The sequence below is a fragment of the Agelaius phoeniceus genome, chromosome 6, assembly GCF_051311805.1.
Source record: "Agelaius phoeniceus isolate bAgePho1 chromosome 6, bAgePho1.hap1, whole genome shotgun sequence".
Lineage (NCBI taxonomy): Eukaryota > Metazoa > Chordata > Aves > Passeriformes > Icteridae > Agelaius > Agelaius phoeniceus.
Genome location: NC_135270.1, coordinates 937,792 through 998,739, shown reverse-complemented (window position 1 = coordinate 998,739; position 60,948 = coordinate 937,792). Strand labels below are relative to the sequence as shown.

Genomic DNA, 60,948 nt, shown 5'->3' with positions numbered 1-60,948 from the left:
TTACTAAAGATGAGAGCCTGTGAGACTGCAACAAAGCAACTCTGCCATGAAACTGCCACAGACTGCTGCAGGTTCAGACTGAAAATGGGGACAATTGGGGTTTAAGTAAGATGATTCGTAAACCATGTAGAAGAAATTTCCTAGAATCCTCCAGACTTCTAACTATAGAGCAGTCATTAAACGTGCAGGAGATGGATAATAGACAGCACGTGTCAAAATGTATTGGTTAAATTACTTAGGAAAGCAAACATTGCATAAGATAGCATTTGGTGTTGGAGATGCTACGTTAGATTTAAAGCGGATTGTCAGTTTCTGCTTTTCCCCATTTCTTCAAGTTTTTAAAATAAAATTCATGCTTTATAAATATAACTTGCTTTACGAAACACCCCACAGAATAAACACCTGCACACATTCTATAAATCAACCCATTTCTTTCCTAAGTTCCACACCAATGCTGCCATGGTATTTCTCTGTTCCATTTCAACAGTTTTCTACAACAAAGAAACCCATTCACACTTGTTCTAGCGGACTTTGCACAAGCAATGCAAATCATTGTTATCACTCTCTTTATATTTTCTCAGAGCTTACTTAGACTGAGAATCTAGTGACGCCAGCTTGGTTTTAAACCACTTTTTTGTGCTGATTGGCCTTCTACCATTTGAGGAACAGTTCTTATATTTGAGAAATATTGGAAAAGATTCTCCTGAAATATTCTAAGAACACCTGAAAGGCCGTTCTGTTCGTTGTGTTTAACAAGGCTTTCTGAGGGTGTTTTATTTTGGTTTGGGGTCTGAGGGAGGCACCCCACGGAAGGGTTGGTTCACCCTCACCTCCGTCAGGACGGACCCGGCTCCCCCCGCAGGGCTCTGAGGAGGCTTTGGGGGCCAAACTCAAAAACAAACCAAAACAAAAATCCAAACACACAGAAAAAAAAAAATGTACAAAAAGATACAAAAAAAAATTAACTTGCCATGCGCAGACACCCGGAAGTCTCCGCCGGTCCGTGTCCATCTGTTCGCCGACCCGGAGGCGAGGCTGAGGGCGGAAACGCTGCCCCCTCACGGCTTCCTGCCCGTTTTCAGGCCTCTGAGGGCGGGAAGAGCCCTCCCCTCACGGGTGCCCGCCCTCAGAAATCCTCAGCAGGGTGGGGAGCTGTGCGGCGCAGCTGTTCCTCGTTCTTTTGAGGATTTCTGCGGGGGTGGGCGGCAGCTGTGAGCGGGCGGCGTTCCGTCCCTTTTAGAGGCTTTTTAGCTCCTTTGCTCAGTGCTGCTCGACTGTGAGGGTGTGGCTGGGGCCCCGTTCCTCACGCCTGCCGGAAGGTGCTGGCGGGCTCCGGCAGCTTGGTGGGTCTTTGTTCGCTGGGAACGCGTGCGGCTGGCAAGTGCTTCTTCCGTCCTGTTTCTCAGGAAAGTTATGTTTCGTGTTTTAAGAGGAGAACGTCTCTGAGGGGGTGTTTACGGCCCGCCCGTGCTGCTTCCCCTTGCGGCTCCTTTGCTTTTGGCTGTGGCGCGGGGTGAGGTGTGAGGTAATACTTTCCTTTCTGCTTGTGGTTTTATATATATGCCTATTATTTTTCAAGTACTTGTATATATATCTGTATATGCTGTACATGTATACATACATTTATGCTTGTCAGTCTCCGAGGCTGGCAAAAATACTCTGCTGAGCACTTTCAGGGAGGTGAGGGTTAACCCTGCTTGTGGACCTGATGTGTGAGGGATAATTGTTTCACTTATCTCATATACTTAACAAACTAACCGGCAGGGTGTTAATAAAAAAAAAAGAGCTACTAGTAAAGCTTTTTTCTTTCATAGAAGAAAGTGAGTCCACGACTTTGGTTGTATCAGACCCCCACATTGCCTTAAGGGGGTGGGTTTAAAGTAGCTATTAAAATTATTGCTGGGAAATGAAATTTGATTATAAAACTAGCAGCCCTGTGGCTTTACCGAAGTCTTTTGGTAAAATAGTGCTGTTTCAGGTTGTTATTTGAGCTCTGGCTGCTGCTTTATTGAAGACATGTACTTAGACTATTACAGCTATGAAATGCAGAACTGCCTTACCTTTTATTATTTAATATTTGAATGGCAAATACAGGCCATTAGAAGGAAGAAGATTTGCTTGCCCTGCTGGTAGATGTGTATTATTTCTGTAGCATGCATGGCTCTTAGACGGCTGTATGATGTTGTTTTTATGACTTTTGGGTTATGTTTTCATTGCTGTTCCATCTGGTGGTTAGCATTCAGCAGAGACAAGTGTGCGTGTGTCTGTGTTTTGTTTGGGGTTTTTTTGTTAGTTTGTTTTGAAAGGGGGTCCAAACATGTTAATTGCTGGTACATTCTCCCTGGAACTGACTTACCAAGGCATTATTTGCCTGGGAATAATTGTTGTAGTTGCTGCTGGCAGCCTTCCAGGGGTAGTCCTTGATCCTCCCAGGGTTCAAGTAGTAGCATCAGCAAAGAGGTGTGAGAAAGGCCATCTCCAGTATGGTTTACTTTCTACAAAAGCAAGCTGTAAGTGGTGGATACAAGCATTTTATTTGCTGACATTTATTAATCTGAATAAAATGAAGTCATGTTAGAAGGAGAGATTAGGAGAGTTGGTTGAAAGGAGAAAGTGTGGGTTGAGAACAAGCATCAAATGGTGTGCAAGTAACTTCCTTGCACGCAGGAAATCTTGTATGTGATAGTGTTAATGACTTCAGGAAGGAAAGTTTCAGATGTGAACACCACATGTGCGTGTGTAAATGGCTCTTATGTCATCAACCAGAAAGTATTCAGTGTTAATACTCTTATTACATTGTTTTTATAGAGTTGTGTTCCCTTAAGGGTTTAGGGAAGCTGCCAATATTTGACATGACTTGTATTTTGTTCTGATTAGATCAAGCTTTTAGTATAAAGCTCAGCGAATATTGCCAGGATATTTGGCTCCTATGCTAGATTAGTATCCCTCAGTTTTTCCGTATGCTTTTGTCTGTTGTAGCATTTTTAACAAATGGGCTTAATTAGTGCTAATAAAAGTGAGACAAACAAGCATGGTCCATTCTTTGCTAGAGTTATTTGTTTTGTTTAAGTGGAGATGTGAATCTGTATGGAAGGTAATGGTGCCTATTCTCTCATTTCAGAGTGCCTGCTTTCAAACAGCTCATTTGGCTTTTCAGGAGAAGCCTGCTTTGTGCCTATTCTAGGCACCTTTTACAGCCTCTGCTGGCCCGCAGTTTTCAAGAAAAGCACAAAAAGTAGTGTGTTTGTCTCATGAGGTTCAGAACAGCTGAGGTTTGACCCCCGTGCTTGACTGAAAGTGTGTCCTGTGTTTCCTTGCCTTACTCATGCTGTGGGTTTTTTTTGTGTGTTTAACAGCAGTAAATCCTCAGTGTTCCTGTAAAATGTCTCAGGTAGGTGCCAACTTCACCACTTGCGGGTAAGGGCCTGGAAGGAGAGCTTTGTTTTTGTTTCTTTGTTGCTCAGCTCCAAAGTTAATACAGAGTAACAGATAAAAATGTTGCTGTGTTTAGCCACTGTTCCTGGTGTTACAGTGTTACTTCTCTGTCAAGGGGCATTTCCATGTCTACTGTACATAGGTGTGATCACAGAGATCTGGGTATGCAATCAAGGTCCTTTGAATTTTATGTTCCTACAGTTTTTCAAACGCTTAACTAGCTCCCACAGCCATGTTTTACTTATCTATAAGCTGCTTGGAACTTGCTGGAAATGGTGGGCTCTGAGACTGGAGGTGGGCAGGAGGCACAGCTGGCCCCCCAGGTCAGAGGCTTGTTCTCAGCTCATTCAGCAGTTACTGCATTGGTTATTCTCTTTGTGAAGGTGCCAGATTTGGGAGCCCAAACCCCAGTACCAAGCTGGGTGTTTAACTCCAGGCTGTGAGTGCAAAACCCTTGTCTGGAACGCCAGATTTCCTTGTCTTGGCTGTGTGATGGAGTGCAGTCAACCTGTGGTGCTTGGTAAGATTTGTGTCAGGCTTGATTGTGCCTCTCAGAAAGGGAGTGTGCATTTATAAGACTTGTTGGTCTTTCTAAATCTGTAGCTCTAGTGAATACTGGCTGTTTACCCATTTATGGTGTTGACCCATTTGTGCCTCACTGTAAATCAATTTAGAGTTATTCAGGTACATTAAAGCAAACCCAGACCTCTCTGGTTTGTCTGCTGCAGAAATGGGGACTGGCAGGTCAGTAATGGAAATCAGCTCGTTTTCTTCACGTAAAAGGTTTTAGGAGAAATCCGTTACATCATCCTGATTTGTGGTGAGTGATTTTTAAGCCTGGAGTAGACCATGAGGAGTATAAAATCCTTCATGTTTATGTTTCTGTTCTGTCCTGCCATTCATTAAAGCTGCATATTCATTACAGCTCCATCCTGAGAAGGATGCAAGTGTGTTGCCAGTTTAGCACCGTTTCTCAGCTGAAGTTTTAGGTAGAGGGATGATCATGTCTGTGCACACAATGTGAGCTTGATGTTGTGTTGCAGACCTTGTTTTGGCAACATCAAATAGGGCTGAATTTCTACCTGTTGGAATTCTCCTAAGTTCAAGGAGAGAAGACAGGAAAAGTTAAGTATTAAAGCAGTGTTTATTGCATTTGTATAAACCAGTAGATAGTCCCTTTCAGGTTGATACTGGAAAAAAATGCTTTAGTGGCTATGTTCTCTATTGAGTAAATAGAAAAAAAAAGTCTGATTGCTGAGAAAATAAGTTATAGAACAGAATCTAAATCAGTTGCTTGTATTTTTCTTCTGGCTGATGGATGTGTGGCAGGACCTATATTCTGTTTTGCCCATGACTAAAACACAGAATGAAATATTTTCTTGTCTTTCATGGCAATTATTTATTATTCCAATCTTATTTTATTACCTAATCTGAGCTGTCCTGGCTTTGCCACCTTTTCCCTGGAGCAGGCATCTTTGCACAGCTCAGCTGAGCTGTTTTGGCTGAGCCTGGCAGGAAGGAAAAGGAAGCAGAGACTCTGAACCTTTTTCTCATCCCACTAAGATGGGGAGTGTCCTTGCTGTTCCAGCAGGTCACTGTGTTGGACAGAAAGGATGGGTACAGATCTTAAAACAACATTGACACACTTGGATCAAATTGCACACGGGCTCTCCTCAGAGACAGCAAGGATCCAAGGTCTAAATTCACGTAGGCATGGCAGTCTTGTATTTTTTAGGTTTACCTAGGAATAGCAAAGAGTTGTGTAAAATAAAAACACTAAAAATAAAAAATGGGTTCATCTATTCTTGCCCACATTGTGGTGCTGGCTGGTAGCGCTGTAGTTATCTCATGCATAAAAATCTTGCTTTCAATTAATTGCACACTCTTTCAGCCCTGGTGTAATACACCAGACTATCACAAATTATGGGACTAGATTAAATGTGAAATGCAAACTTTTAAAGGAATTGGTTAGCTCAATACAGGGGCATTATTTAATTAATCTGAAAGCATAATAAACCTTAAGCTTCTACAGTGCAAATGCCTCTGCATAATTGCTTACTGCTGTTGGGTATTTTCCTTCAACAAAGCCAAAAATGCTAGAATGTCTAAATAATAAAGCTTTTTCATGGTTAAAAGCAAGGTTGGCATAAGGCCCTGAAACTTGTTTCTTTTAGGAATAATAGGCAAATTTTAAATGTACTTCAAGGACAATATTATTCATACATCCTTTGCCTGATTCCTTCCGTCTTTTTCTCATTTAAAAAAAGACAGATTTTATTTTCAGTTTTGTTCTGTTTTGTTTTTTTTTCTCTTAGAACTCCTGGTTTTTTATTCAATCTAGGTATCTTTACATTAGGCTTATAGATGTGCTAGGGTTTAATAACACAAATGTGTATGATTTCTCTTTAACTTGATTGCCATTAATAATGTCAATATTTAGGAACCAGTTATAAGTGTAATAGGTAGCGGGGTTTTTCTTGTGGACGTTCTTATTAGGAAGGAATAATGCATTGGATAATGGGGGTAAAACCAACAGCTTTATCGTGGATGCTGTAATTTCTACTTGACGTGGGTTTGCCCGTTGTGCTTTGATGCTACTTAATAGAGATCATTATTGTGGTGCTCAGTGTATTGCATCCCTTGAATGACAAGAGCCATGGTGTATCATTTAGTACTTAGGAGCAGTTTTTGTGTTGTGAAAGTGCCATGGGGGAAAGCAAAACCACTGTAGGACCAAGGAACCCAGAGGCTGACATTAGAACAGGGTACATGGCTGTTGCCATTCTCAGCAAGCAGAGAAATTTCTGTTGAAGTGACTGAAGTTTCCAATTAGGGAGAACTAAGTGCTCTGTTTTATACCTAAGTGCCCCACAACTGTGACTGTAACACTGGAAAGAGAAAAGCAGCCAGCAGTAACTGAGATGTGGCTCATGAATCCACTGGGTTAAGAATAGCTGAGTCAATTTATTCTTTTTCTTGGAACAATCTGAACTAAACAGGGAGTTGTTTATTAACAATCCTTCACAGCACATGGCAGAAAAGAGCCATTATTAATCTGTGTAATGAAACAAGTCAGATTCTGTTGAACAAGTTTGTATTTCTGCTGAAATTGAACATCCATCTACAACTGTTGCTAGTTATTCCACACATCAGAGAATGGTAAAATGCCAGTAAAAATTGAGTGATCTGCAATGAACAAGACTCATTACAATATGGTACCTTCTTCATTTCCCTGGCTTTGCAGGGCTGTTTGTGCCGTTATTTCCCTGGATCTATTTCCTGTGTTCTGTTCTTCCCAGTCACAGATGTCTGAAGCTGTTGTTTGCTGAGGAATTGACCAACCTTACTGTGCCCAGGTTGTAGTGAGGAGACAGAGTTACTGAGGTGGCTGTAAGGTTGCTGAAGTGCCTCAGAAGATTTATTTTGTATCCTATAGAAGAATGTGGATTTTGCTCTGGGAGAGGCCTCCTCTTTTAAAAGGAGGAATATGCTAATTTACAGTCAAGAGGGGGCTCCAGACTGGGGATGGAGGCTTTGAGGCTCTCATGAAAATCTCCTATCTGAGAGTAAAGTTTATCTGATTTGGAATCTGTCTTAATTGCAGCTCAGTGGCCCCATTCTTGGCTAATACAGTCCTTTCCTGACATAAATATGATAGTGCTTTTCAGGTGCTCTCTGTGTTGCTGTGCCACTGAAAGAAGCTGACGGTCCCTAGAGAGCACAGGTGGGGTAAAGGAGCTCCTCTGTGATCTGCCAGTCCCTTTGGATCTGATGGGAAGGATGTGACCTCCTGCTCTGGTGATCTTTGGCTTTCAGGATCTGCTGCAGCAACTTGGAGTAGTTGAATGCTGCCCACCCCAGCCTGAATCACAGATGTGTGCCTACATATTGGCAATACTAATTGTGAGTGATTTCTTGCTATGGCAAAAAAATTAGACTGGATATGGCACTCTTTGAATGCAGTCTGTGCAAGAACAATTTAAAATAAATTGTTCTTTCTACCACAGAAGAAAATTATAACAAAAAATGGACATGTGTCCCCATATTTTCGTGAGTTACTGGCTCCTGTGAATAATTTTAAATCCATACTAACAACTGAATGTTGGAAGACCTGATGAAATTCTCCTAGGATCCTGGTGGGGTTCACAAGAAACAAGTTTATAGTTAAAAAGATAAAATGTGTAGTAAAATTAGCCTTTCCTGCAGCAGTCTCCCCTACAATTGGGTGTCATTAATAATGCAGTGTTGCAAAAGCTAGCATAAGAAATCCAGAGCATTAATATTTTATTGTGACTAATACACTTTGATTTCAGTTCTCGTTTTCTGACTGGAGCAAGGGAAAAGTGGTTTCTAACAGTGTTTTTTCCATGTGAGTAGGCAAATATTAATCACTTGCACAGGAAACCCCCAGGGGAACTTGCACGTGGGCCAAGCTTATTTTCAGGCTTCTTTCTCATTCAGGTTTGCTCTGATTAACATCATGTGAGCCTTTGCCTTTAAATTCAGCGTGTAAAATCTTGTTCTGCCAAAGCCCGAGGCACAAATTCCCTGGTTATATTTGGAATGAAATTCTGACCCTATTAATAATCAAAGATTTGACAAATGCCCAAGTGCTGAATGTGATCTGAACACAGGAGCTCATTCCAGGTAAGTAATTCCTAACAGCTCATCACTGGAGTCCTTTTCAGCAGCTGGAGGCCTCTCAGCCTCAGGAAACCTTCACCTGTAGGGCTTTATTCAAGCAGTCACATGGACTTTGGTCATGACTCACAGTGGCTGATGGAATTTGACACAGTAAAGGAATCTGTCCAATAAAAATCCAAGCAGAAGGGAGTGGGTTTGTATTTCAGAGTAGAGCTAAGGCAGGAAGATTTGTGTGCTCTGCTGCTGGATGTACATCAGCTGGAACCTGGCTATGGAAAGCATCAGCAGAAACCAGAATCTTTGTGGAACCGTAGAAACAGTCATGGGTGTGATCCCCACAAAACCCTGATTTAAAAACAGACACAAAACTTGCTTGAGGTCAGCAGGTGTGAGTCAGTGGCACAAGTAGTCTGATAGTGTTGGTTTTTTACATGACTAATTTATTCCTCACAGGTACTTCCAGTCTTTCCTTTCTTGTTGTGTTCTTTATGTTCAGATGACTTGGTAATAATGTTAGCTCTGTAATTACCTACTCTGATCACCAATAGAAACCATAGTCTTATGTCCTATAGTAATTTCAGTGAAGCTATGATTTCATAGCTATTTAACTGTAAAAAGAGTTAGTGAGACATTGTTTATGGAATTCTACTGTACTCATGAAGAAGGCTATTTCATGGATAGATAAAAATGTTACTGCTTTGAGTTGCCATTGAAATCAGGATCCCTTTTCACTGCAGTGGTAACTACAACCTAGTGTCATTTGCTCTAAAAGTCCTTTGTTAGCTCCCCTCTTTAATTTTTTTAAGGTGATATTTTGTAGGAATAAGTAACAGTCAGAGTTTTTTGTGCCAGTGTTAAGCTGTTCTAGCAGGTATTTGATTAAGTTCGTGTAGTACTGTGTCCATTTTTTTGCCTTAACAGTATTATCTGGTCAGCCTTTTACTGACTGTATTTCCTTGATTGAAAAATTCTTCATATTTTTACATTACTAAAGATATATTTTTACATTACTAAAGATATATTTTTAATAAAAATATGCCACATTAACTGTCTTAAAATGGTGTTGTAGAGGGCAATTACTCTAAAGACTTATTGACTCAAAAATGTTCTAAATTGCCTAATTCATTATTTCCCCCCTTATTAGTGGCCTTGTCAGCATTTAAGGCAACCATGGCTAATCAGATGTCAACAAAATGCAATTACTACCGAGTGGAAACTAATTTTCATCCTTATGTTTGTAATGAGCCTGATACAAAGCAAATTCAGCTGTAATTGCAGCGTCCCTCAACTGTGCATCATCAATTTATGGCTTGGGCTTTCCATCACTATGATTGCCTTGGAGAAGGGATTTGAGGTACTGAAGGCCTTTCTTTATTCTCTTTGACTCAATTTCATGGGTAAATCAGCTCCCTATAGGACGCCTCTTGGTTTTGTTGGTAATTACTGAATAGTTTTCTGAAGTGCACAATTCAAGTATTAGTTGTTATTCATCTGTTCTTGGTTAACTTTTTGTAGAGTCCTCTATTACTGCTTTAATGGCAATTCTATGTTTTTATTTCCAACTTTATTTTCCAATTCTAAAAGTTTGGGTTTTTTTTGTTAGGAAATCCTAAAGTTTGGCACCTTTTTGTGCTTTTTTTGAAAAGGAAAATATCTTTCTCTTTGTGAAACTCTCTAGCTATTTTATAATTTCAGGGACTGAAGGAAATATTGAAAGCTTAACAGCATGAGATATTTTTGAACATCATCCATTACTGAATAATATATTGAAATTACTGGATGGACACAACGACACTGGAACTTAATACTTGAAATCCTTTGCACTGTGACTCGGTCACAGCCTGTCCAACAGAGCTGGGTGTGCTCCTGTTGGCTTGGTGAGCTCACTGACATTTAGGAGGTTCTCAGTCAGTTCTTGTCCATCTCTGAACAAACCCATTTGCTACCCTAAGTCTGTAGCCATGGAAAAAGAAAAGCCAAGAGCTCACAGATGGCACCCTGCTGATGTATCTGGTGCTTTTGGAGGTAGTGCCAGTGAGTGTTTCTAAGCAGACTGAGGCACTGTCAACTGAACGCTTGAACAAGAACACCCCACCTATACAAAAATAATCAACTATTATCTCAAGGCACATAATAACCAAGTGATAGGCTTGCTTGTAGCAGGATGTCTTAATGATGAAAACTTGCTCTTATGGAGCATTCAGAATAGGTAAAGTTCTCTTGGTGTTTTCCCCCCTCACTGTATCCATACAAGTCTTTTAACAGAAAGACAATGTTGTGGCTTTCAAGTCATACCTTAGAGCTGGTACAGACTATTGGCCAAGATCTTGAAATTTAGGTAAATGAACTCTGAGATGACAAAAAGAAGTGTGTGGCAATTTGGGTGCTGGCTTGTGAGCACCACTGTTGTGTGTCAGGAATTCAGGTTAACAGATGTGGGAGGATAGGAGCCGGTGGAGGCCTCAACATCCAGCTCTTGGCAAAATATGGCAAGGTAAGAAGATGGTTCTGTTTTGTTGTTTTTAATCTTTTGGATTTACAGTCACCTGCTGCTCTTCATGCTCATGTGCATTTTGCTTCTGAGTACCTTAAATACACAGCCCAAGTTTTGCTGAGCCTTTGAGCAACTATAACTACTGCTCTTTGGTTTTTAAATGTTATTAATCTTATCTCCAGAGCATGCTGTTAAGTCTATCGTTTTCTAGCTATTATGACTACTATTTTTAAGGTGAGTGCCCTTGTGAATGTGAGCCAAGGTCTGTTTTCTGCTTGCCCCTGTTTTTAATTGCTGTAGCTGTGCCAGAGTTGACTTCTGATGTGATTGTTTTGCTGAAATGGCTTGTGTTATCCCCTGTTTCTGTTTTGGATGGCCAGATGAGCCTCAATACTTCATTCAGATTTTACAAGCTGAACTGTGTTGTCTCAGCTGAAGAACTGTCACATGAAATAACATTCTGCACCTCACTGGTTGTTACCAGTAAGGGGCTTATGGAATTGGGAGCACGAGGAAGACCTGGAACTATTTAAGAAAATGCCTCTCTCCCCTCACCTGCATACTAAGGGCCAAATATAATTGGGTTCAGAAGTGCTGTATTAGAGAATAGCACTATCAGAGTCAGCTTTGCAGGTCTTTCCTGAGGCTCCATACTGTTTTACCCAAATTTTCTCTCTTTGTGCTGCTTGCATCAAAATCTGTTTTACTAAGTACTATGCTACTTTTTAAAGTGATGAATAGAAATTACAAGAAGACTAATGGCAGTATGGCTACATAAGAAATTATTTTCCGCCCATCTTGGGAAGTCAATATTTAAAAAAAGCGGTGCATGTGTTTTCAGACTTCAAAGCCACCTCACATGCAAAATTACAACTTGCTGGTATCCTGATAGAAACTCATTCAGTCAGGCAGCTGAACAGCATTCAGCTGGACAATTTTCACTGGGAAAGTAACCTGAAATCCTACCAGCATGTCACAAGCATTGTAGCATCATGTGCAGCAAGATGATTTTTTTGTTTTTCGTTATGGTAGATGTTTAAAAAATGTCTTTTCGCACAGATGAGTAAGTCAGGCTTGCCAAGCAGTCCTGAGATGCTGAATATCCAACTTAAGGGATGTAGGAGCACAGCTTGTGCTAATTGGGAGTGGGGCTGGAGCCTCATCCCCAATGGGCTGCAGCTGTGCCAGGCAGGTGAGCAGCATTGAGGGTAAATGAGCCAGGGAGTGCCCAGGGGCACTGAGCAATGACCCGGGGAGCAGAGGGTGCACAGGTGCTGTGCATCAACAGGAGGGCATAAAAGGCTGGCTTGGGGGAGCAAGAGGGGCAGGTCCTTGCAGCCTTCTGAAGAGACACCATGTTATGCTCTATGGGCTGATGCCTGAAGCCTTCTGATGAGGTTGGTGTTACTCTGGGTGGGTGAGTGCTTGGAGCTTTCTGAAATTGTGTGCTGGTTCTCTGTGTGTTGTGGCTGTGTGCTGCAACAGAGGAAAAGTATCCAAAGGAGGACACCACACCTGCTCTTCAAAGAACAAAAAATGCTGGTAGTATAGGTGAAAACAGAGTGCTGTACTCTTTTCCAGTGTTCTGTCTTTGTTTAAACACCTTGGAGATCACAGGAACCAAAGATACAAGAACATAATTCCAAGTGTGTTAAAGGATTTTTTCTTGGGTGCTACCTTTCAGTTAGGAAAAATGCAGGAACTGGAAGTTCACTGAATACCGTGAGTTTCTTTGGGGAATGTATAGGAATATTTTGAGTTCAGCTCGAGAAGCTCACCAGATCTTTCTGTTAAGCAATTTTATTTGTTGTCACATTTTTTAGCATATTAGAAAATTATTGCTGTGTTGGGTTGTAGAATAGAAGTGCTTGAGACTGGCAAAAAATGGGAGAAAGAAAAGAATTACAGTTTTCCAGATGAAAACCCAAATATGCTTGTCCTCCTTCCAGAGACTTGTAATATTGGTGAATTATAATGCATTGTAACTGTAATGTTAATTATCGTCCTGGAGTCGTAGTCCAACAGGATAATCATAATCATCCCATTCCTCTGGAAATAATGAAGTTAGAGGACAATCAATTTCAGATTCAGGATGGCATGTTGAGATAGACCTTTAACCTCTTATGTTTCTCATAAGGCGTAACACCAGTGTGTTACACATTCATGGATTTACAGTCATCTATGTAAGTGGGAGATCGGCTTTTATATTTTTTCAAAGCATTAACTGTGCAGTTATTAATCAGATAATGGAGAAGCACAGTACTGCTTAAAAACTGTTTACTGTGGAGTTCATACCACTGTTCCAGTGTGGCTTTCTTCTGGTTTAAAACTGCCTCTGATTTTTTTGGGCAATCAGGGGAGTCCCCATCTTGCTGAACAGAAACTGGCACCTGTGCTCTCTCTGTCCCAGGACTACAAGTCTCAGCTGGGGAAGGCAGAGAGGGAGATCAAGCCAGATGTTTATGCTCTCTAGCAAAGTGCTGTAAGAACTTGGGAGAATGTGAATACATCTCTTGTGTATGGAACAGAAAGCAAGTCAGTCACTGTTTGTGTGCAAGTAAACAAGTATCCCTTAGTCCATGCAGCAGAGTGACCTTATGAATTGCTGAGATTCCCAAATTCCCAAGAGGTACAGGCATTCAGTTTTTCCTCCCTGCTCAGTTTTTCATGTTGCAGGACTGAAGCGTGTCATCCGTGGGTGCATGCCACCGATCCCTTGCTTTGGCATTTTCAGTGTGTGGAAGAGGAGGGATTTGTGTACTGACAATGCCATGAACTGAGCTGCTTCAGCTGAGCAAGGAGTCATAATATGTCAAAATCTGCGTGCTCACATGAGCATGAACATGAGTAAAGTGACAAGAGCTGCCTTAGAATGAGAGAGACGCAGTAGGGTGCAGTAAATCATCTTTATGCAGATGGCTAAAAGTCATCCTGTAATCCTATTTTGGGACTCATTCACTCAGTGCTACTCTCCCCTGGTGTACACTCACCTGCTTTCTATCCAAGGCTGTATTTTCTCATATGACCTGGTTGGAAGTTGCCATCTAGGCACTAGTGGGCTGCTTTTAGCGAGAGGCATGGGGAAGTAAGGGAAAGTAGATCAGCCGTGTTTGCAGCCAGTCTCAGGGACAAAATGCAGTGCAGTCTGTCTGAATTGCTGCTGGGTGGCTGTGTAAGGCAGCACCAAGACAAGCAAGCTTAAGTGACTGTGATGTCACACAATGTGGTGCCTCTGAGCTTTGATGTGGGTGGCCTTGCCAAGTGTGATAGCAAGTCAGGAGCTGAAACCTTTGGAACTATTTGCCAAGTGTGATCTAGCTCCCAGGTATCTGGGAAATCAGATATCAATATCAGGTATACTGTCTCAATGAGGTTGTTCAGATGCTCAGTTTGCTTGGGATGATGAGTCAGGCAAGCCAGGAATCGAGGAATCGTATTCCTTATGAGGCCTGGGTGTACATCAATGCTCATGTGTAGCTTACATCATATCAGCAACAATACTTCTCTGCTTTGCAGCTTCCAGGGCTTGCATCAACAGAGAAAGAGCAACATAACGGGGTGGAGTTTTGCTGCTCATTACAAAAGCCAAGTGCTCCGATTTAAGAGATGCTTGGCTTTTACCAGGTGCTTGGATAGGCAAAAGGCTTCAGCATTTCCTGCTCCAGGAAAGATTTGATTCTTAATATGAGCAATGCTCCTTTAAATCAAGTCCACTTGTGTTTTTCTTCGGTCTTCCTCAAACATGGTTTTTTAACTTGTGTCTGGTCCTTAGCATTTGCTCAGAGGTCAAGGTCTCCTTTTAGTGTGTGCCTGTATAATGCAGAGGAAAGCTGACATCTTGTGAATAGCATTTAGTTGCTGTTACAGAGGAAACCCTGCTAAATACCAGCAAGGTCAGAGTAGTGTCTGTTTGAATGTATGCTGTAAAGCAGTTGTTATAATTAGTACTAATTAGCCTCTCTGTTGACAGAGTTGTAAAGAAGACAAGTAAGGCTTTTTCCTGTGGTAGTGGGGTCCTTTGCTATGATAAAGCCTTGTTGGTACACATGCACTTCTTAATTTTATTCTCGAGGGCTTTTAGCCAGGAATCTTTCACCAATGCACAAAGTACGGAAATATTTCCTACAAGAACTATCAAACAAAGAATGAATAATTTACCATATTAGACAATTATCCTGCCGGGGGCTCTGTGTGATCAGACACCTTGCTTGGCAGGAGGAGTGTCTCCACTTCATAAGAAATCCATTTGGGTGTTCCCTTCACTGCCTGGAAGTCATTCATGGCAGAATAAGAGTAGTTGAATATAACTGTACTCAATAGTAAACGTTAGTTTGGATCATAATCCTATAAAAATAGGAAAGAAGACATTTGCCAACTTTTGTGTCAGATATAAGTCCAATTCACTAATGTAAAATAAGTAGTTGAGCTTTCTTGACACAAAAACTGCAGCTGTTTGCTCTCCAGTATCTTAGATTAACGCTTGAAGAGTTGTCTTTGTTACTTGGTAATATTTGCATCCTTGAGTCCAGAAGGTTTAAGCTAACTGGAGGAGCCAAATGCAGTTTAAACTGCTGGTATTGTTTGACTTGACTCTAAAATTGTGGAACGGGAAACATTTGGGTAAATGGGACCTGGTTTTGTTTAGTGTTTGTGTCTTTGCTTGCCTAAACTGCCCTCCTTTTCAGACAGTAGACTGCTGAATTTTCCAGCATGTGTGCAATTTTAAGTCCTCTTTTTTTCAGTGACAGATGATTGTCTCTAGTATTTGTTTTCTGCCTGCATCCATTTGCATTTCCATAAAAATTCATTGATGTGTTTTTTCTTTGTACTGCATGGAAGTCTGCATCTTTCAATATAGTAAAGTGCAGTACTTGAGGTGACTGGTGAAGGTTACAGAAAATCCTAAGTGGTGTTAGCTTGAAGGTACTTGAAGGCTGTCAACAAATCAGTACAATCAGTGGAGCAATCATGCTCACTCTCAATAAAGTGCCATTTTTTAAGCATTCTACTTGCCTATATTCCTGCCAAACTGTGTAGAAAGGAGTAATTGTCATGCTGAGCTAAATTGTGGCTCTTAATATGGATTTCCTCTTAACATTGCTTCACATTTTGTGGAAGACATGGTAAGATCTTGAAGCCAGTCTGAAAGGGAAAAATCAGGGTTTAAACAAGACTGATTTGTCAGGGACTGGTGGAAATAAGTTTACAAAGACTTTATCAAGTGTGAGAATACCAGATGGATTTCACTGTTTTTGAAATTTCAATCTAGTTCAGACTGACAGTCTCTTGGGTTGGTGTGTTCGGTGTGTTTTGCCTCTTTCCGATCTCATTTTAAATGGCAGAGAAAATTTCTGCTGTTCACGACCACAGTCAGTGGGTTTTGGTTCTTCATGCAGCTGCAATTACAGAGCTTGTGTGCAGTTTTAGGTTTTAGGGGTTGACATCCATGTGTACAATTGCAGTCACACTGGTGATGCAGTTACTAAATATTTAGACAGTAGTCCCTGTGACTTTAAGCCATTGCCATATTGAGACAATAAGTACTCTTTTGGTAGTGTACAATTTTGGAGCAAAATGCATTTTTTCCCCCCAAATTAGCTTTCTTTGTTTTCTAGCTTCTCCTAGTTTAAAATTAGCTCATTTGATTTCTTGAATGAAGCTTTATTATTTTTTCCATACTTGATTAAATGCAAAAAAGAACAGGCCTAGCTGTACTGGGACTATATATATAAAAAAGATTTGATATTTAAGTATCAAAGTTTCCAGTAGAAACTGAATGGGGTTTTTTAATTAGTTGTTTCATGAGCTGGTTTTGCCACCTGAGAGAAAAGAGGTATTTTTGTTTGCTTTTTCATGCAATTACTGAATATGATATATCCTGAATTATTTCAAACATTTTTGCTGGTTATTGGTTTCAAAAACAGTGGGTGTAGTGGCAGAAGGGCATTCTTAAATAATATCAAGCTAGTTCCTTTTATGATGAATGAGAGGAAAGGGACATGTCCATTTATTTCCATTTCATTGCCATGTTACCTGAAAGAAAAGAGCAAGGAGAGGGCTTTTGCACCTTGTCACCGAGCTTATATTGAGGAATTTATTAATATAAGACCTTTTTTATTTGATGGCTGATGACTGCTGCTGTAGAGTCATTAATCACCTCTGGCTGATTGGAAGGGAAGGAGTGTTTGGGATGTTTTCCTTTCTGAGAGACAGGTATAAGGAAAAGGAAGGTGGGGGTGGATTGTTGTTTCTTAGCTGCATCTGTGGTGGTGAGCTCTGACCAACTGCTGCATGCCTTGAGTTAGGAGGAGGAAGGGCTTTATTCCCTTTGCTGTGTTTGTCTTAGGCTTTGGGGACTTTGTGTGCTCTGATGCTGCTTGGTGTAATGCCAGGAGTAAGACAAGTGGTGGCTGAGTGTGGCAAGTTTTGATCTTGAACAAGGTCACCACGGTTACCGACAGATCCTGAATCCCCAAAATCTGAGGTACACATTCGGCTGATTGTTTTTTACCATCTTAGATTGTACCAGAGAACAATGAAGGAAGCTGGCATTCAGTTTTGCTTTTTATGGCATAAAAGTTGTCCTTCATGGGAAACATGGCAGAAATTGTATGGTGCGGTTCTCCACAAGCTCCTGTTTCCTCTTCGTGATGGTGGCTGTGGAAATCTGCAAGTTTTAGACTTGATTGTCACACTCATGAGTGAGGTTTGTAAGAAATGACCATGGCTGTGTGCGTCCCTTTGCAGGCTGTGAACTTCAGAGCTTTATCTTTTCCCATACTTAGCTGCTTGTGATAAAAGCAAGAGAAACATGTTTTTCCCAGGCACAATTGCTGTATAGCAGATTAGGCTGGTAAGAAATTCAGTAACATGGCATTGCATGTTTTAAATATTGGAGGTGCCATAATTAATCACTGAATTACCCATGGAAATTAACAGTGTATTTTTAATGTTATGTCTTTAACTGTGAGAATTGTCTTCCAACAAGGATAAAAATGGGGAAGAATTTTATTTGCCATTTTTTAGCCTCTTAGCCTGTCAGTTGACCAGCACTAGAAGTCCTGGGATCTAATCCAGGTGTTCCTAGAACACAAATAAGTCCTTTGTAGAAGACGAATGCTTTAAAAACCCCTGAAGGCAGGAAGGGCAGGAGAAAATTACTTTTTTTTGGTCCAGTTATTCAGGAAGGTAAGTTAATGTGTTGTAGCCCCTGTTTCATACACAATCTTTAATTACCATGATAAATGGAGTTTTACATGAATTTTAACCTCTTTCTTCTGCTAAAGCAAGTCCCAGTATCGAGGGATGGAGCTCTCGCCTTGGGAGCCAGCTGGTTCCTCAGGACCAGGGCACATCACCCACAGACCATGAATGCTTCACCAGGAGAAGTGATCCTGCTTGCTGGGCCTTCTGAGCTTTGAAATCCTTACAGCAGTAGATTTCTGTGCTTGTCAGTCCCCTCTGATGTGGAGCATTCCGTGCAGAGGTATCAGTTTCTTGGAAATGGAAAGCTAAAAATGTAGTGCCCTTTGATCTACAGAGCAGAGTTATGTTTTCCTGCAGTTGTAGTTATGAGGCCTTGCTCCTTAATAAGGATTTTGAAGTGCAAAAAAAGGTGAATATTCCAGCAGAGGTGACTTTTGAACTGTAGACTGCCAGTGTAGCAAGCCCTGTTCATCTTCTGATAAGCTGAGGTATTTGAAGGTAAGTTCCCACCTCCTTTATAGAACAGAGATCTGAGCCTTCTCATTGGTCTCCTTCTACCATTTTACATTGTGGACGCGTTGCTGCTCTGAATGTTTGCTGAAGTTGTAGCTATGGCTTATATTGTGTGAAAAGGCCAATTTTTGTGTGTTCCCTTTACATAAGGAAGTGCTTTGCATGATATTTGTCAGTGTGTTTGAAAAAAGAAGCCAAGTTGCTTTAAAATGAACTTCATATCTTCAGGTTACTGCATCATTCAGAACTTGTATTTTGGGGAACCTTGGTTTCTTTCAAGGAATTTTTTTTTGTCTTCTGGTTCAAGTGTGAGAAATGCAGTGTAGAAGCATCCCAGAAGGTTTTCAGTGATTTTCATCTCTAAAACTGGAGAGGTAAAAACTGATGCAATGCACATTCCAAATGGTTCTTGGAGTACTGTACTTCATGTTGAGATGAATAAATTATTTTCACGTGAAGCCTGCCTTGTAACTGTGATGTGCAGTGGGTTAGCAGCACATTTGGTGCCTACCCTTGGCAAGACCCATCTAATTGCATCAGGTGACCTATTGAGATGGACTCAACCTAGACTCAAGTTGTTGGTTCTTTCTGAGTGGAGAAAATGTGTTTTTTGTTTTTCTCTGCAAGACTGGAAAAGAGCTGCTGTCATTGCCAGCACTATCAAGGACATGTCATTGTTCAATTTGTGACTTTTCCAGCATTGAACAGGGCTCTTTGAAAATGATTGACACTTGCAAATTAAGTCCTCTGGTCCTGAGCTTGTACCATGTCTGGTAATTTAATTACAAAGACAGGTAAGAGCTTGCTTGGAGAAATATAAAGATAGACAGGAATGGAGCAATGAGATTTTTGTCACATCACGTTTTTTCTGTCTCTAATTGATCTCGAGTTATCACCAGCCCTATCTTGACACAGACTACTTATAGTAATTGCCAGAGCTTGGCTGCTTCATAGCTCTATTTTAATGCAGTTTGGATTACTGAGGTTTTGGATGGTTTTCAAGATGGTGAGCTACTCTGCAGAAGTGTCTTTCAAGGAAGTGTGTACCAAATTAGTACATTATTTCTGCTTCCAATTCAATGTTGTCTAGGTCTTGCGGATTTGGGGAACTAAACTTGAGCTTCATAAGCTTGTGTGCTCTTTCCAGGATGAGATCAAGTGAATGAAATGAGTTGAGACAAGTCCATGCCTTAAACACATGTGGAATCCTGTCTATCAGACATGGAATACCAGGTTAGCCTTTGGAGGGACCCATTCCTGGTGTATCCCCAAGGGCTGCAGCCCATGGGGAGGACCCCTGCTGAGGCAGAGGAAAAATATGAGGAAGGAGCAACAGAAAAGACACTTTACTGATTAATCACAGCCCCTAATTGCTCATGCCTTCTGTGCCACTTGGCTGTGGGAGGAGGAGGTGAAGGAGTAGGCAGTGAAGGATTGATGTCTGGCCTGGTAAGAAGGGATGGTGGCTGGGGAAGGTATTTTGGCTTTTTTTCTTTTTGTTTCCCCTCATCATGCATCTTTAATTGATGTTATATTAAACTAATTTATCCTTAGGTCTGTTTTGCCTATGATAATAAGTGGAAAATAATCACCCTGTGTTTCTCTTGACCCATGAGCTTTTTCATGTTATCACCCTGTTCTGCTGTGGAGAGAGAGTGAGAGAGCAGCTGGCTGGGTGGAGGGGTCCTCATATCTGGACAGGGTCAACCCACCACAGCCATTTGAGGGTGAGATGAAGGAATATATGTATACATGTATTTTTTTTTTAGGTATTAGGTCTTAGATTCAGTGTACTCCTGCCCAGCAGGCTCAGTGTCACAGTCATAACTTCTTTTTTTATTGCTTCTCCTAAAGGAGTAGCCTTGAAGGGAGAGAGAGATCCCACCTTCCCTGAGCAGACAAGTGTAATTGGTAACACAGGTGTTATTTACTGTTCTCTGCAGCAGGAGAACTTTGTCTCCCAACAGATCTGCAGCCCCATGACAATCAGTACATTTATCTAAAATTATGATTGCCATTTCTTCAGTTACTCTGAAGCAGGAACTGGTTTTTATGCGACACCAGTGGCATGGCTGGTGAAATTGGCATCCAAGCAAATTGTACATATTTATAGGGTTTTTGTTATCAGCTACTTGTCAGTAGTTTTTCTGAACAGTAGTCAAATATGTTGTGAAGTTGTGTTTATTTTTGGAGTAGTGCACCTTGTGTAAATTGTGTAGCACACAGTGATTGCTGCATGGGAAGTTGAACATGGGCAGCTGCAGAAACTGAAGAGAAGACGTGGGGTTCTTTTTGTGGTCAAGGCACCCATACTGAGATTGCCTTTGTTCTGTTTATACAGACTGAGCATGGCTGTGAAACACAATGGAATGAGGCAGTTATTGGGTGATGAGCTCTTGTGCTGACATGTCAATACTAAAAAGATGACTCCTCTTCTGTAGTTCAGGATAATGCTGGAGGTTTTCTGAGCAATTACTGGATTCCCCCATTCATTGCTTATGAATGGCATTTGCCTCAGAAAACTCCATAGAGATCTAATGAAATGGTGAACAAATAACTTATGCATACCACATAATATAAATTATTGTGCAGCACAACCATTCAGTTTTCAAGAAAAAAAATAATAGTTCCTATTTAAAACACACAGTTCTATGAAAACAGATGGTGCTTTTGAGCATTTTCTTTCACTGAAAGCAGATTTTAATAATGAGCTCAAAAACTGAAGTTAATATTTTTAAGTGTTGTGCAAAAGAAAAAAGAAATCACATTAGTGGTGTGCATTTCATTATAAAAATGCTCTCTAAGCAGTTCGTGCTCCTAAAATGTAAAAGAGGAAGTGGCCTATGTTATGAAGTTCTTCACAGCTCTAGATAGAGTAAAAGGATTAATATTTATGCCAAGGCTTAATCCTGTGCAAACTTATATCTTGATTGATATTGCCTTTTCACTTCGGTTGGAAGCACATCCACAGCAGCTATTAATCTCTGTTTCACGGTGGTTTAAATCATAAACTTGAAGATGTAATTGTTAGCAAAACTTCTGTGTCTCTGCACAAGACTGTGCTACAGCTGAACATATGGTGGCACTCAGACAGTTGCTTATTTGTGTATTTCCATCAACAGCACCAACAAAGCACTCCAAGTGATTGCTGAAAAGGCATTTAGTATTAAAAAACAAGAACTATGACAGGACAGGAGTGTTGGAACTGGATGGTCTTTAAGGTCCCTCCCCACGCAAAGCATTTTAAGGTTCTGTGATTAAAGTCTGTGGATATGGGAAGAGCAGTTAGACCAGTTATACCAAGAGTTCCTTGGTGCAATTTTGTAAATGTAGATTCCCAGCCTGTAAACTCCCCTGTTTTTCAGTAAGCCAGGCAGTCATCTTGTGTAATATTTTACGTTGAAGCAGCCAAAAGTAGGAAATCATCAATGAGGCTTACTGTCAAGCTTGGGGTATGAAATGGCAGGTTATGACTTGCATGTGAAGATGCAGGTTTTCAAATTGAAAGACAATGTTCCTACAGGCAAACCAATATAAGAGAGCAAAAATCAATTTTTCTGCTGTGTTTTTTCTTCTCCACTTTAAAGTGAAACAGAGCCCTTGCCTTCAACAGGCAGAAGTAACTAAGTTGGTCAATACCATAGCACTATTCTAATGGTACTCTTTCAGAGGCAGCTCTGTGATAGTTTAGAAATGGCATGTACATACAGAAGGATAGTTTCCTGAGTCCAGTGCATTGTTTGGTTGTGCACTTAGCCTTAGTGTGTTAGTGCATGCTAATTTTCAGGGAAAAGGCAAGTCAGAGCTGTTCTTTAATGTTCTTGCAGCGAGGAACTGAAATCCTATCACAATTCTGTGGGCGTCCAGACCCCTTTGAAATCTCAGTTGACTGTCATGGCCCTAGGGAGATGTCAGAAAAAGCTGTTGGTATCCTGAATGGAATATAGGATACTGTGTCAGAGCTGGCTGCAGGTCTGTGAGTCGCCAGTGAGTAGTGAATTGCTGTGTTGTGATCACAGCCATGAATGAGCTGACTGAAAACCTGTGCGGGGAGATGAAGGGAGTACAAATGGCATCATAAAGCAGCGCCTCAGAGATGACAGAGCTGTTCCAGAGCCAAGCAGGGCATGGAAAGCAGGCACAGGATGGTGCCAGTGCAGGTGTAATGCTCCTCCTAGCCCAGGAGGCAGCCCGGGTGCCCCTGCACTCAGGTGTTTGCCAGGTCCTATTTTGCATGGCAGAACAGGCAGGAATGCCCACCCTGCCCACGTGGCTGTGTGCCTTCACAGAGCTGGCAGCTACTCTGGTACCTGCCTCAGTGGTTCCCTGCTCTTAGCCCAGGTGTTAGCAGGGAGCTGAGGCCTCAAGGGGAAAATGAATGTGGTGCACTGAGCCACTGCTTGGTCTGATGAGAGGGCATGGGTGTGGCTACTGCTATGTAGGGACAGCTGAGTACCCAAAATGTGAAAGGAGGCATAATAGGGTTTGCTGGTAAGCTATGTCCTGAAATGCTTATCTTGAGATGTACTAAACTGATTGCTGGGAAGTACATGGTGTTGTGATGAAATGGAGCAGCCTTTGGACATTATACAAGTGTATACAAATATTCAGACAATATAAGTTCTTTTCAGGTTTTCTTGAGAAAGTTGGAAAGAAGGAGGAGTAAGATGAGTTCTTGTTTACTAAGATGGTAATGCTTGCTTTGTCTCTCGTCTTGTTTATATGCATTATTGTTCCAGATGTGCATTACAACCTGTTCTCATATGTTTCTGCAAGTTCTGGCTTACAGTACCTTGTATTATACAGTTCTATGGCGTTGCACATGTTCCTCTACTTCCAGCTACATCAGGGAATTGGAAGTGTTACACAGTGCTGTCACCTGATGGTAAGAAATGATGGTATCGGAGGCTTAGAGTTTAAAAAGAAGGGGTTTTCTCTTTTATTTTCAGCTGGTTTTAATGGCATGTCTGACTTTGTGTTAGGGTTTATTTATTTTGTTACATTTCAGCAAAAAGGAACATGGAAAATCATTGTTTTCCCAATATTCAGGTAGTAGCTTTACTGTTAGAAGAAGACTGCTGTTGAGATCCCTCACTTGGGTAATTGAACTTGTGTTGTGTGCATGGCCTCAGCTGCAGCTTTGGGTGTAATTGCCTTATCCAGGACCAAGAGATATTTAAACAAAAGATTTGGTATACCTTCTGCAATTTTAAACTGAGCAATTCAGTTAAATCTGGTTCTGTTAGTTATGACAAACATAAGGAATGTCACTTCACCCACCTGTTTGAACATTGATTTTTTTTTTTGAGGTGATCCACTAAAAAGAGTTTTTTTATTATTGTTATTGGCAAAAGCCCCCAACCTATTAAACTAGAAAAACAGAGGGCACTTGTGCTGTGCGAGACATTTATAATAATAAGAAAAAAAATCAATCTGGGACTTGACAGGAAGGCACCAAAGCTGCACGTCGTGATCTGAAAGGTAGAAATGCTAAATTGGTTTCAAGGAAATGAAATAATTCCTTCCCTCTTTCACTATACTACTTTCTTACTGGGAGCTGAGAAGTCAAGTTGCTCAGCTGTGTTAGGAAGAAAATATTGCATCTTTGGAAGTTTTGTTTTGTTTTTGCTTCTTTTTCTCATTATTGACCTAAACACCTCAGCTGCTTTGTAGCTTTACCTCTTGTGAACTTCTGGTGTAACTTAGCCACTGTTCCAAACTTCAGACAAGGAAAGAAATGACATGTCCTGAATAATCCCATAATAAATCAGTGAGAACCTAAGCAGGTAGCTTTTATTTAATGGAATGGATTGATTTCTCTGTGGAGGCATGTAAGGCAGATCTTCAACACGTGCAAGCTGAAGATCTGATTCCCTTAGGCTAAAGCTGCTGAATTTGATTACAGTGATTGAGGTGGTGGCCAAACCAGAAAAGGCTTTAAGATTTTTCAGGAAACACTTACAGATCTGCACTGAATTGTGACATCCTTTGAAGGTAAAACAATTGGAATTATCTAGTCTTCTTGCAGATGCAGAGTTCTTCTAGAGTTCCGTTAAAAGGTACAGGTATTAAATCTGGGCATTTGAGAAGGTGTGTGAGGCAGATACTTGTGGAAGAATGGCTACGTGACAGGGGCCACGTTCTGGACCAAGAACTGGGAGGATGCAGCTAATCTGGGTCCCTGTACCTGCAAAACACTGTGTCCTTGAGCATGGCTGTGGTACAATAACAAGCAGTGAGAGAGACATGAGAAAAGAAAGATGTGACCCCTAAGGTTTGAGGAAGAGCTGGTATTGTAGTTCAGCCAATAGATTGCTTAGCTTGCAGAATATGTATGAGCTTATTACTTGTTGTACATAAAAGTCTGATGCTCTATTCAATAAATGAAGCTTGCTAAACACTCATATTGAGCATCCAAGTTTCCCTCACTGCGACAGACACTGAATTAGAACAAATTTCCATCATCTGATTAAATGTACTTGATGTTATGGTTGATTTCCCCACGATATTTCAAGTTCCTATTTCTGTTACTTTAAGAAGTTACTGGAATTGCTTGGTGGGAGAAGCGGGCAGCAATTTGGCAGTTGTGCTTTCACAGAAAGCATTGTCAACTTTTTTCAATTCAGAATGAGAAAGACAAATGGCAGAGGTGGCAGAACTACAGGCTTGCTGGAGCTCACATTTTTCCCTGCAGTTCACATTTAGCCTGGTAATCCTCAGAAAAAAACACAGGTCACTGAGCAGTGCCTTGTGGACCAATACAGGGTGAAAAGCCTTTAATAAGGGATGTGTGTAAATAGCTGCAGCTTAATTCCCACACATGGCAGCATTATAATCAAAATTTTTTCCCTAAGGTATATCCTTGTATGCCTACATCTTAATCTTCCCGTATTTTTACAAGATGGGGTTTATACTTTTCAGTTTAACCATTAAATTAAGACATTTATTTTATCTTTTCCCAGAAAAATGTAGAATATCACATGTACCTTATGGGGGCAGATACAAGCTGGAGAGCTGCAGGGGCTGTCACTTTAGATTTCAGCAGAGATAAATGTGCTAGGTCTTCATCAGAGATGCCAACAGTTCAAAGGAGAGGAGTTTGTCACAGCAATTGGCATTTGAGGTTATTATCAGACAAAGACTCCTTTAGAAGGGTTGGCAGAATTTGAAGGAAATTTTCCCTGTGACAATTAATCAAGTATCAGGACAAACTGCATCAGGGTGGGAATACCTATTCCAGAGGTACTCGTCTGCTTTCCAGCTTTTCAATCAAGAAGCAGCCTTAAAGAAACCTCTGCATTCCAAGTGTTTGTGCATTGAATCACTGATGTAAGTGTACTGTCCCTTTTAAAAAGAGGGTGTGTACTGACCCTCAGAATGCTTAGCTCCCAGTGAGGGTAGAAGTGACTGAGGAGCTTGTCTGAGGGCACCAGGAAGGCAATTACAATACTTAGTTCTAGCCTGGAGTGGCCATGCTCTTTTCAGGAAAGCTTTGGTCTACAGGGAAGCTGATCTTTGCTTTCCCTTGCAGGGAGGGGCTGATTTAAACCGTTGTCTTCTGTGGAAATAATGGCCAAAAGCTTTAGCGTAATCAGGTAGAGGTTGTATTGCATTTATTAGTGGAGTTTGGGCTTAGGAGTTGTCTGAATTACAGTACTGGTTGTTTCTTCTCTGCTGCTTGTAATAGCAAAAAATTTGTAAACAGCTTCAGTGCATGTTATTGAATTTATAGACTCTTTATACAAAATGTGAGGGGTGATTAAAATCTAACTTGCTCACATGTGAGTAGAAACTTGTTGAATTTAGCCAATGGGGCGTGCTGTGTAAAAAGCTGTATCTCTAACTGCCTCTTAGTTGAAAAATGGCTGTATAGAAGAAGGGAGTTCTTCAAGCCTTGTGAGAAAAACATTCCTTTAATTGTTGAATAATTGAAGTTAATAATGTGTAGTTCATACGGCGACTTTCTGCCCCATTTGTGCAACTCCCATGCGGGAAATACTTATCACAGTATTTAATGTCTGATGTTCTCAATCAGTTTAATTTTTATTACATAATTGGGTGTTTCACATTTTCATGTAAGCCAAGTGAATTAGGCATAAGTAGGGAGGGGGAGAGGAGGGTCAGTGATGCCATTGTCAGACAGTGTTTGTGGCAATGGTGATGAGAACCAGCTTTTCACTCCTGTCTCCTTATGGTCAGTTCTAGACTTAGTTGCTTTTTAAACCTCTAACTGGCAGCTGTGGTCATCCTGGAAAGGAGGCTATTCTGTTTTTTTATGTGGTGGGAGGGAGGAATTCATCCAAGTTTGTTATAAGAGGTATAAGATCTTGTAGAGATGACAATCAGAGTAGTGGAATGGCTTCCATGTGAGGAACGGCTGCTTGCCATCTCTTGATCTGGAAATGCAAGAATTGGGTGGAAAGCCAAGAGGGCAGAAGGATTGAAGAAATGATGAACTCAGGGATGTGGTAGCTGCAGGGCCTCAAATGAAGCAGCAGGTCCTGGGTTTGAAACCAAAGAAGGGATGCTTCACACAGTGTAGTTGATCTGTGTAACTACTTGGAATGGAATTTTGAGATGAATCCCCATGAAATCTGAGTTATGGAGCTTTGAAATGCAACTTGGCTTTTTTCTGAGTAAGGTAGCAGTGTCACACTGTGGAGGATCAGGCTTTGAGTGCAAAGAATGGGTACCAAAAGCAGCTGTGGGGCAGCACAAGCCATCAGCTGTAAACCAAGCACAGGAAGCAGCAGTTGAGTTGTGCTGTGGTTGCCTTGTCACTTAGAGGGGATGTTTGAGTTTTCCAATTGTCTACAATAATACACTGGGAAAAGTTTCATTGTTATTCAGCAGAAGGAGCCTGTTAGGACTGCCTCCTTTAGGAGCTCTTGGACACCCTAGATGTGGGAGAGGGGAACATGAAGGTCACTACATCACAGCATCATGTTCTGAGAACTCCTCAGTGTGCATGAGATCCAGCTGGGGAAGTGAAGAGACCTGGGCTCTTTGTCTCTGTCTTAAAAATTCTACAGACATGAAAAATGTCACTACATATCATTACTGAATAGATTTTAGACAACTTCTAAACAGATTAAATTTGGATGTTAGACAACTATCTAAGAGTTAAAATACTTCAAGTTCTAAACTCTAATTTATCCAAGTATTCAATCCCTTGAACGCTGATAGAATGATTGGCAATGTAATCCTTCCTAGGAATCATTCCTTAAATGAGTCCTCTTCCCAAGATGAATTATCCTCTCATGACCTTGCAGCATTGGGTGCTGAGGGTATCATGGTCAGCTTCTGCTTTCTTCTCACCAGTCTCTTCTCTGGCTCAGTCTGTGCAAGAGGGAGTCACTTCTGGCTGAGCCCCAGCTGTAGCTCTGGGCTCCAGTGAAATCCAGCCCAGCAGAGTGTGCTGAGCCAGACAAGGGGGTTATGTCACTAGTAGGGGTGAGCTAGAGATCCCTGGGACAAAAGGAGAAGGGGAGTAAGGTTTTGTGTGACTAGGTAAAGATGTCATAACAAAATTATGCTTATGGGCAGTTTAAACTTCTTTAAAAATTATCTCAAAGCTCTTGAGACATGACATACTGGAGAGAGTGCCATAATTACCAGTGCATACTGGTAATTATGGTAAATAATCCTTTTATGAGCAATTGTTTGAGAGTAACCCTACTAAGTTCTGTTTCTCCCACACTGAGGTCACCTTCTCCCTGTCTGTAACACATGTTATAATGAAGTTTTCTTCAGCTGTGAAGTGCTAGAAAATACAGGAGTGATAGCACTGGAGAGGATAGACTAGAAGTGCTTAGGAGGAAAAATAGGTCAAGAATAGATCGTGTTCAAGGGAAATAAATAGGATTATTACTGTACTCTATTTTTAAGGAATGCACAAAAAAAGAGGTGAGTAATATTTATCGAGCTGTTGAACTACAAAAGTTGGTTTGGTTTAATGTTAAACACAGTGAATGGTGGAGTCTGTAGCTCCTTAAGAAAGTTTCAGGAGGAGTAGCTCACCAAAGGAAATGTTAATTAAGCTGAATTGTGCCTTGCCTGCTTAATACACCTGAAAGGTAGAGAGGCCGGGGGTGTGGCAGGTCAGTCAAGTCAGGGACAGTTCAGACACTTGATGGCAAGTGGCATCTTCTTTCAGATGTGTCCTGATTGAATCTAAGGCACTGCTGTTTTAAATAAGAGTGTGAGACTGACTGGAGCTGTGTAAAATAAAACCTTCCAAAAGACAGAAACTAAAACAGCTCTGCTGTGCACTTGAATGCAAGCAGGAGGTTTTTCCTCACTGGGGTTGTCACTGCACTGCTTAGGCTTTATTTCATAAGCTGATAGTCCTAATTTAAACTTTGACTTGCTATTACAAAGTATAAATCAGAAGATTAAAAACCTCCTGCTATAGATTTTTTAATAGAAAGTGACAATTTAATTTGGCAGAGTAGAGCTGAAAGGATGCTTAAACCTGGTAGAGAGTGCCAGCATCAGCAGCTCCAGAGTAGCTGGAAATGAAAACAGAAACATGAATAATTAACAGATAAGCCCGAGTTCCTCAGACCTTTTGCAATTACTTAAGAAAAGTTTACTTCTCCATCAAATCCTGGAGATCTATTTCTGTAGTAAACCTGGTTTTGCTTAATGAAAAATAGTGCATGTGTGTCATTGATGCTCAACAGTGCAAGTTTGGGGCTTGTTGTTTCTATTGATTTAATGAGAAAGTGTAGTTTTGGAGGGAAGCTCATTTTTTGACCAATAGGTGATTTAATTTCTTGCTATCATATTGGTGGTTCTTTCCCAAAATACAGCAACCTTTGAAAATAAATTAATTGGGATTTGTTGTGTTCCTTGAGGTCCAAGAACCTTCAGTGTTTAGGTGCAGTAAGGAATTAATGAGCAAGAGTGGCCCTCTTGCCAAGGCATTCCAAACCAGGGTTCAGCTTTATGTAACAAGGAGCTGTTAAACATCAGAGTTATTCCATGTGCTTATGGAAACTGGCATTGAGGAAATGATCATCATGCTAATGGCACAGAAAATAGTCCTTTTTTAGTATTTATACCATCTATTTTACTAGCTGTGCAACAGCTTCAGGAGGTGCAATATGATTCGGCCAGATGGTGGAATCAAAGCAGCCAGTTTGTCCTGCAGGGAAACGACTCTGCAAAGGCCTTGCTTTGCAACTTTGTACATTTCAGCCTATAGGAGGCTTTCTTAACCCAGATGAGGATTTCAGTTAAGAAATATGTTTAGAGCATCTTGTTGGTAAAATCTAGGTGGTTTTGCTTTGAGAAAAAAAATATTAACGCCTGCAATTTTGTCATTTTCCCCCCACCCCTTGTGCCACCTTACCAAGTAGGATAACAGTCTGGTTTTGTTCCAGTTTCCTCTTCATAATATTCTAATTTGGAAAATGTTTCTTATTTGAGGAAGGTATGTACTTTTTATAGGAAACAAATTGTACTTGGGTTCTGCTGCTTTGATTTCCAGTATAAGTGTATTTGCAACAGCGGTGACCAAACTGAAGAGAAAAAGTGATGCCAGTTTTTGTGTTTTATGCAGAACTGTTGAATATTTTTTGTATTAAAATCCTGCATTTGATGTTTACCACACTGCCTTCCATCTCCCTTACATATCAGCATGTTCAGATAGTCCCACTTTATACGTGCTCTGAGTCTCTCACAAAGGATTTGCTTCCTAAAATGTTTAGAAAAGAGAGCACCCTGTCTCTTACTGCATGTAGCTTTTTGGTATTAGTGATTTTTTGTGTAAAAGCACAGTAGAGTCAAATTGCTCCATCACTGTTCAGGGTGAGGAATATTGCAGGAGCAATTGCAGCAGGATTTTCCTCCCGAGGTAAGAAGAGAAGTAACTAAGGTCTCAGCCATCCTGATGATGACATCTCTGGTTTCTCTCTGACATGACTGGTGTCATTAGTGAGGCAGGCTCAGGAGGTGTTGGGAAATCTACTGTAGCAACAGGTGCTGTCACTCTGTGATTATCCTGAGGCATAAAGTCAAAGGACAAATTAAAACAAACAAAAGCAAGCAAACAGCCCCCAGGTATATGTATTTATCAGCAAGTCAAGGCAGCACAATTGTAAACTAAGGGCAGGTGTTAGTTGGCTTCTGACATAGTGTGAAGGGTGTTTTTTAGAATGTGGAATTGCTGAAGTATAATACCTACTATTTTCCTGTTCTAATGCTGCTTATTTAATACCATAATGCAAGGCAACTAGAGAACTGAAATGCTTTCAGGCTCCACATAATGAAGTAGACAAATGTTCTTGTTCTTTTCTTTGAATGTCAGATTTGGTTCTTATTATTTTAAGAACTTCTGTTAAGAAGCAATTGGTCAGGCACAGCTTTCAGCAGGCATTTTGGTCCACAAGCCTTAGCTTCTCAAATGCTAATCCCAACTGTATTTTATTGCCAGTCTTATTAATGCAACAAGTAGCATGGTGTCACTTTTCTTATTTCTGCTATCAGTGAAAAGGTTACTGACCAAGTACAGCTCTTGGTGCTTGCATTTTGTGACTGTTTTCAGCTTTAACCTCGAGAATACATTGGTAACATTGCTTAGAGATACAGCTGACTTTATTACTGGAGTAAGAAACTCAAGCTTGGGACTGGAGAATTTGATGTGATTTTTTTAAAAAAATACTTAGGGTTTTGCATTACTAAAATTAGAAAATTTCTTCTTGTGTTTGGACAGGTAAAAAGGATCTGTTTTATTGCTTTAAGAAGTTGCTTTGTAGCATGTTTGAACTAGAGAAGGTGATTTTGAAAGCAAGGGTGTACAATTCCAAAATGCTGTAGGAAACACTGTTAAACTTCATCAAGTATTTGATCAAGCTGAGACTAATCCAAAGTCAGCAATGTTTGCATTTTCTATCCTGGAATTTGTAAGCAAAGAATGGTTTTAAAGGTAACATATACAACTTCAAAAGATGGAGGAAAATCAAGAAGTTAAATCTATTGGAAGGAGTCTTGTGTGGAAATAGACAGATATTAAGATAAAGATCAGAAAACATAGTCAAAAAATACAATTGGTGTCACCTATTGAGTTTTGATGGAGTATTCAATGTCTAATAGAACAGTTTCTAGCAGGGTTTTGGAGAGAAGTTATTGCTTTTCACCTGTACTTAGTATTGAAAAATAGACTATCCCTGTTATGTGAAATGAAAGCAGCTTACTAGCAAATACCAGGAGTTTGATGATAGTTCATGTTACCTTCATCACTTCTTTCTGTGTGGTGTGCTACTACACTGGAGGTGCTACTTCTTCCATGGGGAGTGCAGTCTGTGGTGTGGTGTGGTGAATCTGTCTGTGAGTCTGTCCGAAAGCTGGATAATGGGGTGAGTAACAGAATGGCATCTGCTGTGAGTTACTGAGGTACTGTCCCTGCAGGAATGACCTAAATGTAGCTCTCATTCCTTCAAAAAAAGTCTTTCCCAGCCTTGTTATTGGTAGAGGTAGTGTTCTTTAGATGGCCATTGTCAGTAAGCGTCTTCTTTTTTTAACTTAAGCCTCGTGCCTGTATTTGGTTCTTATGTAAACCCTTCACCCCAGATGCAAGGCAAGAGGGTTTGTTTTCTGAGTGCAAGGATTCAAAAACCATCAACAGACAGTGTTTTGTTTTTTGTAACTTGCTGAGTAGCTTGAGTTTTTCTTGAGGGGATAAATATTTTTTCATTTTCTTTGTGTGTGAGTTGTCCCTTAAGGGAAAAGTAGAATATAATCAATCTGCAAAAATTTGAAGAAATTTTGTTAGTTTTGGTCATTTGCTGTCCAACAAGAATTGCTTTGTCCAACTTGTCAGTGGGGGAGGAGGACACAATCTGGGAAACATTGATAACACATGGCAAAGAGCTTTTAGGGTGTTTGATGTGTCATGCAAATAGAAACAAATGCTGCTGCATAAAGCAGAAATGTATGGCAGGGAGGTGGGAAACTGTCCCCCAAAACAACAGAATAAGCACAAGGGCTGTGTTTAGCCCCTGTCCTTTTAAGCTGTCTGAGAATGTTGTGCAAAACACAGCAGCAGTCATTCCTCAACTGAAATATTAAGTGTACTGTGTGCCAAGTAAACATTGAACGAGTGCCAGGAGCTTCCAACAGCAGGCTCAGGTTTCCACCTGGTGAGATTGAAGTCAACAAGGATCTCATTGAGCTGCTCAGGGAAACGTTGAGGCAGGTATGATGCACAGCAATTTGTGAGCATGGATCTTACAAAGCCGAGGATGCATCTACTTATTCCAGATGACACCGAGGCAGCTGGGCAGTGCTCACCAAACCAAATCAATTTACTTCAGAGGACTTGGAGGGAAAGGCGTTGCGTCTGTTGGTTGTTTAGAAATGTAGCTGAGAAGTACTAGGCTGGCTGTTTTTTCAGTATCAGACATTCCGTTTGTGCTTGAGAGAAGATTAGTTTGGGGCTTTTTTTTTTTTTTTTTTGCTTTAGGGGGAAAAATCATTCAGTGTGTAGGAAGTTGCTGAACAAATACTGAAACATTTCAAAATGGAATTGACATGCAGATGTTGTGGCACAAGGAAATGTAATGCAGCTGTACCTTTTGATATGAGGAAAAGAAGAATGTTATGTTGGTTATAAGAGCAGAATTCCACCCTTTTTAGGAATGACCTGGAAAATGTGGAATTTCTCTAACAGGCTTCATCAGTATGTAATCAAAATGCAGAATTTGCCTCAAGTTCAAGACTTGTGGTTTTGATACAGGAGCTTCCCTCAGCAGCTAACAGAGCGTAAATAGAGAAGTGCCTGCTGGTCTGTGTGCAACAGATTGGAGCCTTTTGTTCAAATTCAGGAAAGCAATGCAGAAATTGCTTTCTGGATGTCACTGCACCACTGTGTTTATCAGCTGACAAACACACCAGTCAGTGTGTGTGTTAATAGCCACTAATAATGTGTGCTCCCAAAGGACATGTTATCAGTGGCTTCAGCATATTTTTTCAGCTGTGAAAGAGAAGATGGATTGAAACAAGCTTTAAATACCAGCCAGTGTGTGCATTTCCTGTCTCTTTCTCTGTCTTTTAATACTAAATTTTTCTGTTAGGAGACTAATACATGGATCATCTCTCCATATCTCTCCAAGCACCCATCCTGTCTCCCACTGAAATACACATTAAGCTCATCTATTGTGAAATAAATCCCCAGAAATCTTTCCAAAATAGACTTAGAGGTGTAATGGATTGAATTAAAATGGAGTGACATATGTTTAAAAAATACTTGGGAAAAACAGTTAATCCTGATGAAAGGTATAAATACCTTGCCTGAAGCAGAGATAACTTTGGATTGAAAATAATGTAATACATTTTAATCACTTTTACTGCAACCATTTTTATCTATGAAATAAGCTCTCTTGGAAGCTCTTTTCAGGTAAAAGAAGGCTTGAACAGTAGTTTAGTTGTGAAATCTGCTTAGTTTGGAACCTGGGGAAGCTTGTAATGGTCTGTTCTCTTTCCTTCTCTGTGTAACTGCAGTTGAAGAAGTACTTTCAGCAGCACTTTAGACAAGTTCTCAGGAAGTCTAAGCTTAGATGTAAGCTCCTTTGCTGTCACAGTAGTGCCGAGGAAATAATGTCATGTTTACTGGAGAGCCATTAAGTTTTGAGCAGGGAATCCCAGCATTAGGTACCATTGGGCCTGCTTGTTCCTGATTGCAATAGAGAGGTGGTACCTAACCAAAATGAAAACCACAGCAGCAGTTGTTGTCATAGGTTTTGCAGCCCATTCAGGGTGTCTTGTAGTTGCAGCTCGCTCTCGGCTGTGGATCCTGTTCCAAGGCCATTACACAGCATTTCAGTGCCCTCTCTAATGAGGCTTCCTGGGTCCCAGCCTGGGGCTCTGGCCAGGGACCAGCCCCCGGTGTGGAACACTGGGATCACTGGGATGGGGGAGGAGCCTCTGTTACTGCTTGCTGTGCTTTTGTCACATCTAAACTGGCCTGTTCTTGTGAGAAAGCTGGCAGGGGAGTGATTCTCCTGAAAAGGAGGAAAGCCTCTTGGAAATGAAAAGCCTTTGAGAGTTATTTTCAGAAGACTGTAATGTTTTCTCTTCTCTGCCTTTTGTGGAGTCCAATTAGCCTTGTCTTTGCCATCTCAAGTCATGTGCTGGAGGTATTAAATACCCAGGTGGAGAGATAGACAGATAAAATAATAGGGCACCAAGTATGTTTTGACCCCACTCTATCTATATCCAAGGTGCTTAATTCCAAGCTCAGCCACAGGTATATTTGTAAAGAGATGTAATCTGTAGCTGATAACTGTGAGGTACTTGAATGGGCAACAGGAGTATGAAACTTTTTCATTTATCAATGCAGACTTTGTGCAGCTACACTTCTTCTATTTCTATTTCTTCTTCCCCACAAAGTTTTAGAATATTGCTGAGTTGGTGGCAGAAAAAAAGCTACAGTCACTTCCTGACAAAGAACCTGCTGTGTCCATGGGTAGGTTCAGACTTCCCACTTGGTTTAATATGAAGCAGAGTTCTAGTTATAAAAAGCCCTAGACGTGTGCCTTTGGCATACATGATGTTGTGGCCTGGCTTTGTTGGTTGTGATTTTGTACAGTAGTGTCTCTAAACAGTTTTGGGACCTGGATTAAGTAAATATTGTTAAATCAGGAAATCTTTCACCTCTGCAGTCTCTCAGAACAGACCTACTCTTCCTGGAAAATTCATAACTGATCATATGTCGAGCACAAAATGTGGTGATTTTTTTGTTTTATTCTTACCTCCTTCTAGCATAATAGTGTGTTTTCAGGTAATACTGATTTTCTTTTTTTCTTGCATAGAGTGCACAGCTGCCCAAGTGTCTTGTCATTTAATGCACTGTTCAAATAAACATTTCAAGAGCTGAAGTGTAATATTTCAGGTGTTTTTACCTGCACACATTTCATCGTGAAGGTGCTGTCCCTTGTCAGCCTGCAGTGTGTGCTGAAGTGGCTGCTAAGCAAACAGCGAACTGCCTCTGAAGCAGAGTGCCTGGGAAGAAGCTTTGACTTTGTGTCTGTCACCTGGTGTTAAATGTCTTGTAGCAAATGATGTTTCTAGTAGCATTAAACACATTAGGTGAACTAATTGTCAAGAAACAAGACCATTATCATAATTTGCCTTGTGCTTTTGCCTTTGGGGAAGTATCTTATTGACAGGGTTTATTTGTTTAAGGTCAGTGTTGAAGTGTGAGTTCAGCATTGCTCTCCTTTGGCATTCTGAGCTGTGCTTACACTGATACCGAGCTGCCATCTCCATCTTGCTAGTGCCAGCTAATGGTTTAGGTACTATCTCTAAATGACGTCTTCAAGAGGTCTCACAGGTAAGAAAATGGGCCTGATGTCCTAGGATAACTTCTCCAATCTTTGGCAGTGTTTTAGTACCTTACTTCAGCCTAACTCGTTGCCATCCTCACTGGGAGACCTTTACACAATGCAACCCATGGGATCTCTGTGTGCTGAGGGTGATGGGATGGGAGATGCTTGCCAGTGGTGCTTCAGTCAGTGTTTTACTGGCATTCCAAACTGCCTTTTTTCCAAGCTGTGCGTTCTAGAAAGCACTAAATCACAGGTGTCAGTCTTTTTTTTTTTTTGTTTTAATGCACTCAGCTAGTTAACACCTAGTGCCTCGGGAGGGAAGCTCTGTAATGGTTTTGCTGTAAGAGAAAATCATTCCCCTATTGTTAGTCTGTCTATTTTAATAGTTCAGTGAGACGCTGCACCTGACTTGGACAAGGAAAGCAGCAGTGGACATGGCAGAGCAAGGAAAGTCAGCGCTTTCCTCGTGTGCATTCCTTATAAAATCAATACAAATGTAAGTGCTGTGGAACAAGGGTGAAGCAATCTGAGGAGTGTAGTGCTTCTGCATTTCAATTTTAATGACAACCTTTTTGCAGCAGCTATGATATAGGTTCATCCCAAAATAGACACCTAGAATAGCCATTTTTACAGAAATAATTTCACCCAGAGGAAGGAGAGAGTGTAAAATACCTACTATGCAGAGCTCACAACAGAGCAAATGCTGACTCTACTATAAAATGCCAGGTAACTTTGGTGAGTATAATGGGCAGAATTTATTTAGGGACAATGAAAGGCAAATATTAACCTTAACAAATGAGGTGTCAAAAAGATGGGATTTAACATGGAACTGAAATGGTAAAATGCTGATTTTCTTTTCTGTTGTTCCAGTTCTGAAGGGAAAAGGGATTCATTACTAAGTTTTGAGCTTTTGTCAACTCAGTAGCCTTAGAACTAAACAGAACTCCAGTGCTTAGGTAAGTTCAACGCACTAATGGAGTTTGTCCCTTCCACTTGCAAATTTCTAGCCTGTAGTCTACTTGGATGTTCTTTCTCTTGTATTATCTGAGGTCCTGGGAGATTTCTCATTTGTTAGGTGATTTATGATAGCATCATGAGCAGTCTAATTGACACTGAATAAACTGATAGTGGAATAGCTCTGCTGACTTGATGAAGGGAAAAAGATTACATAAAAATTAGTGTTTTCTCCTGTTGTTAGCCTTATCTCTTGAAATATGATAAACCATGCATGCTTAGCTTTATCTGCTAACACATGATGCTCTCTGTTATCCTGGAAATCCAGGGCAGTAAAATCCTGTGTCACACAACTTCCTAGAGAAAAGGCCTTTGTTTGTTACAAAATGGCAGCACTCCTCATTTGTGTTTATTTGCAGTCAGCTCAGGTGCCTGTAGAATTTTGATGGAGTCCATTTATTCAAAAAGCAAGGACTTTTCACAGTTTATGCCAAGGACCTCTGGATAATTAATTGTAATGGATACTGTAAAGCTGAAAGCACTTTATTTGTGCTGTCATGTGCAGTTTGGGATAGGATGAAAATAGTTTTTCTTTTCATGGATGATGTAGGGAATGAGAGGATGGCTGGCTAGCATGTCAATGAGATGGGCTTCTGCCTTCAGTGGAGCAAGAGGTTTCCCACCATCAAGCCACTGGTATTTAATTGTGCAGATGCACTACAAAAGTGCTTAATCTAAACACTTAATGGCATAATTGTCAAAATGAGGCGTGGAGATTTGCTGCAGCCAGTACCAAAAAAGGGTTCTTGAGTTGGAATTTGGACTAGAATTTTCTAAACTGAAGTTCTGTGCTGCAGGAGTGGGGCATAATTGTTTTTTGCTTTTTATTATTTTGATGGTTGTGTTTTTTAAGGCAGAAAACACAGTATCTGTTAAAATTGGTGGAGGATGTTACATAATATCAACATCAACCTGGTTTATCTTTCTGCTGTTTTTGTACTTGCTCTAATGGGCCGATGCCTTTTCTTACCTCCTGTGTCATTACCATGGCATGTGTTTCTAGAGCTGCTTTCAGCCAGAAATGCCAGAGAGCAACTCATCTGTCACTCCATCTTATTTACAGGCAGTCAAGACTTATACTGGTTTTTACCTTCTGTGAAACTTTTGTGGTTCTGATGCAGCAAGAGCTTTTTCAAAAATGTGCTGCAATAAAAGAATTCACTTTGAATGCAGTGCCTTAGCAGACAACACAAATCCATAAACATCCCATGTAAGAAAAGTTGCCTAAGTGATCTTTGTTTGCAAATGCTGGGCTGGAGACGAACAACATGACTGCAAAAATGTTCTTTATACAGGCCATGGTAGCCAAATTTGTATGCTGCATTGACTACAGAATATCTGAGGAAACTGTATCCCTCTGAAATAAGTAAAATATCAGTCAAGTAGTATACAATTAGAAATAAAAATTCCATCTGTCTTAACTGTAATCATTGACAAATTCATGGATATTTCTTTGTTCTCAGAAATATGTTTTTTTACTTTACTAAAACCTTCCCCTAGACCTGTGAAGTGTTTTGGGGATGCTGATTTTTTAGGCAAGCTGTGGGTGGTAGGTGCACTGCCGAGACCTGTGTAGCCTGAGGCCAGTCACAGTAGCAGCACCAGGGCAAGCAGTCAGCCTGAGCACCAGGGGAGAAAGGGAACAAGCCGTGTGAGACCCCAGTCGTGGTGTTTGCCAGAAGCTGCTGTGCCCACAGCAGCATGGAAACGTGTCCTCAAGGCAAGGCAGATAGCAGCAAGGCAAAGCTGGTTCTGGAGAGGGACAGAGTCACAGCTGCTACAGCTGCTGGTCACTGCAGAGGCTTTGGTGGTGCACATCATCTTTCTCCAAAGGCCATTTTGGCAGGGAATTCAAATGGTGACTTGACACCTCCTTTTGCAAAGGAGTCACACAGCAGAAGATCCCAAAGAATTGCTGCTGCTAGGCAATAAAAGTGCCATTGGCCTGGCAGTGGGAATTCAGCCTCAGAGATGAGCAGTAACATCACTTGGAGGAGGAGAGCAGGGAGAATACATTTAGGGAGCAGTGTGCTAAAGTCAGGTAAGGAGTTCAACTGCTAAATTCCTTCCCAGACACGCAGGAGAGTCTGCTACCGATAGATTTCTTCATTGCCATTGAAGAAGTGCCCCACAGGATGGACTGTAAGACATCTCGCCCTCTGCCGGCCCCGGGCTTGCCTTCAGCACTTGGGGAGGAACAGCTCCTTGGCCGGCCCTCCCTGCGGGCTGCACTGCGAGTCCTGGGCGGCAGCGTTGCCTGGGTTCTGAGTTTAGTGTGTGCCCTCACGGCTTGGGAGAGACCTGCAGGGAGCCACGGCTTCAGGAGGAATGTAGACATTGGAATTATGTATAGCTGATAAGCACAACTGGTCTGAGGAACACGTACATCTCAGTGCTTAATGTAGTGTTGTGCAGTCTTTGCTTATCTGCCCTGTGCCAAAGCCAACTCCTCTATGGCATTAAGCATTTTCATGTTCTAGTGCTATTCAAAATAATACTTACTTTAAATGTTGCTGTTAAAATATTTCATCTGGCACCAAAATAATTCATTTTGTTTTACTGTAGCCATAAAGTAAAATGTAAAACTGTACAAGCTGTAATAGACTTTTTTTGGTGTGTAGGTGTTTTAGAGGTTAAACCATGATTCTTAAAAGCAATATTTCCCAAGTATTCTGCATTTCTTCAGGAAGAATGTGCATATAATATTGGAGTGATTTAAATTAGAGGTGCTTTGAGGTTGTTAACCATGGAGTGCACTCAGCAGGCAGTGGCTGTACAATGGAGTGCATGTGCCCAGTGCACGCTACTAGTCACAGGGAAAAACAGCAACTGGTTTATCAAGGCACAGCTTTTTACCTTAGAGCAGTGGCCTAAGGGTGGCTGAGTGACATATTCAGTGGAAAGCCTAAGAGAGACCACCTTTTTCAAGATATTGTTCCCTTTTAACTGCTAGGAGGGAGAAACCATCCAAACTACTAATTGGGCATAATAGTTTCAAGGATATGTCAGTAGACCAGACAACATGCAAGCAGCTGCAGTTATGGGCTAATTATCTGTTGTTTCCAGTTAAACAGGTGGTTTCTTGAGCCACAGAAGCAGGAAAAACAGCTTGGATGGGGTCTTTATTTAGATAGAAATCTTGTGTCCACATGGCTCTTTCAGAGGACTAATTAATTTGCAGATTTGTGTGTCAGACAGACCAGAGCATTGTTAGGTAAAACCGTGATAAATTTGAGAACAATCTGAAGTTTTTTTGTACTTCATTAAACATAATTCAGATTAAGAAAAGTATCTTGTTAAACTCCTTCAGATGTTTGTAGCTCATCATTCCAATGCCAGGCACTCCAAAATTCTGTAGCCTTCATTTATATGTCTTACTGTGTGTGCTCCTTCAAGATTCAAAAAAACTAAAAAGGTATTCATAGTGCACAGCATGAGCCTTGCAGTGTCAGTTTAAAGAGGAAATTAGTTGCTGTTTGCACTGGTCAGGCTTGTGCTGAAGGAATGAAGCAGGGCTGATCTCTGTGTCAGGAACTGAGCAGTTGATGCTGGCCAGGTGGGAGGGAAGCAGGCTGAGTGAGCAGCTGCTTCCATGTGGCTGCAGGGAGAGCTTCCTGTGGGCAAATGGAGCAGCTGCACATGGGGATGCTGCAGAGCTCTGCAGGATGAGCCCTGGTTCTAACAGAGATTGTTCTAGCAAGACGTAGTGTCTCTGAGGGCATCCTTTGGCACAGAGGCCTCTCTGGAATAATGATGGTTGCTCATGGACAAATGTGACATCATTAACACACGTTTTAATGTTTTTTTTTGTTCTATGTCCTTTGACCTTCTCAGCCTGAAGGAGCCTGGTGAGCAGAGTGTCACTGTGTGACCACTGAGCTGTCTGTGGAACAGCTGTGGTGTCCACACCTGCACCTCCACTGGAAATAGTCTGGGGACTTCTGCCTTTATGAAACTTAAAACCACACAGCTGGAAAAGGTTATCCTGTCATTTCTACTGAATTGGCTGCTGGGTTATTATTTTACTTTGCTTTTATTTAGTGCTTGGGTAATTCTGATCTGCCACCTCTTCAGCTGAGTTCTGCCCATTTTTGCCTTAATAGAAGATCAAGTCGAAGGAGTACTTCTAGAGATGATGCTGCACTAATTCTAATTTGTTTTAAGTTCACTCTTGTGTCAAACACTGTGTTGTCAGTAAGTTTTTTGATGTGGCATTAGAATAATAATTATTAGTCCTTAAATAAATATCAGTCTTTAAAATAGCAATAGTAGAGTAATAACAAAGGTGATTCCTGCAGTCAAGGACTCACTTGCCCTTGGATACTGTATGACAGTGCCAGGACGTAGTGCCTCAGCGTTTGATTTCTGTGCAAGTGTGATTGTGGCGTTCCATTAATACTGGTTTGTGATAGAATCAACACAGCAGAGCTTGAAACAAACACTGAGAAAATGTGATTTTTGGCTACTTTGAAGGAACTGAATAATTTGGTTTGCCCCAAAGCTGAAGTAAGACCAGAAGTATTTCTCTATTTCCAGCCAGGGAAATGTTATAAAAAGCTGTCACCAAGTGTACAGTCTACCTGTCTTGTGTTATTCCATCTTGCAAGTGTAATCAAAACCCATCATCAGAAATGATCTTTTACTGATTTTACATGTAAGGAACAACTTGCTCCAGGTCAGTTATGGTCATTAGTAAATGTAACTAACTGGTGCTAATAGTTAGATTTTTATCAGCAATAAATGCCTTTGACTGTAGGAATATCTAGTTCTTTGGACTAGATATTGAAAGCCAGAAATTATCTCTCAAGTAATTTATTAGCACACTGTAAATTTCTAACCATACAGTGCCGATCTTATTTCTGGGAGTGCAATTGGAGTGATTTATAGGGCTGACAACACTAAGCTCAGCAAATGCATTAAGTGCTGCAACTTCCTTTTGAGGAAAAAAAAGGCTTTATGTTATCCAAGAGTCGTAAAACTTGTAATCATAAACCCATCTGTTGCTGTTAGCTAATCCGACTCATTGTTCCATGGATATTTTCAGGTAGCGTTTTAGTAAATTGCCTGTTTTATTGCTTTTGTAACTCAGTAACCATCTTTTCCTTGATGACTCACCAACAGGGTACATGAAAAGTCCCTTAAGAATATGTCAATCTTTGAAGTGAGAACATGTCCCCCTCTTTCACTGTGTAACTCCGTTTAGAAATTCAATTTCATTGTTAATGAACAGAATAAAAAGGAAAGCTCTTGAATGAGGACAAGAGTTATGGTCAAGGTCAAAATGAGTACTCAAAGCTGTCAGCAGCCCCAAGGGCATGAGATTTTCATCAACACTTCTGCTATTGCCAGTTCCCATGGAGTTGCTTTGTATTTCCTGTCCCATGGTATTGCCCTGGCTTTCAGCTGTTGAACTTCTCCTGGAAAGCTGAATGCATCCAGCAGACAGTCAAATGAAGGGCTGAGCTAGGCCAAGTGTGCTACAGCAAGTGGCTCATTTCCTTTCTTAGAGAAAAGTGTTGGGACAATCCAATAGAAAATGGAGACCTGGCTGGTGAGCAGTGAGATAAACTACAAACAAAAGGTGCTGTGCTATAAACTATTCCCTTTCTTCTGTTATTTCTCCCATCTTCTTGCTTGTCCCCTCTCCTGTGACAGGGACAAAGATGGAAATGAAAGTCAAGTGCCAGCCTTTGACTGCTTTATTGAATGAAAGGGATTCTGAATGCTTGAGGTGAGGGAAGCCAGCAGGAGAATGAAGGGTGCCATGAAAAAACCAACAGTGCTTCTGTGTTCCTTCTGAAAGCCTTTACTTAATAATTCTAAGTTATTAGTGCAATTGTGTCCATATTAAAAACAAGTCATTTTATTGACATTTGATTAGCAAATCAGCTTTGTTAGGACTGGGAATAATTGTCCCAGGTTATTTATTTCAGTTTAGTAGTATAACAGCACACGTATCTGCAGTGTGTGTTCTCATTATTAAAGACTCCTTGTGCAAATATTTAAATACCTAAGAGTTGGGGACTTGACATTTATTAGAGTGTAGGCTTGGGGAGGGCTAAATAATGCTTTTTAATCTAACTTGACAGCATAAAAATGCAAGTTTTATTAATTCCATTATTGTACTGCCATAATGCAAAATTATAGAGGGATGCAACTTGGATTTATAATTGACTTCCACCTTGCAAGTCTTTAATGTATTATGGTTACATTTGCTGAAATACATGGAAAAAAAAGGGATCTTGACTCTTACTATGTTTTTTTCCCCTTGCCAATAAAGGGCAAACAGATCGGAGTTCATTTACATAGCAACATCCAAGTCTCTGTGCTTAGAAAGAGAGTTAGTGCTAAATGAGCCTGACAGGTGGATAGTCACAGAGATTCTTCATTCTGGAAAAACTCAGAGCAGAACCCCAGAAACTGAAATTCAGGGTAAAATGCTTCTGCATGTTTTCTGCTTTTCTGCTCCCAGACAGGGTAGTGGGCTGATGCAGAGTTCCTAAAGAATCTTCCATGCCCACATCAGAGATGCAGATAAAAACATGTCTGGGTATTTATGCTATTTTTTCCAGTTAAATTGAGAGACGGAGTTTTCTTAGCCTGCTGCTCTGTGGAAGAGCACCTATTGACAAATGACACTCTTTTAATGCCTTCTGACAATAACAGTGCTTCCTGCCAATTTCTGCTGCCAATAATAATGACTGTCTGCTACAGCAAACAACTAATGAATGTCTCTGAATGACCTTTTAGCAACTACTGTCAACATTAACTACTCTGCAGCTTTTCCACCTTCCCTGGAAATTGCTGGGGTTGCATCCAGAGTGTGTCAAGGTAACTGACAGAAGGACAGCTGGATCTGTGTGAGTTTGGATGGCATTGCCGCTGGTCTAGTTCTGCATCTTGTGATGAACACTCGAGGTAACAGTGACAGATGATCTCTAGGGATGGGGAAAGGTGCTTGCCTGTGTGCAAGTTTGTCACCTAAGGGACATAAAAACCACACAAGAGTTGTTCTGACCTGCGCAAGGAGTAGGGAATGAGCTTTAGAAGCCACTCGATCCCATGAAGGTCACGTTGTTCAGGTTCCTTAGAAACAACCACAAGCAGGCAGCTTCCTAGAAAACAGAAGGAAAAAATAAGCTACAGGAAGTGAAGCTGGAATTGGGAAGCTAAAGTTCCTGATGAATGACAGATTTCCTGTGGGATCAATTAGTCCTCAGTTAATTGTGTAAAGCAGTTGTGTGAAACATGGGTTCCTGTAAGAGAATTACTGCTTCTTGGTCATGGCAGTTTTTTGTCATCTGCGCAGTGTGACCCCTTCTGATTCCCAGGCAGCTCTATTTAGCTTCCAGCTCAAAATGCCAAATCAGTACAAATATTTGAGAGTAAGGAATAAGATCCCTTGGATTTGAAAGAACACCAACATCTCATCCTATTGCTTAGAGAGCTGCTCTCCTGAGGCCTATGTCAGAGGACCACTCTTTTAAAATCTCTGTATGTGTAACATGTATTTAAAAATAGGTGTGAAAAAGAGGTTGCATCAGGTAGCTTGGGCTGCTCTGAACATCGCTCTTGGAGGCTATTTTTCTTACAGAGCTGAGAAATTCTTGTGTTTTTTGGCAGAGAGAGGAAAACAGAGCTGGCCCGGTGGATGGAGAAGATGGGGATTAGAGTATCAGAATCAGAACTCATGGAACACCAGTTTGCCACCTTGCCACCAGCACCTCAGACTCAGGTTTGCATCCTGGCTTTTTATGGTCCAGCTTCACCAACTTTTTGCTCTGGATCGCACTTCCCATCCCCAGCACGGGGCCTCAGTAATTCACAAATATATCCTACATCTCACCTGTGACCCTCTGTAGGGAGCTGTGCAATATAACTGAATCCTTAGAGCACTGCTTGCTTCATGGAAGTTGTTGAAACACTTGTGCCCTTGTAACATGAGGTAGCTGTTGGGCACAGCAATCTCATTCCTAAACACTGAAATTTAACAGCATTTTAGTAATTAAAAGGCAGTATTTTTGGTGCTTAATTTTAGCCTGGTGTTGCTATGGAAAATAAAGAGCTGTGCCTTCCCTCCTGCCCTGGTTCCTGAAGAGAAAATTGAAAGCCGTTGCTATTATTTCTCTCTGCAATATAAAGCAAGAAAATTCCCAAATAAAATGGCTTTTAGTGTTGTGGTACACAAAAGAAGAAAGCACACTGTAAATTAATTATTCTCCCTAGACTACATTATTATGAGATTGAGATAAGCTTTGACCTTTGCTGCATCCATTTGCATAATGCAGCACACAGCACCACGCCATTGTGGATTTTTCATCATTGCCTTGTGCTGCTACTGATAGTGCAATGTGTTCACTTCAAATACTGCATTGTGTGAATTTTAATTGCAAACATACTCTTCATGTTACATGTTGGACTAAAGTAGCGCTGAGTACAATTTATCTCTTAATACCCGCTGGCTTCTGGTATCTAAAAGACAACCAGGACTGGAACTGGATATTGAGAGCACAGGATATTGATCATTAGAAGGCCATAGAAATATTATGCTTAACTGGGGAAATTCCTGCAGAATAAGATGTTGGCCCTAATTTTCACTGATTGCACTAAAGAAGCTCTTTTTTTTTTTTTTTCTCCAAATCCAAAAGAGGAGCACAGTTATACTTTCAGGAATTAATCTCCTTGTTATGTACATGACTAACTTTGGAAGAGGTGGGTTAAATGATGAAGTTATTAATCAGCATGTGCAGACAAAATGAAAACAGTTAAGAAATATTCTTTATTAGTAGGATACCTTAGATACAGGTAGTAAAATGGTGTGCTGGGCTGGCTGCTTGGCAAATAACCAGAATGGACAGATGGTTTTTCATTATCTGTTATATGGAAATACTAGGTTTGTAACAGTGTGTTTTGTGTTGATGCTTATTCATCTGTGAGAGAGTCATTTTCAGGCTGCTTGTCCAGGAAACATTCTACATCTTCCTTTGCATCTGCAGAACAGCTGCTTTAGCTAGGATTGTCATTGTTCAATTTCTGCGAAGCTGCAGGCTGTCCTAATGTCTTCCCAAAGCCAAAGAAATGAGTATAAAATAGGGTTTTGGGGCTGGGATCCAGGGTTTACTGTCTACGAGCCTTCTTTGTTTTGCTGTGTAAAATCTTACTCCATGCTCACTCTATTCCTGCTAATATATGATGTCAACAATTAGCACAGAAAAAACAGTTTCTCTTGGTAACAGTTTACAAATGGTGGGGGATACGTTGAGTTTAGGTAGTCATGCAACCCGTGTGTTTGCTGAAAAGGAACATTGTAAGCAATAAGGCTTACAATGGTATAAAATCTTAATAGCAAATAGTTAGTTACTCAGGTGGTTACTCTGGAGAAGGTGGTATAAAATCTTAATAGCAAATAGTTGGTTACTCAGGTGGTTACTCTGGATTGGTGGCTGGGGATTTCACATCTACAGGACATAAAAATTAGAAGTTGTAAATTACAGTGTCTGTTTCAAAGCCTCAGCATTGAAGTTGCACTAGGTAAGGTGCAGAGTTCAGGTCTTTCAGGTAATCAATATTTAATTTCTCATGTGCCAATAATGCTGGTATTTTTGTCCAATTCTGCCACCCCTTGCTGTTGACTTGCACTCCTTGCAGTAGCTATTGGGAGCATAAACCCATGTCACAAGCTTGGAGAGAAGCTGTGGAACAGTCCCATGGTTGCCTCATGTTTATGGTGTTTCCAGGGGCTGGAGCAAACTCAGGATGAATCTCTCTGAAGCGCACACAGGTATCCCGTGTGTGGGGCAATACCACTCCTTATACAGTATTTTTCACTTTGCAACTTCATCCTGGTGTTAATTCTGTGAGAGATACTGAAGATGAAGAGGAGTATTTTTCACGTGATCGTGCAGTAATGTGAATGTGTTTTGTTCAAAACATCCCTCAATACGAGTGCATTCTATTTGCTAAAAATGAGAAAAATGCCTGCAGCATGATCATTTCACTTTATCCTGTTCTTTTGGATAATTTCAACACAAGGTTATCCTGATGTAAAATTTTCTCTAATGTGGTGATTTTTCAGACAAAGATTTTTAAGTCACAAGAACACCCTAGTACCATTTTTGAAATGGTAAATAAGTGTAGATGATGAAATAATCGAGGTCAGAGTCAAGGGTTTTTTCCCATTTTGGGAAGGTTTAACCTTATTCCACCTGCAGACTGTGTGTTTCAGTGGATGTTGCTCTTGAGAAGCAACGGTCACGATTCTGACCTGAGCTTTTCTATCTGTTGGATAAAATTATCTCCTTTGTCTTGGCTCAGCAAGGAATTTTGATGTTTCTGTGAACCTTTCTCTTGTGTTCAGAGTTTCATTATTTCCATCTCTCCGTTCCAATGAGCACGTCCTTCCACCTCTTAACTTGGTCAAGGCTCAGCTTGTAAGCATGTGGAATGAAACATTCAATCATGCACACCCTACATCTTAGCATAAAAAGACCTTTTTCCTATGAAATATTTTGAAAATTCTTGGGAATAATTTTCAAAATTTGAAATAGAAGAAAGAGCCAGTAACACAATATCATTTAATCATTTAATAGGTTTATGTATTAGGGTTTGACTCTTAGCCAGAGATATTTTTCTTGGCAGCCTGGCAGCTCCACTGTGGAACTGTGTGCAGGTCAATTCCCTTGAGAAGGATGGGTAAATTGGCTCCTGGGAGATGGGCACTGCCTGGCCCCGATGCTGCAGCGTGCTTGGGGTCAGGCTGGCTGGCTGACTGTCTAATAATAGTGTGTAATAACATAATACTCTTTTTAATTGCTGATAAATAAGATTTTTCAAGTTAACTCTGTTTCATCAGTGACCTGCCTGACTTTAGCCTGAGCTTTCCAGTTCCTGCTTTTCTTATTTTCTCTCCTGTCCTTCTGAGAGGAAGTGATGGTGGCTGGAAGTGTGCGGCCAGGGGGGCCGGGGTACCACAGCACCCCTGCACACTCAGCCTTGGAGATCTGGTCAGGAATCTGCTGCTGGGTCTCAGCCTTCCAGTGCAGAGCCTGGCCATGCTGCCATCACTGTGCTACACCAGGGAGTTCTCATCTGTTGGGTCCAACTCAAAAGCAGCCTTCATTTTCAAGAGGAATTCTTTGTGGGTGATGCTGTGAGGAATGTGGTGTTTACACTCACCCCATACTGGCAGTAGAGTAGAACAACTCCTGACTGATTTGGCAAGGAAGACCTCGTTTTTTCTTCACTAAACCTAAAATTCTTCACTAAAGCAAAATTCACAGGCTGGTGATAGCTGTCTCTACAGTGGAAAATATTTATTGACTTTATTGACAATTTAATAGACTTTGTCAAGCTTTGTTGTTTAGTTTCTATTGATCCTGAGACACATGGGGCTGCTTTTGCTTCCTAAGGGATTAAACTGGCAAGCACTTAGAATCAGATTTGGGGAAGGTGGGTGCAGAAAACTTTCTACTTCACTTCTGAAAAGCAGAGTAATAATTAATATTTCAGATAGAAATGATAGCATTTAACAAAATATGTGAAGTTTTTATTATGTGGGTTTTTTTTAAAAATCCTGGATAAATGAAATGAGGCTTTTGGAGATAGCATGAGCTGGATTTTCTATTGAGTTTGGTAACCTCTGATTCTGCTCTCCTTTCTCTTTCTGGTGCAACTTGTAGCAAACTTATTAGGTCAAAGTATAATTTTGTAAGAATTATTTTTCATTTTGAGCCTTTCCCACTTGATGTTGGGGAGGGAGGGGAATGGAGAAAAAATAGCTCCTTTCGCAAATAGAATTGGAATTTCATACTGCTGATCTGAGCCTTTCTAAGATTTCACTGAACACTGGGTCTGGTTGAAACTGAGGGGACTACTCATGACTGAGGTATGAAAATTACATTTCATTCCCTGGATTAGGAGTTTTCTCTTGCCCACAAGAAAGTTAAGGGGAAAGAAAGAGAAATGGGTTTAAAATTTCCTGTGCTGTTTTCAGTTTGCTCACCTTTCTGGAGATACCTTAGCAACTGTAGGACATCTGAAAAACTTTGAACTGTGTCTTTATGTTTGAGGCTCTGTTGGACATGGCTTTTGTTACGATGTTCTTGTGTCAGTACTTTGAACTTAGCCAAGCAATGTTGGTATCAGCAGTGACTCTGATTAAACCTATGCCTTTCTAATTAATAATGCATTCTTCATGAAACAAAGAATATATTTCCCCGTGTTTTTATAACCTGATGAGTCTAAGACTGAATGAAGTCAATGCCAAGCAGCTCTAAAGCAAAACACTGGGTTTTAATGTGTTTCAATGTAGGTTATGAACAAGAAAATAGACATTTATTCTTAAATTTCAGCTACCTTTAATTACTTACTCTATGCATATTCCAATTCAGATTGATGAATGTTGAACCAAAAGCAGACCTAAAAGAATTAATTTAAATTCTCCTAATTCAGAGGCAAACTGTTTCTATAGCTTTGTTTTGAGGGGTTTTTTGGTAAGGAAATGGCAAGTATTTATTTATCCAGCTCCCTCCACGTTTCCCACCATCATTATTCCCAGGGATCCCTGCAGGGATAAGTGGTCTCTGACCCTCACCAGGGTGAGCTGCAGGAGCCTTGCAGCCGTGCCTGTGATTTCTCACAGTGGCAGAACAACTGCAACAGCACAGAGACATTTTGCTAAAAGCTCCTACTGTTCCCAACAGGTTATTATACAGGCAGAATAAAATGCTTTCTTAAGGACCAACCACATTTTTTGTCTGCCTGAAAGGTCACATTTCTTTCGTTTTTTTTTCTCTTGTTTAGGTGAGAGATAAACAAATGAAGATGAAACTCAGAAGAAATGTTGAAAATAGCAGCTGGCAGTACTTCTGCGTGAGTATCTCCATTTACACCTCACCTTGCTCTTAGAGACCTTTGAACTCTATTTAAAATGAATTTTGATAGGTGGTGGCTGCTGACTATCTGCATTTCTTCTTCCATTTGTTTTCTGTGCTTGTTTGGCACCACTGCTGAATGTCACCAATAAGGGAATTGATGAGGAAGAGATGAGGAACCAAAACCCATTCTTTTTTAATCCCTCTCTGTTATGCTGCCCATCCCAGGTTTTGTTGTTGTTTTTGGTTTTGGTTGTTTTTTCAACTTCATTCTGCACCCCGTTCTTACTTTTCTTCCTGTGTCCTCTCTGCTGCCCCTCCCTCTTTCTGCCTCTCTCCTGTGACTGCGGGGCTGGGGAGGAACTTCTGGGGGCTGCCCCCCATTCTTGCAGCAGAGTCCCTTTTGGGAGAGATGTACTCGTGGAAAGGGCTTGAATAAAGCACCACTCTGCTGTCCAGGGCAGTTTGATTCCTTCTGTGCCTTCTTTGGGGGTGAGGAAGTAAGGCTGAGCGAGAGGGGCTGGAGACTTGGGGCCTCTGATTTCATCTGGGGCACTGCAATGTCCCTAGGAGGGAGAGCCAGGCTGTAGCCATGACATTTTCTGACAAATCCTCTCCTTAGCATTTTTTCTCCTGAGAGGCCTCAGGAACAAAATGTAAACAATGATTATCTGCTGCTGTGGAATGCTGCAACAGGTGCATCTGTGATTGGTCTCATGTGGTTGTTTCTTATTAATGGCCAATCACATCCAGCTGGCTCGGACTCTCTGTCCGAGATACAAGCCTTTGTGAAATCATTCTTTCTTTTTCTATTCTTAGCCAGCCTTCTGATGAAATCCTTTCTTCTATTCTTTTAATAGAATATAGATCATAAAATAATAAATCGAGCCTTCTGAAACATGGAGTCAACTCCTCGTCTCTTCCCTCATCCTAAGACTCCTGTGAACACGGTCACACCAGGCTGATGGAGGAGCAGGTGAGTGGGGAATGAGGGGGGGTCATGCTGGGTTACCCTGCCCCAGAGGGACCAAAAGCTGCCAGAAAATTCACACGGAGGGGTGGGTGTAGAACACCAAAACCTGTCAAGTTTTTCGTTTTTATAGGTATGGGCAAAGAATTGGAATTTATCTCTAAAACCATTTGGAAAGAATAATTTGGAAATAATCTATCCATTCTATTGTGTACAGGAATGCAGGAAACTCTGACTAGAGATGCGTAGTCGTTTTGAAACCAATGTTATAACGTTTTTACCTGGGAATGAACCAACCAAGTGCCCTTAAACCGCAGGAACAGCTGCTGGGGCTGAAGGGAATCAATCCAAAATCAATCCCCGGCAGCTTCGGTCTCCGTTCCCTGCCTGCCCCAAGGCGCGTCCAGCCCGGCCCGGGCAGCGGGGCGGTGCTGCCACCTTGTGGGCACAGAGCGGTGCTGTGCACAGAGGGGAGCGGTGAAGCACAGTGAGGAGTGCAGAGGAGCGCGACCGGGCTTGAGCGGCCGCCGTGCGGGGCGGTGGCTGGGAAGAACGAGAGCGGCGGGGCCGGTTTCGGCGGGCGGCGGAGGCGCGGAGGGGACAGAGCTCCCGTTTCAAGACGGCGAAGCGCCTGCGTACCAGGATCCTGCGTGAGCCGGGTCGGGCTCCAGCCGCACTCAAGATGGCGGCCGCGGCAGGACTCCGGCAGAGGCGTCGCCGCCGCTCCCTACCGCGGTTCGCGGGGCTCCGGTGCCGCTGACCCCGCCAACCGTTTTCTCCCGCCGGGAAAAGCAGCAGAAAATGGCGCTGAGAGCGCGGGATCGGCGTCGGGACCGGGTTGAGGCAGCCAACAAGAGAAACGCCTGTGTGAGGAGCGGGGGATGCTTAAGGGTACCACAACAAAGATGGCGGCTCAGCCGGGAGTGGCTTCTGCCAGTACCAAAGATTGCGGAGAGGAAATCCAGGAGAAACGGCTGCTGGCATCCTGGGCTTGCCAGGCAGGTTTTGTACTTGATTGCAAGGCAGTTTTCCTGCCTCTGCAAGGGGTGAAAACTGGAAAGGGGGGACAAAAAAGGGTCACTTTTTACGCCACACCCAAGATGGCGGCTGAGGGCGGCACTCACTTGCCCTTCCAATGATGGCGGCAGTGTGCTCATGCGCCTTGGGTAAGGGGAAGAGAGGGCGGTACAGGAAATACCCCGCTCCGTCTGATGGGAAGAGTGCTTTCTCCTGGGTCTCGGCGGCATTGAGGTCGCAACGAGTTCCAAATTATCCTTGTGCCTCTCCTGTTGTGACTAAATCGGTGTTCCCTGAGTGTCTGCAGCTCCCTGCGTGTGGAGGGAAGAAGCCTGTGCTGGAGAATGGGAGGAAGGTCCCTGCTGGTTGCTGTGTCCTCGGTGGGCACAGAACTCTGGCCAGATGGCTTGGTGAGTATTGAAAATGTGAAAAATGCGTATTTTGTGAGTGGCTTTTCGCAAATATTAAAATGAATATGATATGCGTTGTGTTAGAAAGTAATGCTGTATTAATTCTCTTCAATAGCGTGTTAAATATAGTTTTAGGTTATAACAAAATGTTAAAATAGAAACTCTGTTGTGTAGGAGACTTTTTTTAAAGAAAGGACTCGCAGCGAGATAGCAGCTACAGGACACCTAAATCTTTCAGAGCAAAAGAATTTATTGCTCTCTTATTAGAAGAAACTAACTTCTTCCTGCCTCGAAGGCGCCGTTAGGATTCAGAGGAAGAAGTTGATGATGTTGACAGAATCCTGTGTCTGCATGGAATTTATTCCTCATGTATGAGATGTATGAATATGCAACAGGCTGTTGTTTTTAAGGGTTAATCCTTTGTTAATGGGGGTCCTTTTTCGGGCTTATGCTGCCCAGAAAAAGGTACCCGGACTGTCTGTAACTCTTTGTCTCTATTGTCTCATATTGTCCTAATTTAATTTGTCCAAATTATTAGTACTCTGATTGTATTACTGTTTTTATAAGCATGTAATTACTGGTAGACTTTTAAAATTTTAAAAACAAGTGATTGGCGTTTTTCATAGGATCACTCCTGCTTCCTTTTCACTGAATTGTTGTAATGAGTCGTCAGCTTTTAGCCAGCCTCAGTTCCGTTTCTTTTTCATGAATCTTTTTGGTTGTTTCGATCCTGAACTTGCCAAACCCTTAATTTGCTAAATTAACCCTGAGAAGGTTCCACAAGCCAATGCTGAGGGGATTGGGGATTGGATAGTTAGGATCTTATGGCCTTTCAAGGGTTGGGTTCACCCCCTGATTTTGGTGCCAAGGGAAACTCCAAGTTAACACAGATCAAAATAGGAAACAGTTCCCTCATCAAAGTCAGCTTTCCAAACCTCTGTTCAGGATCCAAAAGAAATGGGAATGCCCTTGGCAAAAAAGGGCATTTTGAGACAAAGCAAGCTTAAAATGCCTGTAAGCAGGAAATCCAGGAGGAATGGCTGCTGGCATTCTGGGCTTGCCAGGCAGGTTTTGTCCTTGATTGCAAGGCAGTTTTCCTACCTCTGCATGGGGTGGCACCTGCATCCCACTGGAAAGGGGAGAGAAATAATTCCCCTCCTTCCCTGGCCCAGCCCTGGAGTGGGAGCAGCTTGCCCTTATCCTGGAGTTCTCCTGCTCCTGCCCAGCATCCCTCTAGTACCCTCATGTGCTTCCCAAGCTCTCAGCACTGATGGATCTAAACAAGGAGAACAATCCCTGTTCCTTCTCTTCTCCATCCTTGATGTTCCTGGGCCCTGCATCTCCCTGGTTATTCCCTGTCTGACTCCTCATCTCCATCCCACCTTCTCCCTGGTCACATCTGAGCCTGAGATGTGTTCAGCAGCAAATCCATTCCTTTAAAGGAAGCCCAGTGCAAAGAGCATCCAGCTGCAGGTAAGTCTTCCTGCATTTCATTTTTCTCTGGCCAGTTTTGGAGGGTTTCCCTCTGTGCTTTCCTGTGACCCAGATGTGTCCCTTCCTTTGTCCAGATCCAGTGCCAAAAGATTGAACAACTGCTGAGTGGGGTCTGGGGTGAGAATGGTTCTGCTAAAATGAGGGAAAGAATGCTAGAAGAAAAATGAGCTTCCTTTGAATGTCTGGAATAAAAGCACTGGGAAAGGGCACTTTTTAGTTCAATTTGGTGCCACCTCCCCTTTTTTTATGGCTCATACTCCATGGTGAGCAATCTAAGCCAAAAGATGAAATGCAGGAGGCTTTGATTCTGCAGTGAGCTTAACTTCCCTTTTCTCCTCTCTTTCAGGACAAGGAGAACCACTGAAGTTGTCCTGGCCTTGCCAAGGTGTTTGAGCTGCCAAACCCAAACTGGTCCTGATGATGGAGGACTTAAGAAATTACTCAATCCAGCTAAATGCTTTAAAAAGGGAGATGGTTTGGTTATAGAAATATTTCTGCCTGAGACTGGGAAGAGATTGGGAAAAGTTAAACCCCCCAATTCTGCATAACAGCACAAGGATTTTTTAATTCTTTGCCTTTTTTTCCCTTCCTTTGAATGGGTTTGTTTGTTTCCCCTTGGAGACTGCACACATAATAGGCAGATTTTTCAATTAAGCCATTTTTTCCCACTTTTAGTCTTCAATGGAGCCCAGGTGCCAATTGTTTGCTGCTTGGTTTCTGCCTTCCCTTTCCTGCCTACAGCTTAAGCCCTTTCTCTCCTTCCTGCTTTTTGGCCATCACTGGTCATGCAGATGATGCTGATGCAGATGGCTGATAAATAATTATCAAACAGCTTGGCAATGGTCTGTATCAGCTATCAGTGACATTAAAAAATGCAGTATATGGACCATCAAGCAATGAATTTAGCAACAGTTGGATAGTAACTAATCATCTTTCCTTTGAAGCCCTCTTCATAGCATATTTCCTTATAAAGGGAAAGCATTTGGTTTTTATTTTATAAAATACTACAAATCACCAGCAGCCAGCTTAAGCGAGCATGGCAGACTGACAAAGACATGGTAATGTTTTTTCTTTTAAATCCCTCACAAGCCCATCCCCTACTGGGGAGGCAGCTCAGCGAGTTTCAGCCCACAGCTGCCATCCTGTGCTCATGGAGAGCAACCTCTCCAGCTGTCCCAGCCTCAGGAAAGCACAGAAGAGGGCTTTACACAGATCAGGGATTAAGCTAGACCCAGGTTGGGCTCAGCTCAGTCACCATGGCGCTGTCAGAGGCCTTAAACCCTTTTTCTATCGGATTGATTGATGGTGGTTGTGGTGCAGCCACTGTGTTGCTGTCAATGTGCTCCCCTGCAGCCTAGCCTGACATGGTGAGCAGGGGCTTGGGGTTCTGTCCCATGTGTTAAACATCAAACCAGAAGATAAAACAACAGCTAAAAGCCCTGCCCTGCCATGTGCCTCACTCTGCACCACTGCTATGAGAGGAGGGTGAAAGACCCAGTCAGTTTTAGCTCTGTAAAGCAGCTGCAGAGCAGTGATGAGTGCCTGAATCACATCCCCTGCATCCATCAGGGGAGTGAGGGCAGGGAAAAGGGCAGAGAAAGGGAAATAAAAAACCAACAGAGCCACCAAGACTGGAGGATGTGAGGATGAATCCAAAACTATGCTCTCCAAGAACTGAAAGAACACATTTCTTAAAACAAGACATCCAAACTGGAATGAGGGACTTGCACTCTTTCCAGATCTTCCCAGCACCATAACCCATTTAAAAAAAAAAAAAAAAAAAAAGCCATCTGTGGAAATGGGATGCTCCTTTAAGCCTGGCAGAGACTTTCTCCAGCACCGCAAACCACCCTTCCTGTTGCTCTTCCTTTACCACTCAGGGCTGAGCCATGGAGACATGCTTCTTTAGTGTGTGTGTGTATTTCAGGTTTTTTTTAAACCAAGAAAAAAAATCAATATCATATTTTAAAAAGAACCCCCAAAACTTTGGGGAACCTGGGCATAAATGTCAAACAAAACACAAAGAAAGACTGAGCTACTAATGGATCTTAGAGCAGCAGTGGTGGGGTGGGAGGCAAGAAATCTAGCAGACAAATTTAACACCATTGAGGAGGGTTTATGCACAGTGTTTTCATTGCAAGCAGCATTTAGAAGTGATTTATCATATCCCAGCACCCTCCTTCCCTGTCAAAGTGATAGGCAGAACCAGCAGAGCAGCTCTGAACACACTGTTCACTACCAGGCACCACCAACAAATCCAGAACAGCTCCACCCTTGGCCAACCCTGTCCCCTTGGGCCTTCTGAGAAGCTGGGATTTAGGAAAAGGCCTTGCAGGGGAACAGTGTTTCAAATGTCAAAGGCTTTAAAAATCTACAAGGCTATGAAAGAACATTTCAGGGTTTTTTTCAGCTAATTCTTTAGGAATTTACTTGGAATAAGCTTCTTCCCCAAGAGGGATTTCAATTCTACACATGGACAAAGAGGAGAAAACATGAATGCAGTGTTGAGACAGCTGCGTGCTGAGAGCAGTGGTTTTAAGGTAAGGCCCTTGTATATCCGGGAGGGTGAAACCTCTGTGTTCAACCCTCTGGGATCATCACCTGGGCTTCCTGTGCTTCTCAAGCTCTCAAAGTAAAATTGACCTAGCAAACTCATCTTTGTCTCAAACCTAATCCCTGCATCATCCTTCAGGTGTGTTTCCTCACAATGAAATTGGAGTAGAAAATGCTTTAGGAGATGCTTTGCAGCCCCTTCTTCCCCAAAGGCCCAATCTGCTTTAATTTTTAGGAATGCTCTTCAAGCACAAGGTTTGGATGCGGCCAGTGAGACTCACATTTCAGAAGGACCATCAATGGTCTGATAAAGACACAGCACTTTGAAGCAGGCTGCTGGGACTGAGGAGGATATTTGAAAGCTGTTGACATGCAGTTCTAGCAGAAGTGCAAAATGAAATGTAATGTAGTAGAAGTGGAAAATGAAATGCTGTTAGACAAGGCTGCTGCCCAAATTGGCTCTGCCTGGATCCACCTGGCCTGCAGCACAGCCTTCTCCCTTTCTCCTCACTGCCTTCTGCTCAGCACCGACCCAAACCTGGGCTATTTCAATTCCTGTCAGACACAGAGCAGCTGATGGGCAGCAAATGCAGCCTTCCCAAAGTGGCTGCCCATGGCCCAGCCTGCAGGGCAGAGCTCAGGGAGGAGGTGGCAGCTTCCTCGGTGGCTTTTCATGTCCTCTCTCTGCCATGCAGACACTGGCATGCATGGCACGGCTCTGTTTTGGCAGCCGGTCCCTTGGCAGGGCTGGGTGAGCGCAGGGTGAGTACAGGGTGAGCTCTCTGCTCCTTGCTGTGACACCTGGGCTGGCAGGGATGACACAGTGACCTCGGCCGGCCCATGCTGCCTGTGCCATCACCTGGCACTGACGTGTTTGATGAAAATCCTTTTGCTGGGATTTTTCTCCTGAGAAGCCTCAGAACAGAAATGGAACCAATAACGATCTGCTGGCTGTGGAGTGTGGGCTGGAGATGGTTTAGCAACAGGGGCATCTTGGATTGGTCTCCTGTGCAGTGTTTCTACTTAATGACCAATCATGGTCCAGCTGTGTCGGGGCTGTGAGCAGTCCCAGGTTTTTATTATTCATTCCTTTCCAGCTTTCTGATGTCTCCTTGCTCTTTTAGTATAGTTCTACTTTCTCATTTTCTTTTAATATAATAGAGATCATAAAATAATATTTCAGCCTTCTGAAAGGTGGAGTCAAGATTCTCGTCTCTTCCCTCGTCCTGGGGACCCTCAAACACCGCCACAATCAGCGGCCGAGCGGGTTTGTGTGAGCCTCTCAGTAACCCTCGGCCGGTCCCGAGTCGGCAGACACCGGGGGGCAGCCCTGACACGGCCGAGAGCGGGGAGACACTGTCTGTGCCCCGAGGGTGCTGAGGGCACCTGGGCTGGGGGGAGACACTGTCTGTGCCCCGAGGGTGCTGAGGGCACCTGGGCTGGGGGGAGACACTCTCTGTGTGTGCCCCGAGGGTGCTGAGGGCACCTGGGCTGGGGGCAGACACTCTCTGTGCCCTGAGGGTGCTGAGGGTACCTGGGCTGGGCCCCTGTGTAGCACAAGAGACACCAGAGACAGCGGTAGAAGATAAAGGGCTGACTCTTAGCAGGGGTTAATCCAAGGTTTTATTAGGAGTCCCAAAGGAGCTCCTGCACCTCAGGGGCCTCCTGCCAAGAGCCCCAGGGAGATGTGCCAAGGTCACATTTAAAGGGAGGTGGAAACCCAAAGTAGATAACATTTTACCAACCATTAAGTGACCCTAAGGGATGGATGCTGGGGCATAGACATACAGGACAGCGTATGGGGCAAGGCTCGGGGGGCTGACCCCTGGCCTCTGGCTAATCACTGGACGACTTGGACCGAAACTTCTGCATGGAGGGGATGGGAGGCTGAGTGATTGACAGAGAGCCAGGGTCGGGGTTTGGGGATGATCTCATCCCGGGAGAGGGATAACACAGGGAGAAGGAGGGGGGTACAGTTTGGGATAAACCATTTGGGAAAAATATGGGGATACAAAACAAAACGACTTCAAAGTATTATAAAGTATAAAAATGCACTACAGCAGGTTTGGGCAGCACCAAATAAAATTTAATAAAATGCTTTAAAAATAAAAAAATTAAAAATAAAAATTAAATAAAATTAAAAAAAAACAAAATTAATTTAAAATAAATTAAAAACAAAGTAAAAACTGTAAAGGGCTGTAAGAGTTCCATAAAAGGTAGTGCTGTATTGCAAGACCCTCAAACACCACCACAATCACCAGCTTGAGTTGGTCTGGGCAGCACTAAATTAAAAAAAAATAAAAACCTTTAAAAATAGAAAAATTAAAAATAAAAAATAAAATTAAAAAATTAAATAAAACTTTAAAAATAGAAAAATTAAAAATAAAAATTTAATAAAAAATAAAATAAAAAAATAAAAGCTTTAAAAATAGAAAAATTGAAAATAAAAATTAAAAATAAAATTAGAAAAATAAAATAAGCTTTAAAAATAGAAAAATAAAAAATAATAAAAAATAAAAGCTCTAAAAATAAAAAAACTTAAAAATAAAAAATAAAAATAAAAAAATGCTTTAAAAATAGAAAAAACTTAAATAAAAAATAAAATTAAAAAAATAAAAAGCTTTAGAAATAGAAAAATTAAAAATAGAAATTAAATAAAAAATAAAATTAAAAAATAAAAAGCTTTAGAAATAGAAAAATTTAAAATAAGAAGTAAATAAAAAATAAAATTTAAAAAATAAAATAAAAATGCTTTAAAAATAAAAATTAAAATTAAATAAAATTTTAAAAACAAAATTTATTTAAAATAAATGAAAAACAAAATGAAACCTGTAAAGTGCTGTAAGAGTTCCATAAAAGGTAGTGCCGTAATGCAAGACCCTCAAACACTACCACAATCACCAGCTTGAGTTGGTCTGGGCAGCACTAAATTAAAAAAAAAACCTACAAAAATAGAAAAATTAAAAATAAAAATTTAATAAAAAATAAAATATAAACTAAATGCTTTATAAATAGAAAAATTAAAAATAAAAAGTAAATAAAAAATAAAATTAGAAAAATAAAATAAAAGCTTTAAAAATAGAAAAATAAAAAATAAAATTAAAAAATAAAATTAAAGCTCTAAAAATAGAAAAATTAAAATTAAAAATTAAATTAAAAATAAATAAATGCTTTAAAAATAGAAAAATTAAAAATTAAATAAAAATAAAATTTAAAAAATTAAATAAAAAGCTTAGAAACAGAAAAATTAAAAATAATAAATAACTAGAATTAGAAAAATAAAATAAAAGCTTTAAAAATAGAAAAATAGAAAAATAATAAGTAAATAAAATTTAAAAACTAAAATAAAAAGCTTTAAAATTAGAAAAATTAAAAATAAACATTAAGTAAAAAATAAAATTTAACAAATAAAATAAATTAAATGAAAAACAAAATAAAAACCGTAAAGTGCTGTAAAGTACCATAAAAGTTCCATAAAGGGTAATGCCGTAATGCACGACTGTCGTAAAACTGCCGTAAATCGCGACTGTCGCAAAAGGCGCCGTAAAGCGCGACTGTCGCAAAAGGCGCCGTAAAGCGCGACTGTCGCAAAAGGTGCCGTAAAGCGCGGCTGTCGCAAAACGGGCCGTAAAGCGCGGCTGTCGCAAAAGGCGCCGTAAAGCGCGGCTGTCGCAAAAGGCGCCGTAAAGCGCGACTGTCGCAAAAGCCGCCGTAAAGCGCGACTGTCGCAAAAGGTGCCGTAAAGCGCGACTGTCGCAAAAGCCGCCGTAAAGCGCGAATGCCGTAAAACTGCCGTAAGGCGCGACTGCCATAAAATTGTGCCGTACAGGCTGGCGGCGCCCTGGCCGACACGGGGTGCCGTACAAGATGGCAGCGCCGTGGCCGTCGCAGAATGCCGTACAAGATGGCGACGGCCGCCCGAGTGGGCGTGTCCGGGGCGGGGCGCCGTGTCGACTTGCTGACGTCATTCGGCGGCACTCTGCCTGCAGTTCGCCGATGCAGACGGCAGGGGGCGCTGTGCCTGCAGTTCGCCGGTGCAGACGGCAGGGGGCGCTGTGCCTGCAGTGCGCCAAATCAGACAGCAGGGGGCGCTGTGTCTGCAGTGCGCCAAATCCGACAGCAGGGGGCGCTGTGTCTGGAGTGCGCCCATGCAGACGGCAGGGGGCGCTGTGCCTGTAGTGAGCCAAAGCAGACGGCAGGGGGCGCTGTGGCTGCAGCGCCCCGCTGCAGACGGCAGGGGGTGCTGTATAAATAGAGTATAAAGTATAAACTATATAGAAGAAGAAATAAAAGCTCTATGTCACCTGCAGCTGTAGAAAATTTCAGGCTCCCATGGAGGAAATAGTTTTCCTAAAATCATTACCCTTTGGGGGTTTTTTGCACTCCCCGGTAGCCTGAACGTTTCTACTGCTGCTTTTTCATTTTAAAACTAGAATGGAAAGCCAAGATTAGAAATTCAGGGAAAGAAAGAGAGAAAGAATTAAAGAGAGAAAGAAAGAAAGAAAGAAAGAAAGAAAGAAAGAAAGAAAGAAAGAAAGAAAGAAAGAAAGAAAGAAAGAGAGACAGAAAGAAATAGAGAAAGGGAGACAGAAAGAGAGTGAGAGAAAGAAAGAAAGAGAGAGAAAGAAATAAAGAGAGACAGAAAGAGAGTGAGAGAAAGAAAGAAAGAGAGAGAGAAAGAAATAGAGAGAGAGAGAGAGAGCGAGAGAAAGAAAGAGAGACACAAAGAGAGCGAGAGAAAGAGCGAGAGAAAGAAAGAGAGACAGAAAGAGAGCGAGAGAAAGAAAGAGAGAGAGAGAAAGAAATAGAGAAACAGAAAGAGTGAGACTAAGAAAGAAAGAGAGGGAGAGAGAAAGAAATAGAGAGACAGACAGAAAGAGAGCGAGAGAAAGAAAGAGAGAAAGAAAGAGACAGAAAGAGAGCGAGAGAAAGAAAGAAAGAGAGAGAGAAATAAAGAGAGACAGAAAGAGACAGAAAGAGAGCGAGAGAAAGAGAG

The 60,948-nt window shown here is 41.6% G+C and overlaps 1 protein-coding gene and 1 long non-coding RNA gene across 7 annotated transcripts in view; both read left to right on the top strand.

Annotated features, from left to right (window-relative positions):
* The first annotated feature begins 1,190 nt into the window (after nucleotides 1-1,190).
* Nucleotides 1,191-54,292, top strand: LOC143694278 (uncharacterized). 3 transcript variants are annotated; one of them, XR_013182626.1, is made up of 6 exons: nucleotides 1,200-1,343; nucleotides 1,431-1,525; nucleotides 49,438-49,506; nucleotides 50,369-50,484; nucleotides 50,696-51,905; nucleotides 53,746-54,292. It is a non-coding gene; the product is annotated as an uncharacterized LOC143694278 (long non-coding RNA). The 3 variants fall into 3 exon arrangements; XR_013182624.1 differs by having other exon boundaries at nucleotides 1,191-1,525; XR_013182625.1 differs by lacking the exons at nucleotides 1,200-1,343; nucleotides 1,431-1,525 and adding an exon at nucleotides 43,620-44,371.
* A 6,645-nt stretch (nucleotides 54,293-60,937) lies between these two features.
* LOC143694276 (uncharacterized) overlaps nucleotides 60,938-60,948 on the top strand; it is a 5,591-nt gene continuing 5,580 nt past the window's right edge. For all 4 annotated transcript variants that reach the window (XM_077179459.1, XM_077179458.1, XM_077179456.1 and 1 more), the window contains exon 1: nucleotides 60,938-60,948. This exon is cut by the window's right edge and continues 1,066 nt beyond it. The gene's annotated coding sequence lies outside the window, so the exon portion shown is untranslated.